Source organism: Camelina sativa, chromosome 11 (genome assembly GCF_000633955.1).
Source record: "Camelina sativa cultivar DH55 chromosome 11, Cs, whole genome shotgun sequence".
Taxonomy (NCBI): domain Eukaryota; kingdom Viridiplantae; phylum Streptophyta; class Magnoliopsida; order Brassicales; family Brassicaceae; genus Camelina; species Camelina sativa.
The window spans coordinates 29,194,958-29,252,548 of record NC_025695.1 but is presented as its reverse complement, the minus strand read 5'-3'; the positions used below and the strand labels follow the sequence as shown (position 1 = coordinate 29,252,548).

The following is a 57,591-nucleotide window of genomic DNA, read 5'->3' as shown; positions in this document are numbered from 1 at the left end:
GAAGTGATGGCCATACAAGAGGTCATCATTGCTTACCAAGAAGAAGAGAGAGGACCTGCCTTGGAACAGTATGCTCCATATCCTCTCTATCAAGATTTTTTGCTTGAGATGTCAAAGAAGAAGGCTCATGATCAAGACATGAGGGATTTGAAAAAGATTGGGAAAGCTGTTATCCCAACAAAGCTTAAGGATACAGGCTCATTCAAACTACCCTGCTCCATCAGCTACATGCATTTCAACAAGTGCCTTTGTGATTTAGGGGCTTCAGTGAGTTTGATGCCATACTCAATGGCTGAGAAGTTTGGTTATGAAGATTTCAAGGCAAGCAAATTCTATATCACTCTAGCAGATGGGTCCAAGAGGGATGTGGTTGGAGTGATCGAGAGCTTCCCAGTCAAGATAGGAGAAGCAAGGATCCCAACTGATTTTGCAATCATGAGCATGGAACATGAGCCTGAAGACCCTCTTATCTTGGGAAGGCCATTCTTAGCCACAGCTGGGGCTGTAATTGATGTGAAGATGGGAACTATCAAGCTCCACCTGACTGAAGACTTCACTATGAAATTTGACATTAACAACCCTACTAATCTGCATTCCATCAATGATCCACCTTACACTATCAAAAGAAATGACGATCATGAGGTCTCAAGTAAAGAAACACCTTCAAGTGCTAAGCTATCCTTTCAAGAAGAATCAGTGGAGAGGCTTAAGAATTCTCTTCAAGAACTGACTAATTTGGTGAAGGAACTCCCACTTAAGCTGAACAAGAGGTCTTTGAAGAAGGCAAGACTAAGACTCAAGCTTAAGAAGAAACAAAGTTCAAGTGTTAAGGAAGTAGTGATCAAGAAGGAACACCAAGGTTACCAAGTAGAACCAGGGGGGATTTCATCACCTCCTTGGTATCTAAACAAAGCCTAAAAAGGACACCAAAGTCAAGCTTAGTGACTTTAAACAAGCTCACTAGGGAGGAAGTCCCTAAGGTATCCATGTACATATTGTTTAAGATTTTTGGTATTTTGATTTGTGTTTTGGTATTTTCATGATCAGGGAAGCAAGGGAGGCCAGATAGAAGAGGAAAAGAAGACTCGGCAGCCAGCTCGACCCCCCCACTCGGACATGCACTCGACCGAGTCACGGTCGATCGCTGTCGTTGAGCTGCCCCAATCTCCACCTCCAAGCCATCAACAAGACCCCAACTACTCCTATGACAACATGCAGATGGATGTGGACAACTATTTCCACAATCCCTAAGGTACCACTATCACCTTCACTTGTAGATAGCATTGCATTTCACATTGTGTTTTGTGTTTTATGATTTGTTTTTAATCTTGAATCCTCAATCAAATTTCTTTCACACAGGGACTGTGTGATTTAAGTTTGGGGGAGGGTTTGAGATAGCATTTGATGTTGTGTTTTGTTTTCTTATTTCAAATTTTTAGCATCATCATGTTAATACTTGCATAGCATCTAAGGCATAGAAAAACCCTAAAAATTTGAAAATTTTTGCAAAAATCTTTATAAAAAAAAAGTGTTCATGTAGTTTGCACTGCACATTAGGATCTTGTTTAGCATGTTTCATGTAGGATTGTATAGTATTTGCATTAGGGATCTATGATGAGTATTCCCTTGTTAGCTTGTTTATTCACTAGACTAGGATCAATGCCCAAGTTAATAGTACTTTGATGCTAGTTGAGTGGTTAGAAGAATAAGATTGAACCAAGCCTTGAATTCCTACATTGCATTTGGTCTAAATTGAAGCATGTTGAGATTTGAAACCATTTCCTATTTATAAGAACCTAATATTGACTTTCAATTATCAATGTGTGCATTGCTTTAAACTCATGGATACCATATACATATTTGGATCATCTTCTTCCTTTTTACCACTCTTGTTGATCCAAGTAGCTGATTTCCTCATTAAGAATCAGTTCCCCTACCCCTAAACCAAACCTTCTTTCAAGCCATGTTTATTCTTGTGTGTGTGAGGCCTATTTTTGGGATTGAGCTTGGTAGAAAGTGTTAGGTTTGAACTGACAAGAGTAAAGCCTTGTGTAGTTCTAGTTTGCATTTTTCAAACTAGATAGGACTAGGTGGTTCACTTGTTGGGTTTGGGACTTGGCTGTTATGAAAAGAAAAGAGGAAAAAGAGAAAGAAAAGGTTAGAGTCTTTAGGAGGGGAATGTGTTTAAGAAAATTTAAAGTCTAGTGAAAGAATGGGAAGAATAAGGTTGTTTAAAGATGGTTCTAGTTAAAGAAAAGAAAGAAAGAAAAGAGAAGTCTAGCAAAATGCTTATATGTCTTAAGAATAAGAAGAAAAGAGAACCATAGCAAATAAGTAAGAATCCCCCATTCCACTAGAAAGATCAAATAAGAAACCTCTCCTAAGACTTTAAAACCAAAAGAGAAAAGGGTGAAAAAGAAGAAAAGAAGTTAAAGGGTAGCACTAGGATCAATTGGGTTTAGATTGATAGGATAAACACTTTGGGTGCCTTTGGGTAGACAAGGTTTTGTTCTTGTATGTGTCTAAGTGTTCTTACCTTTAGCATTCTTCTAAAGCTCAATCCATTTTTTATGAGAGAACCTTGATATTGATAAGCCCTACTCTAAAAAGAGACCATCATTGTCTCTAAACCTTTTACTGCCAAGCCAAATGAGTTTAAGCATTGCATAGAATTGATTCATGTTCTTGATTAATGAATGTTAAAGGAAATGGTTGATTTGAATGCATGTGGATGTCTAAGGCTCAAATCAGTGAAGGTTGTGATATGCTTGTCTAAAGTCTTTAAGTATAGCTCATTCAACTTGCATCATAGTACTAGTAACTTGGACATTGATTCTAGATAGTCTATTTGCAAGCTTTAGGAGCTGAGATCCCACTTTCAAACCTCACCTACCTTCTTTTGTCTTGATTATTTGCTTGAGGGCAAGCAAAGACTAAGTTTGGGGGTGTTGATGTTCATATATTTTACCTTGTTTTCCCTTAGTTTATTCACAACTTTTGCATCTTTTGCTATCCATTTAGGCCATTATTGTGTAGCTTTAGGACTAATCATGCATTAGAGTATAGTTGCATTGCATTTGCATCTTTTCATGCATAAACAGGTGATTTTGGAGCTTAAGGAGCATGGAAGCAATGCTGAGGAGAAGTGAAGCAATCCTGAGGAGAAAACAAGAGAGTTAAGGCTGTAGAATCAAGGTCCGGAGTCCAACTCGACCGCACCACTCGACCACCACTCGACCGTGTGCTGAGGAGGACTCGACCGAGTGGAGAATGCACGAGAGAAGCCAGCTCGACCAGCCACTCGACCGAGCACTGGTCGAGTTGACCGAGCCGTTGACTACTTTGACTTTTTGTATTTTTAGGGCTTCCACCTCACCTCCTATATAAGGCCCTTGTACCTGCAGCCACCAAAGAGTCCAGCTTTTTAGAGAGTCTAAAACCTAGTTTTTACCTTTTTTAGATTTTATTCCTTTTGCACTTTCTTTTATTTTAGATTTTGTACTTGTTTAAGAAAGAAAGACTAGATTCTTGTATTTTGTTTGTTTCATAACTTTCAAAATATTAAGATTTCGAGTTTTATTTCTTCATCAATATTGTAGATCTCTGTTTCATCTTTCTAATGATGCAAGTTTCAATATTTTCTGGGTTTTTGACATATTTCACCATGTGTTCTTGTGAGTAGTTTGTTTAGGACCTTGAGGATGGGTTAGGCTGGGTTGATCTTGTGGTTTGTTTGATTTGGTCAAGCTTGATTGTTGTAGATCTCTTCTAGGCTAGATGATCTTAATGCTGATCCTATATCTGAGAAGGTAGGGTTTGATTTCAAGCATCTTAACATCACACCAATGTCTAAGGAGCATAGATAAGGCTAGATCTAGAGCTTACCATTAGGCTTGCTAAGAGATTAGAAGTCTTGTTTGGTTTGAGATGTATTGCTTAATGCCTGCTTGTGTAGATTCTTTTCTTTGTGAGAACAAGTCTAGAAATGCATAGGTTTGATTGTTTCTTGCCATGAGAGTGGATTAAACATGTCTTAGAATAGTATGTCTAGAGATCAGCTCAAAGTTTGCTTGAGATTTGTTGACCAAGTTAGATAACCACAATGATTAGCTCAGCCCATGAATCCCTCCTCAAGGCCTTCTTTGTTTATTGAAATCTTAGTCTAAATATCATTGCTTGCTTGTTGTTTGATTAGTTTTAGCATTGCTCTGTTTTTCTTGTGTTGCTCTGTTTTCACGTTTAAGTCTAGCTCGACCACGTACTCGACCTACACTCGGTCGAGTGCTGCTCGAGTTCATCCCCAGAACTTGTGTTTTTGATTTGTGATTGTCTTGTTTCATTCCTGTTTCATTTCCATTGCATTCACGTAGTTTCCTGTTCATTACTTGTCTTGCATTAGTTCATTAGCATAGTGTCTATCTCTGTTCTAGTTTCATTATAGCTTTAATTTGTCTGTTCTGTTTGCATTTAGTATCTTGTTCTAGTTGTTTTTACTTTCTGCATTTCATATCTCATTTTAGGATTGTTAGTGACAAACAATCTTTACAATTGGCTTGACTTAGACTCATATGCACATCTTAATTGTTCACAATCACTCAGATAGGATTGACACCTCTTATACTGCAACTGCATAAGGGGAATTGAAACACCCTGAATTCTATTCATTCCATGCATCATCATTCCATACATCATTCATTCACCACACCACAAAAAGAGTCAATTTCAAAAAGTCTAATATCTCGTTTTGTTTCATTTCTGCTAGTTTGTTTGAAATTATTCTTATCACTGAATCTAACAAAACCAACTCCAGCGTTTTACCAGTGTTTTGATTATATTGACACTATGCATAGATGACTTTCACTTGGACCCTCTATGCGGTTTTGTAGGATTGAACATCTTTCAAGAAAGCAAAAGTAGCAGCCATTTGAAATTAAAAGAAATAGTGTTTAAGGTTTATTGTGAGTGTTGTATAGCTGTGATTACTTATGCATAATCAGGTTTTAGGTTTTAAATATTTATAGGCTGACAATTAGGTCGACCTAACACCTCCTAATAATATTCGATCAAGCGAGTTATTAAGGAGATAATAATTATGATTTGTTTTTTGCGAAATATTTATGGGATATGAAATATTTTGTGATTTAATTTTGTTTCCTTTAATTGATTTTGAAGATAAATTATTGGAGGGAAATATTTGGGAATCAAGAAGTTACATCACAAATCTCGGCTGTGATCATTGTCGAAAGTAAACTAATATCTCTCTATTTAATGTGAAAAACTCGTAGCCAAAAATTTAACCATGTAGTGGGCTTGGGCCTTCGTAAGAGAAAGTAATCTAATCAAATCATATTTATAAATTAAAATCAAAAATATTTAATAGTAATGGTATGCTTGTAAATAGGTTCCAACTCCAAGATTTATTTGCTAAATGTCTCCGAAAATATATATATAGATATATGAACATTTGACAAAAAAAAATAGTAATACATGAACAAAAGAAGAAACGCTTAACATTTATTTTAGATCAATTATATATATATATATATATATATATATATTCCTGTTTAGTTTTCAGAAAAAAAAAAAAAAAAAATTTCACATTTATTTTTAGATCATTGACAAATATATTATATTAGAGAATTCGTTAGAAATACTCCTTTTGGGATACCCCTTTTCAAACATATTATTTTTTGAACATTTTCATTTTAACCCTTTTTTACACAATTTCAATAAGTTAAATTAATTTCTAGAATTTTTTTTAGGTTTGGGTTCTCTATTTTATATTTAGGATATAGTTTTGAGGGGTTAAGATTAAGTAGTTGGAGTTTAGGGCTCAGAATTTAGTTGTTTTATACATAGAAAATGGGTATTTTTGAAAATGAACAACATGAAAGGATATCTTTAAAAAGGGGAAAAATGTCAAAAAAAATCTCCAACTTTCAAATTGTGGCCAAAATGTTTTTTTAAATAACTAACTTTCGTTAAATTTTCAGTTAAACAACGATGACGGAGTTAATTTCCGTCATAATCTCCGTACGTCATTTTCATTAGAAGAATAAGACAAAAAAGTTTGAGACAAGCTCTCTACCATTGAGCCACAATTACATTCTAATATTATACCAACCAGTATACATATATATATATATATGTAGACAATCAATTAAAATTAGCAAAACCAAAAGAAAAGTTATATGTATGTAATGTATTTATAAAATATAAGTTATTGTATCATTACTCTTCATATATATATATATATATATTAGATTAGGCCCGCGATTAACGCGGATATAAGTAAAATATGTGAAATTTTAAGTTGTATTCTAAATGTTAATTTTATTTTATTTTATTTTATTTTTTAAACCCACACTCCATCTTGTAATACAATTTCTTTGTATATTACATGATAATAAAATTAGATTTTAATTCTATGCACTCAATCCCAATGAGTAACATTTATAATTTTCATATCAAAAAAATGTGCATTATATCAAATTTATATATTACTTAACATTTTTTTTAAAGTAAAAATTAATAAAACATAATTCTCAAAGAAATAAATGAAAACTAATTTTATCTCATATTTGAAAAAGTAACAATACTTAAATATATTTGTTTCATATTTTGTAATCTCATACGTAATAATTTTACTACTTGTCCAACTAGTTTTAAATAAAATTATACTAACATTATCATAAATTAATCAAAAATTCAAAGACGTTATTATGAGAGAAATTATTTGTTTATGTAAAGGTGATTATCTACAATCCTTCTTATTTTAGGATTAATAATTGACAGTACAATTTATTTAATTATGGTATTATAGTAATTAATTGTATAATTTTCTTAGTTCATTTTCTTATAGAATTAGTAATTTAAAATTAGAATTAGTATTATTTATATATATATATATACATATATTAACTATCTCTTATATTTCTTAAATTGTTTAAATTTTTAATTTCTTATAATTTACAAATATGTAAAACAAAGTTTTTGTATAACACATGACAAAAACTTTAATTGTTAAAATTGACACGTGTCGCGATCATATGAGTTACTAACTTTGAAAACCAATGTTTATATGATAACATAATATTGAATATGTTATTAAATCATTCACCGATTGATAAACTTAAGGAAATTACATTAAAATAATTTTAACACTTTTTTTTCAGCATCTCTAGTTTAAACACATTAAACCTTTTTATACTTTACTTAATCACTTTTCTATAAATTTATTTTTACTGTATGATTATAATAAATAATAATTGCAATTAAATTGCAAATATTTTCCTTACTAATTGCACATATTTTCTTTATTAATTGCACATATTTTCCTATTGAAATTAGTAATTTAATATATAACTTTCGTATTACAATTAGTGACATTATAGATTAATTTTGGTTTTATATACTTTTTTAAAATATTAATTATAATCTTTTTATTTTGATGATTTTTTTAATATTCCTAGAAATTATTAAATAAATTTTCTTTTCACGCATGTCAAAATATAATCGATATACTTGACACATGTCGCGACTATATGAATAACTGAAACGACCTAACCCGTTTTTTTTTAAATAATAAATATAATAATAATAAATAATATTCTCCAGCTAGTGGTCTCATACCCACTAGTCACATAACCACAATCATAACCAACAGCGGAATAACAAAATACCAATATCCAATAATATCCAATAAATAAATAACCAATATTAACCATAACAACAATCCAATAATCAAACATCAGAAAACATGAAACCGACAACCTAACAATGTTTCTAAAGACCCAACTCTAGCAACCTAGCAACGCGAGGCAAGATACAATCGAGTCCCTAGAACATCCTCATCATCATCGCGTTGATTCCACGATCACACTTTGCCTTTACCTGCACCACAAACACATATTGAGATGCATAAGTATTTAATAAACACTCAGTGAGGCAATCCACCCATCTATTGGGCTATACACACAAGCAACAATGATATCAATGTTCCAAACAATCAACAAACAAGACATACAAACCAGGAAATCAAACATGTCTCGCTGGAAGGGAGATGTCGACCGACACCTGCCAAGTGTTGACCGACACTGGCCTTGGTGTCGACCGACACTACCCCACAGTGTCGATCGATGCCCAATTTTCTGGTATCGATCGACACTCCCTTTGCAATCGTGATCCGCTCGAAGCCGAGAGTCGAATCTCGCTCCCAAACTCCTCCAAATCTCCCGATACTCATAACCCAAGCCAAAGACGTCCATAGGAACCTGTAGCAACCAATCCTAGCAAGAAAAACACACAAAACAAAAACAAACAAGCAAGAACAATGAAATCAAAGGCTTAGATTAGCCATGGTCATGCACTCACCTCTTTGCAGGAAGTTTCTGAACCACAAAGAACGAATCCACACTCCCAGAAAGCTTCCCACACGTTCCTAGCCTTGAATCCTCACTCCCGCAGCAAGATCTCACCCACAAAGCCTTGAAATCTCACAAAACTCACCAAAAACTCAAGAACAAACTTTTCCCCCTTTTGTTTCTCTCAAAAACGGCGTGAGACAAAACAAAACACGACCTAGGTCGTTTTCCCCCTTTAAAATCCTGGTTCAATGGTTTTCCCTAAACCAAACCGATCCAAATCGATAATTAAATCGAACTGGTCGAACCAGAGAATATTGGTGTCGACCGATACCCCCTTGGTGTCGATCGACACCCTTACCCAAACGCACAGTTTTGGTTCACGGGTGTTACAATTCTCCCCCACCAATATAGATTCGTCCTCGAATCTCGAACAACCATCAGCCAAGGACTCTCATGCAACCGTCTCCACGGCCCGCACTCCTCCGACCGATCTACGAAAGGTCACCTCTAGGCGATAGACTCACGCTCCATGCATTATTTGCTCTCGACTTTTGGACTTTCTTTTACTCAGAGGCCTAAACCTTGAGTTTTTATTGGCTCCTCATCAGGCCGAAATCTGCATGCCATAATATTGGCTCCTCATCAGGTTGAAGCCTGCATGGCATAATATATAAGGAAGTCCAATACTCGTCTCTCGGGTTGCCACCCTACAATGCGCCCCCGGATCGTCATCCGAAGTCGATATACCAACCATACTCCCAAGCCACAAGGTCTCAGAATATGACAGTACTAGGAGAACCTAAGTCCCCCAAGAGTCGCGAGCAAACAATTCTTAACACGTCTAAGTCCTATCCCTATCCAGGTTTCCTTCCCATGGGTCCGTAAGACATCTCAATGCCCTACCAACCACATATCCCCTCACTAGAATACCTCATGACCTCACATGGATCATCTCACTTCCACAAGGGCCAAACAAATGTCCTAAACAGGACCGCCACCAAGGCCAAACAAATGTCCTAAAGAGGACTGTCACAAAGAACAAACAAATGTCCTAAACAGGACCGCCACAAAGACCAAACAAATGTCCTAAACAGGACCGTCACAAAGACCATCTGTCCCAAAGAACCGTCACAAAGACCATCTATCCCGAAGGACCGTCACAAAGACCTTCTGTCCCGAAGGACCGTCACAAAGACCATCAGTCCCGAAGGACCGTCACAAAGACCATCTGTTCCGAAGGACCGTCACAAAGACCTTCTGTTCCGAAGGACCATCACAAAGACCATCTGTCCCGAATAATCGTCACTAAGACCATCTGTCCCGAAGGACCGTCACAAAGACCATATGTCCCAAAGGACCGCCTAAACAGGCACTCTGGCTAAACAGCCCACCACAAAGGCCACACATTTGGCTAAACAGCCCGCCACAAAGGCCACACATTTGGCTAACCAGCCCGCCACAAAGGCCACACAATTAGCTAAACAGCCCGCCACAAAGGCCACACAATTGGCTAAATAGCCCGCCACAAGGGCCACACACAGCTAAACAGCCCGCCACAAAGGCCACACAATGTCTCAAAAAACCGCCACACACATGCATAATGACTCAAAAGTCCGCCAAGAAGGCCACACTAGCCCCTTGAAGGCTCACAACCACTAAAAAATGGAAAATTCTAAATCCCATAAAACATTCCATTTTTAGAACTTTCCATTTTTGGAATCTTTCCTCTTTTAGAAACTTCTATTTCAGGAAACTTTCCCTCAACACCATCATAGTCCCAAAGGACTCTCATCAAAGGAATCTTCTTCTTCCGAAGTTCCTTAATCCTCCTCTCGAGAACCATCACTGGTCTCGCCTCCAAAGTCATGTTAGGCTGAAGATCTTCAGGAATCTTAGCCAACAACTTTTCATCCTCACGGAGACACTTCCGCAACATAGACACATGGAAAACCTTATGGAATGCTCGCATAACCTTAGGTAACTCCAGTCTATATGCCACTGGTCCAACTCGCTCAATCACTTTGAATAGACCCATATACCTCGGACTCAACTTAGTCTCAGTCAATGACCTGTTCGGACCCCGCAACATCGCCATCTTGAGGTACACTCTATCTCCAACCTGAAACTCAAGATCACTCCTCCTCCTATCGGCATAACTCCTCTGTCGATCCTGAGCTTCCTTCATGTTCAGCTTGAGAACCCGAATCTTCTCTGAGGTCTCCTGAACAAACTCTGCCCCGAACATGCTCCTTTCCCCCAACTGAGTCCAACATAACGGTGTACGGCATGACCTCCTATACAAAGCCTCATAAGGAGTCATCTTAATACACGCCTGATAACTGTTGTTGTAAGAAAACTCTACCAAGTCCAAGTGATCTGCCCAATGGCTACCCCAATCTAACACACACATCCTCACCATATCCACCAGCGTCTAGATCGTCCGCTCTGACTGTCCATCTGTCTGGAGATGATAAGTTGTATTCATATGCACCTTAGTGCCCATCTTTGCCTGAAATGCCTTCCAGAACACCGATGTGAACTTAGAATCCCTATCAGACACAATGCTCGCTAGCACCCCATGCAATTTGACTATCTCCTTCACATACTTCCTAGCCAAGACCGCTGCTCCATCAGTCTTCTTAATGGCCAGAAAATATGGCGACTTAGTCAACCGGTCCATAATGACCCAAATAGCATCAAACGTCCTGGACACTGGCAACCCTACCACGAAGTCCATAGTAATCATATCCCACTTCCACTCCAGAATGGGAAGACTCTTCAGTAGTCCTCCTGGAACCTGATACTCAGCCTTCACTAGCTGGCTCTGAATCAACATCCTTTGAGGCATTCACCAGCCCCAAATCTCCCTCCTGAGCCAACCGCACTCTGATCTAAAGATTTGCTCGAACAACCGCCTCCAAACCCAACGGTTCCTGAGACACAGCACACAAATTCAACGCACCGATCTCTCCTACCAGAGACTCCATCTACATCTCCTGAGCTGAAGCTACCCTCTTCCGACTCAGAGCATCTGCAACCAAGTTAGCCTTACCAGGATGATAGGTTATCTCCAAATCATAGTCTGCCACAAGCTCCATCCACCGCCTCTGCCTCAAATTCAGCTCAGGCTGATTGAATATATACTTCAGACTCTTATGATCGGAAAACACCTGTACCTTTGCACCATAAAGATAAGATCTCCAAATCTTCAGGGCAAAAACTACAGCACCCATCTCCAAGTCATGAGTAGGATAGTTACCTTCATGCTTCCACAACTGCCGCGAAGCGTAGGCAATCATCTTCCCATGCTGCATCAGAACACACCCCAAACCAACTCTAGATGCATCTGTATAAACCACATAGGGTTCTCCCTGCTCAAGCAAAGCCAACACTGGCGCAGTAGTCAACATCTCCTTCAGGCTTGCAAAGCCTTCCTCACACTCCTCTGACCAAAAAAAAGGAACATCCCTCCTTGTCAACTTAGTCATAGGATGAGCTCTACTCGCAAACCCCTGCACGAATCTTCTGTAGTATCCTGCCAATCCAAGAAAACTCCTGATCTTTGTGGCATTCTGCGGTCTAGGCCAATCTCTGATAGCCTGAATCTTCTCCGGATCTACAGAAACCCCGTCTACAGACACAATATGACCAAGAAAGCTCCTTTCACGCTGCCAAAAACTGCACTTGCTCAACTTAGCAAACAACTTCTGCTCCCGCAGCTTCTCCAGAACTGCCCTCAAATGCATTGCATGCTCCTCAGGACTCTTAGAATAAACCAGGATGTCGTCGATGAAAATGATGACAGACACGTCCAGAAACTCTTGAAACACGCTGTTCATCAATCTCATAAACGCTGCTGGCACGTTAGTCAACCTGAAAGGTATCGCCACAAACTCATAAACCCATACCTCGTCCTTCAACATGACGGACAACACCGACGCTCCCCACGGTGAAGTGATAAGACGAATGAATCCTCTATTTACTTCCTCAGCTCTACTAGACTAATAATCAAGTATGCTGACATCAACTCACCACCACCCGAATATCAACATCTCTTGTCCATGCAAGAACCTCTAGTAACTTGTCTCTTAGGGAAAATTTTCACAAGGTAACTTAATCCAAAATTAGCTTTCCGCTTAGCAATTCTCCACATCAAATCATCAATACGAGCGTAATAAAACAAACAAGTACCATACGTTCGCATATTCCGATTCGCCGTATCAAATGCTTTGCAGGCCGCCAACTCAAACCACTTGACTTATTTTCCCCAGCAAGCTTACCAAAACCCTGAATCTAGCAACCCTGTCCATCTCCAATGAACTTCATCCGGCATCGTCGCAACGATTAGTTTATCCTGCCATGAAGGCTTCTCGTGAACTTATGTATCTCGCAAACATGTCATTCTCGGTTCAAACCTGATGTAACTCCCCTTCTTGGGACTCCAGCACCACCGGCCTCACAATACTGGCGCATCAGCCAAACATTCATAACCGCTCTGGTCATAAAACCCTGACCCATTGGTCACACATCCAAAACCCAAGATTAAACCACCGTCAATCCCTCGAGGTCTACATTCAATCGTTATGTTTATACTCACGTCCTAGGCATTGCTTGCTCCCAACTCCTCCACCCTTAGGTCGCAACCTTCGAGCCATACCGATCTCACTCTCAGACCAGTGTCTTTGAGTTATACCGTCTCAATCTTGGACCACAATCCTCAAGATATCGGTATCAGGGGAACTACTCATCCCCTCAGGGGAACATCATCCCCTCTGCTAGTCTCGGAGCCCCCAGCCCATCGAGCTATCGGTATTCAGGAGAATCACCATCCCCTCAGGAGCAACAATCCTTAACGACTATAAACATCTCCCGACCAAAAGTACCACCTGTGGTCCGAGTATAACATTGCAATGTTACACCTGCCCACTCAACTTCTCATGTCAACCTGGATTACCCACTAAACAGAGAAGTATCCAATCTAACTGCATATGACCACCTATCTGCCCCTCTAGGCTCGATACCTCTCGAGAAGAATCTTGTACCGGTCATCTACAGCTGCTCCATCCTCCTAACAAAAGATGGATAGTCCTCAACATCCGCAGCCCTCGGGTGCACCCGCCACATACGGTACACTGGAGCCTGCACTGGTACCCCTCTTCGTAACCGCTCCCGCAGCACGCCAACAGATCCGCCAAGCGATTATCTCGACCCTGGGCTCCACCTTCTGCAACCCCACACTTGGGTTCCCAGCACCCCCGGCACGCTCACCGGCTAACCCGCTCTGGTCACTCTTGATACGCTTGCGATCCTACGGTGTACCTCCTCTTGGAACTCTGGACCACACACTCGCTGACCTCGGAAACCCGTCCGACCACGACCACGACAACGCCCATGTCCACGACCAACAACTCAAACACCTTTAACCACTGCACTTCCAAGAACAGAGGCTAACAAGCAATCCTAACATAACACAAAACCAAAAAACATAAACTCACCGTGGAATCTCATTGAAGGCTCGAAAANCGGTCATCTACAGCTGCTCCATCCTCCTAACAAAAGATGGATAGTCCTCAACATCCGCAGCCCTCGGGTGCACCCGCCACATACGGTACACTGGAGCCTGCACTGGTACCCCTCTTCGTAACCGCTCCCGCAGCACGCCAACAGATCCGCCAAGCGATTATCTCGACCCTGGGCTCCACCTTCTGCAACCCCACACTTGGGTTCCCAGCACCCCCGGCACGCTCACCGGCTAACCCGCTCTGGTCACTCTTGATACGCTTGCGATCCTACGGTGTACCTCCTCTTGGAACTCTGGACCACACACTCGCTGACCTCGGAAACCCGTCCGACCACGACCACGACAACGCCCATGTCCACGACCAACAACTCAAACACCTTTAACCACTGCACTTCCAAGAACAGAGGCTAACAAGCAATCCTAACATAACACAAAACCAAAAAACATAAACTCACCGTGGAATCTCATTGAAGGCTCGAAAAAGATGTTCTAGGACTTCATGCCACACACAATTGACTAACTCACATAATCAATCAAGACATGCAATCCCAAACATCTACAGCACAAAGCCTAGTGAACCCAAACCTAGAACCGTAAGGGCTCTGATACCAAACTGAAACGACCTGACCCGTTTTTTTTTAAATAATAAATATAATAATAAATAATAATAATCTACAGCTAGTGGTCCCATATCCACTAGCCACCTATCCACAATCACAACCAACAGCGGAATAACAAAATACCAATATCCAATAATATCCAATAAATAAATAACCAATATTAACCATAACAACAATCCAATAATCAAACATCAGGAAACATGAAACCGGCAACCTAACAATGTTTCTAAAGACCCAACTCTAGCAACCTAGCAATGCCAGACAACATACAATCGAGTCCCTAGAACATCCTCCTCTTCATCGCCTTGATTTAACGATCACACTTTGCCTTTACCTGCACCACAAACACAAATTGAGATGCATGAGTATTTGATAAACACTCAGTGAGGCAATCCTCCCATCTACTGGGCTATACACACAAGCAACAATGATATCAATGTTCCAAACAATCAACAAACAAGACATACAAACCAGGAAATCAAACATGTCTCGCTGGAAGGGAGATGTCGACCGACACCTGCCAAGTGTTGACCGACACTGGCCTTGGTGTCGACCGACACTACCCCACAGTGTAGATCGATGCCCAATTTTCTGGTGTCGACCGACACCAAGTGGTGTTGATCGACACTCCCTCTGCAATCGCAATTCGCTCGAAGCCGAGAGTCGAATCTCGCTCTCAAACTCCTCCAAATCACCCAATACTCATAACACAAGCCAAATATGTCCATAGGAACCTGTAGCAACCAATCCAAGCAAGAAAAACACACCAAAAAACACTAAACAAGCAAGAACAATGAAATCAAAGGCTTAGATTAGCCATGGACATGCACTCACCTCTTTGCAGGAAGTTTCTGAACCACAAAGAACGAATCCACACTCCCAGAAAGCTTCCCACACGTTCCTAGTCTTGAATCCTCACTCCCACAGCAAGATCTCACCCACAAAGCCTTGAAATCTTACAAAACTCACCAAAAACTCAAGAACAAACTTTTCCCCCTTTTGTTTCTCTCAAAAACGGCGTGAGACAAAACAAAATACGACCTAGGTCATATTCCCCCTTTAAAATCTCGGTTCAATGGTTTTCCCTAAACCAAACCGGTCCAAATCGATAATTAAATCGAACTGGTCGAACCAGAGAATATTGGTATCAACCGACACCCCCTCGGTGTCGATCGACACCCCCTCGGTGTCGATCGACACCCTTACCCAAACGCACAGTTTTGGTTCACGGGTGTTACAATTACTAACTTTCAAAACTAAGGCTTATATAATAAGATAGACTTATTAACTTTAAAGTCTTAATTAGTTCAAAATTAAAAGTTTCTGATGAGCCTACTTCTCGATGTGCCACCCTAGACTCGAAATGGAGCTTCCCGCGTTCCTGGCTGTGCAACTTGTCCTGTTGATGAGGAAGCCAGCTCACTTGGTATTCTAGGTGCAATACTCACAGCTTGGGACTCATCGTCTTTCATATGAGAGATGTAAGGGCCTCTCATGTCTTGTTGTTGGACTTGTATCATCATGATTGAGAGAGCCATTGAATTTCGTATCCTGGCTGAAAAATTCTCAGCTTGAGACCCGTCGCTCCTGTTCTGAGAGTGAGAAGAGCCGCTTATCATGTTTGGTTGTCGGACTTGTCCCCTGGCAGAGAAATCCAGTGTGTGCGGGACAGTTTAAACAACCATCACAGCTTTGAACTTATCATTTCGGCCGCCTATCATATCTTGTTGTTGGACTTGTCTTAAGGAGGAAGCCAATGATTGTGGAATAACGGGTGCAACAGCCAGCGGATGGCTCTCAGCGATTCTCCTCTCAGGCGGATTTGTGACCAATGGCCAGAAACTGCCAACCACAACCTGTAATAATGAATCACAATAATTAAGATAGTTTCAACCATTGAGCCGCAAAAAAAGAAAATGATGTTTGTTTCTTACTTGGACTGGACTTGCTGCCGTGAGACTACCGACTAAAACACAACCAAAGAGGGCTCCATCTGCTCCACCAATCGTAATCCGCCACTCTCCCGTCTTAGTCCTCACTTCTCTGCTCTCCAATATTGTCATTGAACTTTTAAGAGATACTATCGCATACACATCCTACACCAAAATGTTATTATAACGTATCCAAATGCGTAGTATACATTTTGAAACACCAACATGCAAGTTAAGATAACTCATCATTAATATAATTAATCTATATCTAAGACCAATTTTTCCAAAGCATCCTTTCCAACATGAACCATTGAGTTATAAGATTCCAAGATTGGACTGCAAGACCGAGTTCATCATATTATACCTTAAAAGTCACGACTTCACGGGAGCTAAGGAGCGTTTGAATCTTGATGTTAGCTACCAAACCATTTGCCGCTAGCACACTTATTCCACGAGAACCATTTGCCGTGAAAGACATAATTCTTTCGATTATATCCTGTATAAAAACCATAAACCATAAATATTTACAAAACATCTCATTTCAACACATATACGATAGATACTAAGAGTCAAGGACCAAATAGCTCTTGAAGCAAATAAACAAAGCTGTTAGTACTTGACACATATATGATATCCTCATCACCCGCTACTTACGATTGAACAGTATGTGTAACTAAGTAGAGATAGATAACAATGTTACGTACACGTCAAAATAACCAAAAACTACAAATGAATGAAGAATATTACTGTTATCGTATGTTGTAAAACTATTTTAAAAGATCCGATATCTATGTAAACAAACTTTACTCACAAATATATTGATGATTCATTAAAGTTAGCTCATATAATTTACTAACTTAAATAAATTTGCTTACCTTCTAAGTAAAAAAGAATTTAAAACCATAGCTCCATCAAAAACTCGAGTTAAACTGGGCTAAATTTTTTTGTTAAAGAGTTTTTGTTATAATACATGTTTACGTGGATTAAAAACTATATCTATTGTGTGTTTTTAAAGAGCCTTCCTTACACATATTATTTTATTATATAAAGTTGGGTTTTGAAAATTAGCCATTAACAAAATTTTGATATGTGTCAAGTTTAAATCAATATGGGATTTTGACATGTATAAAAGTTATTATTTAATAGTAGGAATTTGAGATTATAACAAAAATAAAATATTTTGTTTTAAACAATAATAATGTAAATAGATAATTATCAAAAAAATTACAAAAATTTAAAGTTTTTTTGTAAATAATTATAAAGAGATTATATGTATCTTATTGAGATTATATATATCTTATTATATAAAATTGGGTTTTGAAAGTTAGTTATTAACAGTATTTTGACATATGTCAAGTTATTAATATGAGATTTTGACATGTGTAAAAGTTAATATTTAATAGGAGGGATTTGAGATTATGACAAAAAAAATTGTTTAAACAATATTCTTATTATATAAAGATGCGTTTGAAAGTTAGTTATAAACAGGATTTTGACACGTGTCAAGTTATTAATTTGAAATTTGTACATGTGTAAAAGTTAATATTTAATAGGAAGGATTTGAGATTATGACAAAAAACAAAAAAATTGTTTAAACAATATTCTTATGATATAAAGATTGGTTTTGAAAATTACCAATTAACAGGATTTTGAGACGTGTAAAAGTTAATATTTAATAGGAGGGATTTGAGATTATGACAAAAAAACAAAAAATTGTTTAAAAAATATTAATAATGTAAAATGATAATTATAATTTTTTTTAACAGTTTTTTGAAAAATAATTATAAGGAGATTATATATTTCAAAAAATTCAAAATTATAACATTATTTACTTATTTTTAATTTCAAGTTATTAATTCAACAAAAAAAATAGAAAAGAGATTAAGAAAAATGTACAATTAATTACTAAATCTAAAAAAATGTAAATACTCACTTCTATATAAACATAAATCTTCTCATATTTTTCATCTAACAAAATAATTTATTCAAAAACATTGATTTAAACTTTGTTCTATTGGTACAATTTCTTTAATGGGAAGGTAAATTTTGCTTATTTTTTTAAACCAAAAAATTCTCATACTTTATCCTTTTTTCAGTTTGGAATAGGTAAGATTAATATGTTGACCCAAAAAAAATGTAAGATTAATATACTGCATATACTCTTTCTAATACTGTATTTTAAATTTTATTTTAGTATTTTTAGATTATTTTATTTAATTTATATTTTTATCTTTGATTTGAGATTCATATATTACTGTGATTATAATTTTCTATTATTTCTCTAATTATGTCAAATTAATTTTCTTCTAATTTCTCAACCTTATTGGTTGGTCATAGACCTTTATGCAAACATAAATGTTGCAATTCATTCAATCCTAAAGGGAGATAAAGAGTAAGGATAAAATAAGTTAATTAAACACAAGCTTACAACAAACATAGACAGATAGATTAGAAAAACATAAACCGTTTTTGATATATCCATAGGAGCTCGGAGACAATGGCTAAATCATGATGTGTCAAAGACACTTCCACGAATATATTGGAAAATTTAACATAAATTACTATCAAAATATTTTGTGACGTTGAAAAAAGGCTTTTAGTTTCATTAGTTGTCGGAGCATGCCACTTTGAGATAGCTAAAAGACGTGAATATGTTCTCTCCACACATGAGGAAGGATGAGCGAAGGTTCTCTCAGTGGTGGAGGAGGTTGAACGAATGCAAGGTTATCTCCACAAGTGAGGAAGGTGGAGCCAAGATTCTCTTCATGGTGGAGGAGGTTGGACACAAGATTCTCTCCATAAGGGAGGAGGGCAGAGCCGAGGTTCTCTCCATGGTTGGTCATACACTATTGTGATGATACATCATTGATTAGTATACTATGTAATATATTTTTAATTCGAGAAGTTTCTTGAACCAACAATTTTAGTGATTAAATAAACTATGCAAAAGTGAAAATAAATAGACATAATAGTTAGCTTAATTTGTTTATATAGATATTTTTCTAGGTGGTGGTAAAAAATATATTTTTAACATACAGTATACTTAGGTATTAAAAAAATCTACTTCTAATGGTAACATATATCAAAAAATTGTAAATTGATATATATCAGTGTATTATAGGGGAAAAAATTTATAAATAACATACAACAAATTTTAATATTTTAAAAGCCGCACATCGGGTGGGTCCTTATCTAGTATATGTATACTAACTATCTTGTGGAGGATTAAAGAGAAATGTTTTTAACTTTGATCGAAGGATATATAGTATAAAAAATTAATCTAAATCTAAATCGACAGTTAAGAAACATAAAACAATATATTTTCAACAACAAGAAATGAAATAAATAAACAGGTATGCATAAGCTATATACTTACATCTCCTGTGTTAACTGTGAAGATATGCGGCCAGAAGTCCCCTCCTCCCAAAGTCATAGACATGTCATCACCTACAATCCCAAAAAAAAACATCCAAATTAAAACCCGAAGATCTAACACAAGAAAGAGTACAAGGGATTTTTTCCAAGAAATTTCCATTTGACTGAACAACGTAACCCTAGATTCATTAATTTCTCTAATCGTTATGTTTATATTTCCTTGCACACAAGATCGACATATAGCAGATTAATTTTGTTGTCCCCTCGTCAATAACGAAACTCATATACCTGCACTACTGTTCGTCAACGACGACGACCTCTTCTTTCTTCTTCTTCTTCTTTGATCAGAAGGCGACCTCTTGTTTTGTATCCCATCTTTACTGAGGAACTTCCCTTGTGCATCGCGCCCGTAAATTATACCTCTCCTCCCCCTCGTGCTGGTGGAGCCATCCTCTACGGTGACTGGTGCCGCTACGGCAGTCTATGTGACCGGAGAGGGATATATATGCCTTGATGAGTTCAAGACTGACAAGGGAGTGGGGGTTCTGTTTAGATCCGTGATTTTGTTTTGTGCAAAGTTTAGATCCATGATAAGAGACTGGAATGAGAAGGGAATTCGAGTGAAGTTTTTTTTTGGGGTAAGACACAATTCGAGTGAAGATAGAGATATAGCTAGATTTTGTGATTTATAAAACTCTTCCAGGTCATTGTATATATAGGGAAATTAATGATAGTTTGGAAAAAAAAAAATTTAGCCGTTTCATAATTATTATGTTGCATGCATGTGCCAGTTGGCAAAAACTGTATATCTTTATGTTGTGTGTATGTATAGGTATTAATAAAAATAGCATTTTAAAAAGTCTAGTAATAATTATATAAAAAAGATAAATAAATTATAATATTGTCTGTCTAAATAAACTTTCGCTTTTTTAATTTATTTATATGGATAAGAAAGTTTAATTAATGACTTTTTTAAAACTAGATTGGTAAATTTAAGAAAAATTAATTAATAATAGATTGGATAAACATTTTTTTTGTCAACATAAATTTGATAAATCTATTTATACTCTTGTAACATCCGCGAACCAAAATGTGCATTTTGGGGATGGGTGTCGACCGACACCAAAGAGGTGTCGCTTGACACCATGTTGTTTTAAGATTTTCGGTTTGATTCGTTCTCCTGTTTTGTGTGGTTTAGTAGTTTTGGAGAAACCCTTAAGTTCCCTATAAAAGGGAAGACGCCTTGTTCGGTTGAGGGGTTCCTTTTCCCAGCCGTTTTCTTGCCCTAGAGAAGAGAAGAGAGATTTGAGGATCTATATATGTTAGGGACGTGAGGAGTTGGATTTGGGGATGGGAAGGAAGGGGAGTGGTGATGATGCGGCGTGGAGGAGGAGGGGAAGCTCTGCTGGTGGTGAGGTGCTGCTCCTTCCTCAGATTTCATCCTTAATCTAAGGTAAGTGGTTGATGTTAGGCTTATCAATGGTTTTGGGATCATTGGGGTGGATTTTTCATAGGTGAGATGGATTGAGAAGAATCCATGGGTTGTTTTTATTGTTGTTATCATTGTGAATACATTGGGTATGTGCTTAAGCATTGGGGAAAGAGTATTGGTCATGGAGTTAGGTTTTGGTGGCGGAGAGCCTCTCACTGTCAAATTTGTTTTTAGATATTTTTGTTTTTTTCTCATTTTACAAAATATGTTATATGGACACTCATGTACAGCCCATAAAAATATGGTCATTAGTGGGCATGGTCGTTAATGGACACGGTCATTTATTTTCCAAAATCAAATTAGACAATGTTGGACGGGTCAAAATGGACACGGACAGCCCATTTTGACAGCTCTACCGAGAGGTACTTGAAATCGAGTACAGGTCGTGTTTCAAGTGTTGTGTCGATCGACAACAACACTTACAGAAAGACATCAAGAACTAGTTTGGGATGGCTACTTCGGAGCAACGTTTGGAGGATGAAACGGAGTCCGATTTGGCTGAAATATGGTGGGAAGCTTCGTGGTTCTATAAGCTTCATATCCAACGGTGATTTTCTGAAATGGACGGTTGGTTTGTGATTTAATCAAGTGTTTTTATTGTGGTCTGGCATAGACGGTTTTATGGTAAGGTTGGGGTGTCGAGCGACACCAAGGTGCTGTCGGTCGACACCAGCATGTTGTTGTGTGTTTGGATCATAGGAGGACAGCTAGAGTTAGGTTTGGATGAGGGGTGATCGACGGGAATGATGATGTGGGCATTGGTGTCAACCGACACGAGGAGAGTGACGTTCGACACCAGGTGGAGATGCCGTTCGACACTAGAGTAGTTGTTAGTGAATTGGAGTATTCGTGGGGAAGTGTTGTCTGTGGCTGGACGGAATCAAATATTCCAACCCACCTCTCTTGTTACTAGGTTGCTAGGGGTGGTTGGTTGTGCGACTCAGTAACTAGATGAGATGGGGTTTGGTGTATTTGTGGGAGTTTTTGTAAGTAGCGATTTCTACGCCGGTTGTCTCGTAGGAATTATGGAGTTCCGATGAGATTGGTTCCCGTGAAACCTGTGTGAGGATTGAGAATCTGGATGCCGTCGTTTGAGAAGTAGGGCGAAAAGAGGTTCATTAATAGATCAAATATGTAACATATGTTTGTCAAAATCATTTTGACCGAAAAAACCTACCAAACAACATAAACATACACGTTTGAAAAGAAAAATCGACATACATAAACAAATTTTGATAACATATGATAAAAAAGTAATAATCATATAAATATCATTAGCAGATGATATGATGTAACAAAATTTTTAGATGTCAAAAAAAATTGTCTTCCAAATATGATAAATTAGCTACATAAATAACATTATTTTTTTCTCCAAAAAATAAAAAAAATTTGAAACAAATAAAATAACATATATATTATATTTATTTAAAATTACGAAAAAAAATATATATATCTCAACTCGTATTCTAGCATGAGTCTTATTCTAATATCAGAATTAAATGATGGTCCTCTTAGCCACATGACAACTATATGTGCTCATACAATATATCTATTTCATATTTTCATGCAGTTAGTTATACAATTTTTTTTCTTTTTTTTTTTGTAACACAGTTGAAAATGAAAACAAAAAGAACATAAAAAAAATAAAAACTTTTTTTTTTTATTTAATGGTGGAAAAAATAAGAAGGAAGGGCAATTTTGGTTTAATTGGAATTTTGATATAAGGAAAGCCTCAAACAACGGGTAACGCAGCTCCAGAGTCGGTGGTGGTCGAGATCCGGCGTCGTCGGATCCGAAGAAGATGAAGGTTTCAAGCGGTGTGGTGGCTTCTGTAATTGCCGTCTCCACCGCTGCTCTCTCTTCTTCCTCCACTCCTCCAATCTCCCCAAAGGTTTCATCTCTTACTTTTAAGATCTGCGATTTCGATTCAATTGCTCTGGTTTGAATTGAAATGTCGATATGAAATTGATCAGGTCTGGGAATCGAGGAAGACGAATGGGTCGGAGAAATTTGAGCCGAGGTTTGATGGCTTAAGGTTCATAGAGACGCTGGTCACAGCACACAGATAGATTTTGAATACCATTCTTCACTTGGGTGGTGCAAAAGCTTTTGTTTTTTATACAAAGCGTGAGTGCGTCACTTGGGTCTCTTTAATCTTATCATTCATCTTTTGTTTAGTGTTTACTCTTGTTTTGAGGATTTTATTAACATTCAATTGCTTTTGTTGTGGTAAACTTTATTTCATATTTATTACCGATTTCGTATTTTGGTGTGCGTTTAGTTTATATGAGACAAACATGTGTGGCATTGGCACTGATTGGTGTTGTTTGTAATCATGGGTTATTGTTGGTAGAAAAAGTGATTCAAGGTCGTAAACCTAGGAGCATTCAGTCAATCTGGTTTAGTTTAATTGCATTGGAAAGACTAGTTGAAGCAAACACTGTTGAAAGACATGAGTGGTGCCAGTAGTCGAGAGAGAGAGAGAAATTGTTAGTTGGTGTTCTGTCTACTACATGTAGCTGTCCCAAATACCTAGCAAGTGTTGTAGTGAGAGCACCAAGAGAGAAGAAGACAAGAATGATCTGTCATGAGAAGTGAGAATCCTAGAGGAAACAAATGGCAATTAAAACAAGAAAGATGCTCTCTCTGCTGCTCCAGAGACACTGACTTCCAGCTCATCTCTAAACCAACATTACTCCTCTCTCTCTCTTTCTTCTTTCTTCTTTTTCATTATTTTTTATTACTATTTTACTTTGAAATTTAGTGAATCCTAACGCTCTGGTCCCATCACTGCCTCCGCTATCATCTTGCTTACAACCACTCACTACTCTCTCTCTCTCTCTCTCTCTCTCTCTCATCCATGGCTTCTTCTTCTTCTGAGTTTCTCTTCTCTCTGTTGTGCCTTGCTCTCTTATCTCTTCCTCTCATCGTTTCCTCCATCGGCATCAACTATGGCCAGGTCGCTAACAACCTTCCTCCCCCAAAAAACGTCATCCCTCTCCTCAAGTCTGTTGGAGCGACGAAAGTAAAGCTCTATGACGCCGATCCACAAGCCCTCCGTGCCTTCTCCGGCTCCGGCTTCGAGCTCACAGTGGCCCTCGGTAACGAGTACCTGGCCCAGATGAACGACCCTAAAAAAGCTCAAGCCTGGGTGAAGGAGAACGTCCAAGCTTACCTCCCAAACACCAAGATCGTGGCCATCGTAGTGGGAAACGAAGTCCTCACCTCCAACCAGTCAGCCCTCACGGCGGCCCTCTTCCCGGCTATGCAAAGCATCCACGGCGCTCTGGTGGATTGTGGCCTGAACAAGCAGATCTTTGTGACGACGGCTCACTCACTGGCCATCTTGGACGTGTCCTACCCTCCCTCAGCTACTTCCTTCCGCCGAGATCTTCTCAGCTCTCTCACTCCCATCTTGGACTTCCACGTCAAGACAGGCTCACCAATCCTTATCAACGCCTACCCTTTCTTTGCCTACGAAGAAAATCCCAAACACGTCTCTCTCGACTTCGTTCTCTTCCAACCAAATCAAGGCTTCACCGACCCTGGCTCTAATTTCCACTACGACAACATGCTCTTCGCTCAGGTCGACGCAGTCTATCACGCCCTTGACGCAGTCGGCATCAGCTACAAGAAAGTCCCCATAGTCGTCTCCGAGACAGGATGGCCTTCCAACGGTGACCCGCAGGAGGTCGGAGCCACCTGCGACAATGCTCGCAAGTACAATGGGAATCTGATCAAGATGATGATGAGCAAGAAGATGAGGACGCCTATTCGACCTGAGTGTGATCTCACCATCTTCGTCTTTGCTCTCTTCAACGAGAACATGAAGCCTGGACCCACCTCCGAGAGGAACTACGGTCTCTTCAACCCTGATGGAACTCCTGTTTACTCCCTTGGGATCAAGACTTCCTCCACTCATAGTAGTGGTAGCAGCAACTCCACTGGTGGTAGTGGCAGTGGCAGTGGCAGCGGCGGAAACACTGGTGGCTCTTCCAGCGGTGGTGGTATCTACCCGCCGGTCACGGATAACCCATCACCGGATTACATGTCCATTTCCTCCGCTGGGGTAAAGTTTTCGACTTTACACTTCATTTGTTGTTTTACTTTGACAATTTTGCTTGTGTCATTTTCTTAGACATTTAGATCTAGAAGGTTGTGAGTTGCGTTTTTAGTCGGATGAAACCATCTCTGTCTATTTATCTGTGTTTGTTTCTTTAATTAAACAAAATTAAGTGGTGAAAGAAATTCCAAAGCTCGAATAAGGGAGGAATAACATTACATTGTGGTAAAGTTTGTGACTTTCAGTTAAAGTTGGAATCTATTTTTTATAAAACTCGACAAACTGTGACAATGTGTTTTGGATTGGTTATCACGTGGAGATGACTCTTGCTTGGTCACTTTTGTCTGAAATATAATTGATACTGAGTGTCTCACTTTTTGACTTGTTGACGTTTTTGCAGGGAAAGGGCAGATTCGTTGAGTGTGTCTTGTTCTTCCTCTTATTTTGCATCATCAAGCTTCGGTTGTAAAAGGCTTTTACTAAAAGCTTCCCCACTAGATCTCGTCGGCTTTGTACTTTTTACTCGGTTGATGACGTGATATAGCACCTAAATTTAATTTAATTAGCTTGTGTTGGTGTTTTGTCGGAGGAGGATGATGGAATTCAGGAAACTCACCATCTTTGTTGTGCCGACCTCCCTCTCCCAACTCTTTTTTTTTTTTTATTCTTTTTCCATCCTTCTCTTTTTCTTGTTTAAGCAATAAGCATAGATATTTAAATAATGAAGCTTAGTCGATTATAATTTTTTCTAAAGATAACATGGCTTTCAATAATCATGACTTGAAGACATTTGAGGCCAGAGTAGCGGCGGACAGAATCTTGGCGTAAGCAAGAAGTGCTAATTTTCCAAGGTAAAACTAAAACATGTCCGTGTCTTTCAATAAATCACCTCAGTATTCGTACACCTAATTTCCGCCAAACTATTGTATTTATGTGACCAATCAATCCAAGGTCCACCTCCACACACTATGAAAATTCTTCCTGCTGTCACTTCAGAGGGCAATGATATAAATACAGATCCAACAAGGCAATAGTAGTGCACAAACTTTGGTTATTTTCAAGTTTGCTTCCTTAAGCAACTTTTCTAATGAGCCATTTGTTTAATCAAATGAAAGGCAGATTAAGTAAAACAAGCATTTTATGTTACCAGTAATACACACATACTATGCAATGGGAGAAAGACATTCATAGAGTCTATATAAGTATCCTAACAACTCAAGTAAACAAAACGGGTATTGCATTCTAAGAAAGATAACAAAAGAAGAAGAAAAAGAAAAAACAGATAAGAGACGCCGGTTTACCAAGCAGCTGATGATCCAGTTTACTCTCTCAATCATCCTGTCAAACAAAGTATATTTCTTGACTGAATCACATCCCACACGATTATTCCAGTGATGACTTACAGTTCAAACTCGTCTTCAAGCTTCAGCGCCTCAGCTGCAGCCTCTTCTTCATCATCATCAACAACAAAGTATGGGTTATGCACCTCCGGCCTGAACTTGTAGCCAGTAAACAGATAGAATGCAAGTGTGGCCAACTCGCTGGCAACAACACTAGTCCACATGTACTTGTAAGAGGTAATGGTCTCGAGTGCATACACAACAACGCGAGTAAAGTAGATATAGCAGATAACCACAATGTAGTATTGCCTAAACAGAGTTAACTTAACGAGGTTGACAGCAGCCTTCCCATCAGTCTTAGCCGCCTCACGCAAGTTTTTGATGGACCAGACAATGGGAAAGAGAACAGCACAGCAACAGACCACATCAACAAGCAAAAAGATTTGTTTCCATGTAACCCAATCTTGGCCATATGGTCCAGTCTCATCGATAACCACCTGAGCAAAGTTAGCGACAACCTGGAGGGGAATCACAATCATCAACACCTTCTTTTCCTTGTCCTGCAAGTAGGGCTTCAAGAAAGACCAACCCGTGCCGATCAAGACGATCAAGGTGAAAAGAGTGATACCCTTAAGGAAATTGAAAATGTAAAACAAGACATCCCAACCATGAGCTGTTCCGGTTTTCTTAATATACGACTTATCCTCAGCCTCACAGAGAAGGTTCAAAGCTTTCAAGACAACAACTCCCAACATGAAGAAATGGATTGCAAAAACAGTGAGACGTTTCTTGTAGAGAAGGTAGATCCAAGTCGCAGCGAGAGAGAAATAGATGACAGAGAAGAAGAAATAGACCTTAGGAAGAACAGTTCTTCCAGCAGAGAGATAATCACGACCACCCTTCTTGCCTTCGAGGTTATACATGGCGGATCTAACGTCCATACTGATTTTGACCTGTTGGAGACAATTGGCGAAGACGAGAGAGTACTGATCTGCATCGTTCTCCGTGAAAACGGTGGAGAAGCTGCTCTTATCGCCCCCCTTGAGATTGTTAAAGGTGAAGACATGCTTAACGAGATCTGATTGCAAAGCGCATGTGATCTCTTCTTCTTGGAGCTGTTGGATCACATGAACCCAAGCGTCTCTAGTGCAGAGGAAGAAGCCCACTTTGGAGAGATCTAGATCGGGATTGTTATTGGAAAGCGAGATCTTGGACCCGTCGAGCTCGAGACGACCGGTGTGAGTGAAACCGAATTCGTCTAAAGGGATGATGGGTCGGTCATCGGATCGGATCTCTGATTTCCGAATTTCAGCGGAAGCTACGGTGATGGACACGAAGACAAGGACAAGTATCGACGATAAGCGCTGAGAGAAATCCATGGAGGAGAATGGATCTAGGGTTTCGCTCGAGAGATTAATCTAATAATCTCAGATGTAAGACCCAGAGCTTAAAAACAAACTTCTTCTTCTTCTTCTTCCTGCGATGAAAACGATTGGATGACCAAATTTTTCTTTTTTTTCTTAAGCAACAAAATAAATACCATCGTTTTTATTTCTTCGACATTAGGGGGAATAAACCGGTAAATTTCTTGAAAATTTCCACCAAATGAGAATTTTCGGTTTACTCATGAATTTAGTTTTGAAAATTGGTCAGATTTTAGTTTATAATTTAGTAGATAAGGGCCGCACGATGTACGGATTTAAAAAGTATTGAAAAAAATAAATCCTAAATTTTAAACAAATTTTTTAAAATATAAAAAGAAATTTTATTTTCTGAATTAAATATATAAATAATTTTAGTTAGAAAAAAAATCATATTTGTATTTACTTTCATACACTTATTTCTATTTATATATTTTTAATATATTATAAAAATTATTACAATAATTTAAAGCTAAATTATATCCCACCAAAAATTTTGGCAAATACTCATCATTACGAATATTATTATTGTCAAATTTTTAAAATGTTATACAACTTATTCACAAAATATTTTACATGCAAAAAGTTCATCAAAGCAACATCTCATTAGTAAGCATGTACAATTTTTACTCTATGTTTTACCATTAAAGATTGGTCTTACACCCAAAATTATTTTATTGTTAAAGTATGCTCTTTATCACTACCTATAAAATATCTTCAGAACAAATTAAACAAATTTTATGTTATTTTACTTTCATTTTGGCATAATTATAGTTCTTGTAATTACTATAATTGTTTTGTGACATAATTTCTTTAACCATGAATTTTTTTTACTCCAAAGATATTGTGGATGAACACCTGGTGAAAATTATCTACTCTATTACAATAATTTTATGACCAACCTAATAAAAGTTGAGAAACGGATAAAAAGTTAATATAACATAATAAAAATAAAAAAATTGAAAATTATAATCACGATGGTATATATATAAGTCTTAGATAATTCAAACATACAAAATAGAAACTTTATAAACAATCCAAAACATGATATATGTCATAATCATGTTAAGGATCAACGACCTATTTACTCCTCATAAGTATCGCATTATACCAAAACTACTTAAAACTATAACCTCATCTCAAATATTCTCGAATCATAAATTCTCAACCTATTTCTATTTGAATAAAAAGTTTTCATATATTTCTCCATATATCTAGGTTTAAATGATTTACGAACCAAATCCGATAGAAAACCGCATAAATCCGGCTTGAAACCAATTTTAAAACGGTTTACCATTCCAACTTCCCAAATTTGAAAATCACTTCTCAATTACTCGGTCAAACAGCTTTTGTTTCAGTACCAGAATCATCAACATTATTAAGAAGAGAAAACTCTAAATTTTGATAAGAAACATCAATCACCGACTAATCTTCCAAACCTATAATGCTACTAACTGTAGAATCACTTTTGAAACCTCCATCAGTGTCTCCATCCTCGATTAAGTTAGCGGGATTTATATACTTCGATTCCATTTCATTGCATCTGATAGCTTCCATTGAACAACCCGCACGAATCAAAGACCCACGCAATAAATCAACAAAATTATATTGGAAAAAAATCAAATATCAAAGCTTTTGATATAAACATATAATTTTATTTGTCAACATTTAGGTCACAATAGGTCGGCCCATTAGCCAAATCCCTACATTTGTAAAGAGGAGGACTTGATCCCTGGTGTGATGGTGCCTTCTACAATTTGACTTACCAATGGTCATTGCACTAAGGTCACTTCACAAACATAATTTTTATATAGATATAATGTTATTTTCTTAATTAGATGTCCTATTATGTTTCAAAAATAGTAATTCTTTAACATAACTTATGTTATTCTTTTTAAATTTGTTATTCACTATTTATTGATTAATAATAATATGCATGATTAATGAATTATATATTTGTTTATACATGTCAAAATCTAATTAAGAAAAATGTATAATATAATTAGCTTACAATGGAAAATAAATTAATTTTGTTAATTTTCTTTTTTGATTGAGGATTTATTTTAAGATATAAACATGTAAATTTTATGTTATTTTCTTAATTAGCTGTTTTGAAAAATAATAATTTTTTGATACGTGTCAATATCTCATCAATATATTTAACACGTGTCATGATCATGTTAATGGCTAATTTTGAAAACCCAACTTTATATAATAAGATAGTACAAGTTAAAATTGGAAATTTAGTTGATTCTGCCACATATTTGTTTTAAACTTTTTTATTCTACCACATGACAACATTTTTCCATTCTACCATAACAGATATTTAAAAAGATAAAAATAGTCTCAAGTTTATGAACCAGAATTTTGTTCTTTTATGACACAAGTCAAACTTGATGTGTGGAATGGTGGAAAAAAATGTCAAATGATGTGACATTGAAGGATTTTGATAGAGGTGTGTGCATTAATGATGGATCATCGTAAAATAGATTTTGTAAAGAAATTAAATTAAATTTATCGAAAATATTAAGAACTCTGTAAATTAAATATGTTTCTTGGTTTACACAATTCGTAGAGTACATGAGAGAGTGGACAAAATTAGACTCGTGGACAAAATGTATATTAACTTGTCCATTAGCTAGAACTGGTCCATTTGTTAAGTATGTTGACTAATGGAGAAGTTATAAATGAAATGTTTTCATTAAGTGTGTTATTTTTATAAAGATTATGAAGATATGAACTTGTCCATAAGATAAATAATTAAATAATTTTTTTATAAAATAAGTTAGGAGAATTTCGAATTTGTCTATTTGGCATAATTGTCTACGAGTGAGCCTAAAATAGTACGCAACATTTGGTGAATAATTAAAAAAATAATTTATTGTGTGGAGAAATGTTTCCATTTGTTTCATGGACAAAAATTGATCGTGTATGAAAGCCATGTTTCTAGTAAAGATATTATTGAAGTTTTTTTCAGTTGACAAGCATTGTCTTCGTTTGTATACATATGTATGTAGTGGACAAGCATTCTTATTTGCTCCGTGGACAAGTCTTGTAGACGAGATATGAAGAAGCTGATTGTGAAGAATCTCTCGATAAATAATAACATATTAATTGTTTTGTTTTCATTTTTGAGGGGCTACTTTGATTTGATACTGGTCTGACACAAGAAAAAGTAGAGGACGTGACAATTATTTTCAAATGGTCTTTGGTTTTAATTGTCAATTGTAATAAATGAGGAGGGGAGATGTTGAACGAATAAGATAGAACAACTTTAGAAGGGTATATGCATCTTTCTACCTATGAGTTGTGGCATTGCCCGAAAAGAGTAAATAAATATGGTAGAAGGCAAAAGTTTGGATTTGGAATGCGGTAGATTCCTTAGATTTCTCTTTAAAATTTAACTATTTATTTACCGTTCCAGTGTGTTTTTTTCGAGGCCTGATTTCTCAAAATTTGTAGTCCTTAAAAGTTTTAATTTTTTGTCTAAGCTTTGTTATAATTACTAGATTTGTATCGGCGCTATATGGCAGATAGTTTTCTGTTTTTAATTAAGCATAATATTTAGTTTGTTCATTGATTTCTAAATGTTTTTAATCAAGGAAGAATCGAAATACAATCATTCGAGCAAGAAAATGAGAAAACTTAATAAGGTGAAGTAGATCAAGTAAATCTTTTTGGACTCCCGTATTTTCTCTCTCAAGCATAGTTATCGAGACAGCTTTTTCTCCCAGCTTTTTCGTTAACTTTCTTGTTTGTCCTCTAGATTTGTTTCGTTTTGCTGGCTTTCCCGACCAGTTCACGAGTCCTAAAAAGACAGATGTACCTTCCTCTCCCAGTCCAGTTATTGGTGACGTCTCTCTGCTCGCGACTGGATCGAAAATCTTCTCAGTGAGATGCCGATATACCTTCCTCTCCCATACCACCTTCCTCCTCTGGTTGGCGATGTCCTCTTCCGCCTTTCTCCGCCTCTCTCTTCCCGATGATCTATCAGATCTCTCTCATCTTCTTCCAGACCGCTTTCTCCTCTTTTGCTAACCCGAACATTCAGGCGAATCTGATGGTGTTTTATGATGTTGTCTTTGCTTTTTCCTCCAACAACCGCCGTCTTGCTGCATAAGGGTCTCAACTACATCGAATGTTTGTACAAGGGCTGCAAAGTTTGAAAATTTGGTGGGCTTTGTCCAATACTTCTTGGGCATTTGCTAGTTATTGCAACTTCATGGACTCCTTGTTTTTCTGGCCCATTAGAAGATCTCTTTTGGGTGGTTCTAGGTCCTCCTTTGTGTTTCCCAAGCTTCGCAGGGTCTCTTCCGATAGCTCAAGATGCCATTTCAACATCCACTTTTCTCCACTACCGTTGCTGGTCCTTTATCCTCGAAGGATTGTCCCTACCTATTTGTGTAGGCTAATTGGATTTCAGTTGGCTTATCGAAGCTTGTATCGTATTTGGTTGTCCAATCCGTTCTCTTCCTGGCTCTAACTCCGACGTGGAGAGTGTTCACCGGATACTTCTCCAGCTTAACCAGATATTTCGTGGGTTCCTCCCTCACCCTGTTGTCTCAGATATATTGAGCTTCCTCCCAATATAGAATCACTTTTGTTGGTTTGATGTCCGATCAATTCCAGCAGAGTTTGCTCACCGGATACTTCTCATGTGTTCCCATGCTTGCGTTTGAGGCTGAGTTAGTCATCGGCGTCTCCTTTCTCCCTTCATGGAAGAATCGTATGAGATGGTTCTCGTTTTAACGTCACAATGTATGGTGACTATCTCTTCCCTAGTCGATGGTTTTGTGTTGACGTCATTTCCTTTCATGGGCGTGGTTGTGAGAGTTAGGTTCGATACTCCTCGAGGACCTTATCAAGCTTCTTTAAGCTTGTGTATCTATCTTTGTCTTGTACTAGTTCAAATTACTTTAATATTCAAGCTTGTGTCTTTATCTTTGTCTTGTATTACTATTTTGCGACCGAAAAATTCTTTGTCTTACATTACTATTTTGTGATCTAAAAATTAGCCACTATTTTGTGACGTTCCAAAGTTATTTCGAAAAAAACAAAAAGTGTTTATTTTGTTTTTCCATGTTTTTTTCTTATAAATTTTTTATTTTTAATTAATAAAACACAACACATAAATGAAATTTTCTTTATTAAATAATTAATTTGAAAATATACATGTATGTATATTTATTGTATCGACGTTATGGTTGGCCAGTAAAAAGTTTGGTCGAAGACGAGTTTTTTCCGTCAGAGGAAAAGGTGGGAGAGATAGAGCACGTGTCGATAGAAAGGAGTTCACTCAAGGCAGAGCATCAAAGATATGATGGCAGAGGATTCGAGATTTGTTGGCAAGAAGTTCGAGATCTGGTGGTGGAGGATGGCAGAAGCTTCGAGATGTGTCGGTGTGAACGACAACAGAAGCTTCGAGATATGATGTGGTGAGCGACAGCAGAAGCTTCGAGGTGTGGTGGGTGGTGGTGAGCGACAGAAGCTCCGAGATCTTGTGGTGGTGAAGGAAGCTTCGTGATGTAATGTAGATTTGAGATACGGGGAACAAAGGGAGAGAAGGAGAATCAATTGGTATAGATGAAGTGTTAATGGTGAATGGGTTAGATGATTTGTGTTTCTTGTGTCTAAATTGTTGAAAAATGCATAACATTGATTCTTGAAGAAATGAGATAAGGAGAATCAATTGCTGGAATGACACTTATTTTAAAAATTTGATCTTGCGTGCCACATTAGAGTCTGCATGCCACCGAAAACATGATATTCTCATACTACCCTTAATGAAATTGTTGAATTTATTTAATTTTAACAAAAATAATTTTTTTTTTTAAACTATCGCTGAACAAAAACGATATACTCATTTAGGAGCAGCTTCTCCTCATTCCATCAATCTTGCTCGGCGGCTGCTGTTCGACGTTCAATTTGACGGTTGCCTTTGACGCAACAACCGCCGCGTCCTTCTTACACTTCTTATCTATTGCGTTTAATTCATATAAGTGATTGAGTTATTGATTTGGGTTTGGGTTTGTACATTTTTAACATTTAGGGATTTGATCTGCGCAATTTGTTGTTTGGGTATGTACATTGGATTGATAATCATATTTAAAGTGACGATTAGGTATTTGCATTGGTAGTTAATAGTATGGTGTGTCTGAATCGTGTTGAATCAAGAGAATCCTGGATCTGAGTAGACCAATTTGAGTAAAGCTGCATACAAATAGAAACTAGAGGTTATAGGATAACTGGAAATACTGGTACAAATGTGAGATTGTAGGACAAGTGGTAGAACCAGTACAATTTCGACTTTGTAATTGTCTTTTATATAGTTATATTTCCAGGAGGCGATAAAGAGGAATAGCCACACAAGCGTACATCATGACATCGGCGGGTACTATTCAGAGCATGAGTGGATTTCCAGAAATCCATTATATGTTGTATTGTTTAAAAACGTAATCGCTTTTAGTAGATAAGATACGGAAGAAAAGCAAAATAAATGAAGCCGAAAGAAAGCTGAAATTGAGTTACCGTCAATCTAAAACTTGGAGAGTCAAATATTGAAGATGACGATGACATATATTTATTTTTTAGCGTCATTGGATAAAGATGGACTTAAACCAGTTTTGCATGTGGAGTTGTTAAATGGTGTTGAGCAACTGTCAAGAGCGGATCGAGGAAGTTCTTTTGGTGTAAATTATGAGGATTGTTCATGATGTGGGTAATGAAAGAATCATTACTATTTTTAGAGAGGGAGAAACATCAAAACAAGAACCGATTATTGAAGAGCCTATCACTAAAGAACCGGTTATTGAATAATCGATTATTGATGAGACAATGGAGATTGTTGAAAATGTTGTTAATGGAAATTGTGAGAATGTAGCAGGTGTGGATAACCCGATAGGTAACGTGGATAACGTTGAGGATGGTAGGCATGAATATGTTGAGCCTCCAGGTCATGTAGAAGTAAGTCATTCTTTTAAAGAATGGGAAGATGGTACATGTATTGAAATATTTCTTCTAAAGAGGCAGTATGGGATTTGCTTAATAAAGTTGCAGATAAGCATTGTTATGATGTGAAGACAGTTAAGTCTGACACGAAGCGACTTATGGAAGAATGTAGTCAAGCTTTGAAAGGTTGTGAATGGTATTAGCGAGTTGGAAAAATTAAGGATTCTAATTTTTGGAGTGTTAGAGTACATAGAAACATGCATACATGCTCTCGGTCTCAAGATAGTACAAGCTATATAAAAAAAAAAGGCACACCACGACAGGTATATTTGATACCCAGACTCCTAAAAACATCATGAGTATAGTTCGAGGTAGACTTAATTTGCATTGTTCCTACTCCACCGCCTTGAGAGTGAAAAAAACGACATGTTAAAGATGTGCAGGGGAGTCCTGAAATAAGCTACAAGAATTTGGAATCTTATATACACATGTTACGAATGGTCAATCCTAGGACAATAACAAGTATCGAGTTGGACGAAGAAAAAAGGTCCAAGTTTCTATTCATTGCTTTAGGGTCTAGCATTGAAGGGTTTAGGGAAATGAGGAAGGTAATCGTTGTTGATGCAACATTTCTGAAGACTGTGTATGGTGGTATGTTGGTTTTTGTAACAGCTCATGATCCTAATTATTACCATTACCCCATTGCGTTTGGTGTGATTGATAGTGAGAATCATATTAGTTAGCCATGGTTTTTCCATAAGCTTAAAACCGTCTTACCGGATGATCCTGAATTGGTTTTTATAAGTGGGACGCATAAAAGCATCATATATGTCGTCTCGGAGGTGTACCCAAGTGCAAGGCATCAAAACCTCAGAGAGCATGTAAAGATTGACAAGAATCTAGCTTCGGCTAAATTCAAGGAATGCGCTCATATTTATACTGAATGATTTTGGCAGAGAGTATATGGATTTAGAAGTAGGTTTCCTAATGCCGCTAAGTATCTAGATGAAATGATTGGGTTGGAAAAATGGGCAAGATGCCATTTTGAAGGAGATAAGTACAACATCGACACTAGCTACGCAGCAGAATCAATGAACAATGTGTTTATTGAAGCAAGGAAGTTCCATTTGTTACCTATGATTGATGCTATTGATGAGAAATTTTCTGAATGGTTCAACAAACATAGGAAAGATGTTGTTGGTGAATCAGACAAAAGAAAACTGGTGCCTTTTGTGGAGAATGAATTGCATGAGCGTTGAGTAATTGTAGTTCGTTTAACATTGATTGAGTTAAACATCTACCACCTTGAGTACATCGTTATAGGTCTGGATGGGAAGACATATTTGGTGGACTTGAAAATGAAAAGTTGTTCTTGCAGATGTTTTAATATTGAAAAGTACCCATGTGTCCATGCCATGACCGCAGTCAGAAACCTCATGAGGAGAGGAGGAAGAACAACGCATATCGAAATGCATGATATCTGCTCAATATGTTACTTGATTGAGACGTGGACATTGGTATATTATAGAACAATTTATGTTGTGCCGCATGAGTCTGATTGGAATGTTCCTCCTGCAATTCAACAATTATTCGCTAAACCATCAGAATACACTAAAATTGGTGGTGGAAGAACTCAAGAAAAGAGGTTCCCATCTACTGGAGAACGTCGTCGAAAGAGGAGGAGGCAAATGAAGTTTAAGCTGCAAACATCCTGCAAATAGTCCTGCTTCGTTAACTTCTTTGAGGTTAGAGTGACACCCAGATACCTCACTGGTAGAGAGCCTTGTGTAATGCCTACATAATCTGCCATATCCTTTGTCCTTTGAAAGCTGCCCCCATCCAAGAACAATGTCGCCTTATCTCTATTTATTCCCATACCAAACTTACTTTTGAACTCCTCAAGGATCTCCAAAATACTCTTTAAGGATGGGCATCAAAGAAAATGAGTACATCATCTGCAAAACTCATGTGAGTCACCATAGGAGCTAAATATTGAGGATTCGGACAATTCTCTGATTGATTAAACCTCTATTCAATTGTTTTGATAGGACATTCTTTTCCAAGACAAAGAGTAGGGACGATACTGGATCTCCTTGCTTTAGCCCTTTTCCCCAGTAAAATAACCCACCAATTCTCCATTAACTGCTATGCTGAAGCTGGTGGTGGTGAAGCAAGTTTAAATCCACACAATGAACTGATCCGGAATTTCCAGAGCATGCAAGACATTTAGTAAGAACTGCCAATCAAAAGATTATCATACGCCTTTGCCAGATTCACTTGTAAACATCCTCTATCTATATAGTCTATAACGTGGAAGTCAGTCACCAATTTTGAGGCTAAGAGGACATTCTCACACAGCTGGTCTCCCCTCAACAAACCCCACCTGATTTTCTTGGACTGCGTCAGAGATGAACAGCTTAAACTTTTGCTTCAACAGTCTAGCGATGATCTTGTACACTGTATTACAACATAAAACTGGCCTAAATTGGGAAAAAATTATGCACCCTGCACCTTTGGAATCAATGTAATTATAGTAGCATTGAACACCCTTGGTAAGAAGCCTGGTTGAAAAAGTTCTTGAACCGCCTCCACTATTATATTTCCCACTTTATCCCAAGTTTCTCATATGAACTCCACAGGGAAACCATCCGGTCCTGGGGCTTTACTTTTAGGCATTGTGATCACTGCCCTCATTATCTCTGAGATCGTAGGAACATTTATGAGCTGCGAAGCCAAGTCAAAACCGCATCTGAAAGTAGTGATATTTTTGATTTTCTCCATAGGCAATGGTTGAACTTCAGGATTCACTTTTCCTAATAGATTCTGATAATATGCTTGAAGCATATCCTTCACCTGATCCAAATTTTGAATCAAATTTTCTGCTGCTACAAAAGACCAAAGCATATTATATGAGTGTACTGTATACATACATTCAAATTTTCAAAAACTACAGCTATTTTTGTTGTTTATTGCCTTTCTTTTGAATAAACTATCGTAATCCCTTAACGTCTCTTATTTATTTTGAATCCCCCAATCTTATGGACCGTTGGCTAGGAGGAGTAATGAGGATGTCCGTGGTCCACATGAAATCACCTTTAACTCTACAAAGTGATACTAATTTTTTTTTTTTTGCTTTCTCTATTCACATCTTTATAATAAATCAACTTGGTTATTCGTATGTTTAGTATGTTTGGTTTCGCAACAATATTGATTACTTTATTCTTTATACTATGGGGTGATCGGCTGATTCGCAACTGAATTGCTGAATCTGGCGGAATATAATAATAATTTTTGTGAAATATGACTGAATAATTTAGATGTCAAATGGTTACTGATTTGCTGAATTTTTTAAAATTAATTAATTAAGTAAATTTTGAACATCCTTTTAAGCATATATTAATTCAAAAATATAGATTTTCTTTAACAAGATTAGTTAAAGTAATAAAATATTAAATTATAGAGTTGATATTTTTGAAAAACTTGTAAAAAATAAGGTAATAATGGAATTTGAAAAATCATTGATATTATTTGATAATTTTCTAAACATAATTATCATATAAACCATAATCTTCTCAAATTAATTTTATTTTATTTTTTTGATAAAAGTAAATATTTACATTTTTCTAGATTACAAACATGTTACTCACAATCTACTATTGAAATTATATATTTACTAAATTATGACTCGCACGATGTACATGTTTTAAAATTATCCAATAAAACTGAAATATAAAAGAATATATTAATATTTTGTTGTAAGCAAGATATTTTTTAGTTAAAGAAAAAATCATATTCGTTTTTACTTTAATACACTAATTTATATGTTTATATTTTAAATTTATTATTATAATCATCTAAAGCTAATTTATCAGTCACCAAAACTTTTGTCAAACATTCATCATTACAAATATTATTACTGTCAAATTTCTAAAGCATTTTACAACTTATTCACAAAATGTTTTACATAGAAACATGAAACAACCCATCAAATCATCCACTTACACTTTTACTTTATATTTTACCACTAATAATATATTTTTACACCCAAAAATATTTTATTGTTGAAGTATGTTTTTTATCACCATCTATAAAATGTCTCAATGAACTAATTAAACAATTATTCTCCTTTTACTTTCACTTTTACATAGTTTCTTTAACCACTATTTTTTTTGTGGCAGATTCTTTAGCCACTAAAATTGTTTACTCAAAAAAAATATTTTGGATGAAACACTGAAAAAAATATATCTTCTGTTTATGACCAACCCAATAAAATCTGAAAAATTGGAAGACAATTAATTTGGCATAATTAAAAAAATGAAAATAATAAGCATGATGATATATGAGTCTTACATAATTTAGCGATTCAAAATAGAAACTAAAATAAATAATCTAAAATACTACAACATAGTAAAATTTAAAATATTTCTGTTAAAAAGAACCAAAAATATCAATCTGCCATATTATTAAATAAAAAAACTAACACATAAACTTTTTAATGACAAATGTTGTGATCACGTTAATAACATATTTTGACATGTGTCACCACCTTAAATCGATAATTTGACACATGTCTTCATCACACATTAACGACTAACACTGGAAACCAATTTTTACAATTTACATAATAATATTGTTAGATTTGAGACGTGTCACAACCATGTAAGTAACTAACTTTAAGAAAATATAAAAATAAATATTTATTGTAGATTTCATTTTTATGATAGGATCAAAACTTTTATTTTTATAATTATTTAATAAATTTAGAATTAACAAATGTTGATATTTTATCGATATAACTGATACGTGTTATGATCTTGTTAACAAAAAACTTTAAAACCGAGTTTTATATAATAAGATAGGTTTAATAAAATTTAGATTTCAATTTGAAGAAAGAAGAAAAAATCGTTAAGAATTCCTCAGCTCTAAATGATGTAACATCACTTTTTCCACCAAAATTCCTCAAAACTAATGTTACCATTTACATGAGTTTTTTACCAAAAAAACAGAAAAAGAAAAAACTGACTTAGGGAGGGAGAAATCCATCTAATAAACATCTCGTCGTTTTCAAATATCGTAATAAACACCACGCCGTTTCACTTGTTATCAGGAAAAAAAGGAAGACAGATGAAAGAACCCTGCACTTGCTTATTTTATATAAACCGCTTTCATCCCTTTTACTTTTCCGAAGGCAAAAAAAAAAAAAAACAAAACAACAAACACACTTTTGCAAATTCATTCATCGATTCAAATTCAAAACCTCTCACCTCTCTCTCTCTCTCTGGTTCGAATAGCTCACCGTCGCATCGGCATCGCAGATCTGTACTTGTCGTCGTCGATTTTCCCGTCGGAGGTATCAGATCTCGTCGATCTTCCCTAGTTGCTACTGTATTTTGGGTTTCTCATCTCTTTTTGATATTGGGAAACGAGGAGTAGAGAACGATGGAGAATCTGATCTCTCTGGTTAACAAGATACAGAGAGCTTGCACGGCTCTCGGAGACCATGGAGACTCCAGCGCTCTACCTACTCTTTGGGAGTCCTTGCCTGCGATTGCCGTCGTTGGTGGTCAGGTTTGCATCTCGATCTCCCTCCCTTCCTTCCGTTATATGCTTGAAGATCTATATGTTGAGTTGGGGAATTCGAGTTAAAACTTCGTTATTTTTGCCTGTCAACACTCGGATCGTGAGGAATTAGAGTTGAATAGCTTTGCGAGCAATTGGTATTGAGGAATGTGGACTTGGCTTTGACTTCGATATTCTCAGTCACTAGTTGGTCTTAAATCATTTAAGCTACGATTGTTGTGGAGAGGGGTTTCTTCTATACGATTGCGTTGATTTGTTTTGTTTTATGATAATTCTAGCAAGTGTACTTTGATAAACCTATGCGGCCTTAAGTCTGTGTTGTTGTTTTGACAGAGCTCAGGGAAGTCTTCAGTCCTGGAGAGCATCGTGGGAAAGGACTTTTTACCCCGTGGATCTGGTAATCACACCTCTTCCATAGTGATAAATTGAAATTGCTTATTCCGTTAGTCATGAAAATGTGCATTCGCGGGAACTTTTTGTAGGTATTGTTACTCGAAGGCCCCTTGTCTTACAGTTGCAAAAGATTGATGATGGAACCCGGGAGTATGCAGAGTTTCTTCACCTCCCGAGGAAAAGATTTACTGATTTTGGTGGGTTCCGGTTGTCTCATTTGCGTTTCAAGTCTCACCTTCTCCTCTATTGCATATTTCATTGATTATTTCTTACTCTAATCACCTCTCTAGCTGCTGTGAGGAAGGAGATCCAAGATGAGACTGACAGAGAGACTGGACGCAGCAAGTCTATTTCTAGTGTTCCCATTCAGCTTAGCATATACTCTCCCAATGGTTAGGACCACTCAAAATCTCTTCCTAATTGTATTTGCTTTTAATTTTGCATGACATTTCATTCTCTAACTTTTTATCCTCTTTGCTATGTTTGCAGTTGTCAACTTGACACTGATAGATCTTCCAGGGCTTACAAAAGTTGCTGTTGGTAAGTTACATTAAATGTTATCCGTGCTTTAACAGAAGTTTAGGTCTATTCTCTATCGCTGGAGCAATGGGGCAGTAGACTTTATTCTTAACCACACACATATTTCTTTTGGTTGATGTAGACGGACAATCTGAAAGTATAGTGAAGGACATTGAAAACATGGTTAGGGACTACATTGAAAAGGTAACTGGAAATCCTTACTTCTAGACCCTTTAATGTTTTACCGACAGCTATCACCAGTTTAAATTAGGTTTGGTAATATATAAGTACTCGCTATATTGTTTTTGTTTCCGTATAGCAAATGAGTTGACAATATTCTCTTTTTTGTTTAATCAAAATTCCTTACAGCCCAACTGCATCATTTTGGCTATTTCACCTGCAAACCAAGATCTTGCTACCTCAGATGCAATTAAAATTTCCCGTGAGGTTGATCCGTCGGGTGAGCATTTTACAAACCACTTAGTTTTCCACCAAAGAGACCTAACACATTATGCTGCCACCCGATGTCTCTTATACTTTTTGTGATCTTTACAGGGGAGAGAACATTTGGTGTCTTGACAAAGATTGATCTTATGGACAAGGGGACTGATGCAGTGGAAGTAAGTTGAATTCCCGGTTTATTAAATAGTTGTACTGTAGCTGAAATTACTGTGAATACAATGCGTTGGAAATGCACAATGATATATTTTTGTAATTAGTCTATGATATGATGTTGGAGTTACCACATACTACTTAGTATCATAATACATATGTTTCCTCATTAATGTTTATTGTGTGCCCTGTTACTTACTCAATGATATTTTTTGCTCAGATTCTGGAAGGGAGATCTTTTAAACTTAAATATCCATGGGTTGGTGTGGTCAACCGTTCCCAAGCAGATATTAACAAGAATGTCGACATGATTGCGGCTCGAAAAAGAGAGAGGGAATACTTTTCCAATACTACCGAGTATAGGCACCTTGCTCATAAAATGGGTTCCGAGCATTTGGCAAAGATGCTCTCCAAGGTAAATGCTTTCACGAGGATAGGGTTTAGATCTCTTCACCATGGTCTCTATAATAAGTAAGTTTGCCTTCTGAATTAGGACTGGTAAATAGCAGTGTCAGGGCAAGTGTTTTTACAACAGTCCTGTAGCCGAGATAGCTAGAAAATATATATAAGTGTCACAAGAACCTACTAGGAAACTAGGAAGTTTGGCTCTCCATATATAACCATTAGCTCTGAGACTAACTGCAACTTTTGTTGTTATTGCACAGCATCTAGAACATGTGATCAAATCGAGAATTCCAAGCATTCAGTCTAATATTAACAAGACAGTATTACAGCTGGAAACTGAGCTAAGTCGCCTTGGAAAGCCTATTGCAGCTGATGCAGGGGTAAGATTGTGTATTCTTTTGTCTTCGATTGTATTGTTAGTTACTATGATTTACCTACTGTTTTGGTTCAGGGGAAATTGTACTCAATAATGGAGATATGTCGGCTTTTTGATCAAATATTCAAGGAACATCTTGATGGAGTGTACGTTTTTACTCTTGTATCAAATTGATTAATGCCGCAAATGTTTAAGATTAAACCATGAGTTGTAATAGCATCTGAGTTTTTATTCGAATCTTGACCAAACTGAAACAACAAAAGAATATTGTAATTATGAGCCTATGGTTGATTACGCAGGCGTGCTGGTGGTGAAAAGGTGTATAACGTGTTTGATAACCAGCTTCCTGCGGCTCTGAAGAGACTCCAGTTTGACAAACAGCTAGCGATGGACAACATCCGGAAGCTGGTCACTGAGGCTGATGGTTACCAGCCTCACTTGATTGCTCCAGAGCAAGGTTACCGTCGCCTCATTGAGTCTTCTATTGTCTCCATCAGAGGCCCTGCTGAAGCATCTGTTGACACCGTATGAACTGTTTACTTTCATTTCTATACGAAATGCATCAAAAACCGAATAAAATTAAAACAATAAGCGTCTTTCCTGTTTGGTTTATTTTCCTATGGTTTAAATATTAGGTTCATGCCATCCTGAAGGATCTGGTTCACAAGTCTGTGAATGAGACTGTGGTACGTTCTTTTCTATATATATCTCCAACAACTTAGTACTTTTCTACACTGTTATAGACGGTTTGAACATGTGCAGGAGCTAAAGCAATACCCAGCTCTGAGAGTGGAGGTGACAAACGCGGCCATAGAGTCGCTGGATAAAATGCGGGAAGGAAGCAAGAAAGCAACCCTACAGCTGGTTGACATGGAGTGCAGTTACCTCACTGTTGATTTCTTCAGGAAACTTCCCCAGGATGTTGAGAAGGGTGGTAACCCCACACACTCCATTTTTGACCGCTACAATGATTCCTATCTCAGACGAATCGGTAAGTTTAAACCATATAAATATGTAATTATCTGGTGCGGTATATATTACGATATCTCACACACCTTTCACATNTGTCTCCATCAGAGGCCCTGCTGAAGCATCTGTTGACACCGTATGAACTGTTTACTTTCATTTCTATACGAAATGCATCAAAAACCGAATAAAATTAAAACAATAAGCGTCTTTCCTGTTTGGTTTATTTTCCTATGGTTTAAATATTAGGTTCATGCCATCCTGAAGGATCTGGTTCACAAGTCTGTGAATGAGACTGTGGTACGTTCTTTTCTATATATATCTCCAACAACTTAGTACTTTTCTACACTGTTATAGACGGTTTGAACATGTGCAGGAGCTAAAGCAATACCCAGCTCTGAGAGTGGAGGTGACAAACGCGGCCATAGAGTCGCTGGATAAAATGCGGGAAGGAAGCAAGAAAGCAACCCTACAGCTGGTTGACATGGAGTGCAGTTACCTCACTGTTGATTTCTTCAGGAAACTTCCCCAGGATGTTGAGAAGGGTGGTAACCCCACACACTCCATTTTTGACCGCTACAATGATTCCTATCTCAGACGAATCGGTAAGTTTAAACCATATAAATATGTAATTATCTGGTGCGGTATATATTACGATATCTCACACACCTTTCACATTTGGCGACAGGATCCAATGTTTTGTCTTACGTGAACATGGTCTGTGCTGGCCTGCGGAATTCAATCCCTAAGTCCATCGTCTACTGCCAAGTAAGAGAAGCCAAGCGCAGCCTCCTCGACCATTTCTTTGCCGAGCTCGGTACCATGGATGTAAGTTCTTTCTTACCTTTTTGTCTTAACATAAAGAAATGTATTTCGGGTAAACACTGAGTGTACAAAGCTGGTGAATTCCAACAGATGAAGAGGCTCTCATCGCTATTGAACGAAGATCCAGCAATCATGGAGAGACGCAGTGCCATCTCTAAGCGGCTGGAGTTGTACCGAGCTGCCCAGTCCGAGATCGACGCTGTCGCTTGGTCCAAGTGAATCCAGCATCACATACTGTCTGTTTTACTCGGTTCTGGTCGGTGTGGCTCAGACCCGGAACAGGAATTTAGGTTCTGTAATTTTTATAAGATGAACTTCCCGATACCTACTGCAGTATCGCTTTATAACATCAAAATGTTTGCCCTGCCTCTTTGTTTTTTATCCATGACCCGATATGTTATGTAGATCGTTTTATAAAATCCACTCTGTTTTTTGTCCATTCCCCGATATGCTTGAGCTTGACATATCGATCTTGTTTGTTATGTATTATTTGGTGTGATAACTTTTCCTTCGCCGGGAATCTTGGTTCGAAGCACATAATTGAGTTTACTACAGTAATATCTGGTTAGAAAGGAATGGAGAAAATGCTATCAAACTGTTGATGTAATAAAGGATAAAGAAAGAAATTACAAAAATATGCGTAAAATAAAATATTGCTTTCACTTATGGATAATAAACTCTTTGCACAAGGAGCCGAGGATCTCTAATTTTTTCGTAGCTTGTACCTTAATGTCTTCACCATTAGTCATTTTCTTCAACAAGAAGCTAATGGTGGTGAAGTTATTGGGCAAGTGTAATTGCAAATGGTGATGGTAGAAACAATAGTATTGGTGGAGGTAAAGATATAATAAGCTCATAATGCAGTGGAGAAGCGGCCATGCGTGGAGGCATTTGCGAGTTCGGTTATGAAGAAATGCGTTTGTTCTAGTGTTCAAAAACTGGCTTTCGTCAAATATGTGGCTTGAATATCATGACTTGTTGTGTGTAGGAATGGGGATGTTTTGAAGACTTTGATGAAAGATTGTAACGAGGAGATGTAAATGGACGTCGCCTCTCTTTTGGAGACAGGAGGAATAAGTACCACAATGTGGTATAACCACTTAGGAGGTTTTTAGGATCAATACTAAGTATTTAGGAAGTATTTGGGAATGATTATGTAAGGCTATAAAAAGATCTTTATACAAAAGAATAAGCTTTATTATTGAAACACTAAAAAGATTACAAGGACTCTTAAGACTCTTACTTAAACTCACTCACTCAAGCTTGAATGAAACTCTTCACCAAGCCTTAGTATTTATAGTACAAGTCTTAGAGAATCTTACATAGAATATTCCTTAAGATATTTCTATATTTTATTTTACAACCTCTACAATGGATATGAAACACATTGGTGTAAGACTGTAAAGTGGGTTTAACATTTTTGGCCTCTACAATGGATGTTTTTACAGACTTTAATTTGTGTGTAAGACTGTAAAGTGGTGCACCCTCCTTGTTGGATAAGCTTTGAAGCTTGAAGCCCAAGATATCATTAACAAGTCAGTTAGTGACAAGATATGCTAAAAGGAAAAGTTCTAATTACATTAGGACTAGGAAAAAGAAGTTTTCTGTTCATGTTAGGATTAGTAAAGGAATTCTAGTTCTATAAATATGATTGTTGAGTTGTGACAATCATACAAGAGAGATTATAGAGCTTTGTGTGTTTAGTTTTGAGAGAGATATTTTCTAAACATTAATAAAGAGCGTTATTCTTTATGCATAAAGCTAATTTTCTTGTCTAATATTTGGTATCAGAGCATCAGGTTTAAGCAGTCAGAGTTGTAGATTCGATCTTAAAAGATGGGAGAAATCACAGCGTCATCACGTTCAAAGGAGTTGGACAAGGTTGTCTCCATTCAATGTCCATTACTTACCTCCACAAGTTACACATTATGGTCTATGAGGATGAAGATCATGCTGCAGATTCATAAAGTATGAGAAACAATCGAACCAGGTTCAGCCAACCTTGACAAGAACGATGTTGCCGTAGCATTGTTATTCCAATCTATTCAGAAACTCTTATATTGCAAGTTGGTGATTTGGCTTCTCCGAAAGATATTTGGAATTCAATAAAGTCAAGGAATCTAGGATTGGATCATGTCAAGGAAAACAATTACAGACTCTCATGTCTGTATTTGAGAAGCTAAGGATTGCGGATTCAGACAAGGTCGATAACTTTGCAGGAAAATTATCCGAGAGAGGAACAAAGGCAGCATCACTTGGATAATCAGTTGAAGAACCTAAGATGGTGAAAAAGTTCGTAAACAGTCTACCTTGAAGTAAATTTATTCATCTTGTTGCTTCTCTCGAACAAGTATTCGATCTCAACAGTATAAGCTTTGAAGACATAGTAGGAAGACTCAAGGCCTACAAAGAAATAATACTTGGCGAAGACAAGCAGGAGGATATGGAAGGTAGACTAATGTTCTCTAGCTCCAAACAATAGACGAGTGATAATATTAGTTATAATAACTTTCGAGGAAGAGGATGCAGAAAAGGAGGAAGATGTTACAGAGGAAGAGGCAGAGACAAAGGCAGGCGTAGATACAATTCACAAGAACGATCAAACTATCACACTGATCAGAATCAAACGCAAGAAAAGAAAGATAAATTAAATGTTTGTTTCCGATGTGACAAACCCGATCATTATGCTTCAAAATGCCCAGAGAGTGTACAAAAACTGTAGGAATCAAACAAGATTAAGATAGAGGAGACAAAGACAGCTGCTCAAAGTCTCTATATGCATGAACTTGTATTCTTAAACGAAGACATAATCATACCAAAGAACTACAACAAAGAAGATGGTATGTGGTATCTTGAAAATGGGTCGAGTAATCATATGACTGGACGGCAGGAGTGTTTCTCAAAGCTTAACGAGAACATAAGAGGAAAAGTGAAGTTTGGAGGTGGATCATGTGTGGAGATAGAAGGAAAAAGATCAATTCTGTTTGAAAGCAAGAATGGTGAACAAATTCTTGTTTCAGACATTCACTATATCCCTGCACTTAAGAGCAATATCCTAAGTCTAGGAAAGGCTATTGAAGTAGGATGTGATGTACGAATGAGATGTGACTACTTGACAGTTCATGATTTAAGCGAGGGACTTTTGGTGAAGGTAATGCGATCATCAAACCGACTATACAAAATTAATCTCAAGATTAGAAAACCAATCTGTCTACAATCACAGTTAGAGGAGAACACATGGAAGTGGCATGCAAGGTTGGGACATATAAGTTTAAAAAAAATCAAATCAATGTCTCAATCGAGGAAGGTTCAGGGTTTGCCAGAAGTAAAAGAAGAGAAAACTTTGTGTGAATCTTGCTTAGTAGGCAAACAAGTGCGTCAAGCCTTCCCAAAAGCAACAGCATACCGTGCGTCTAAGCCATTAGAACTTCTCCACGCTGACCTATGCGAACCAATATCGCCAGCTACTCTTTCTCATAACAAATATATTTTTTTTTATTGTAGATGATTTCTCAAGATACATGTGGGCTATCTTACAAAAGGAGAAGAGTGAAGCATTTAAAAGGTTCAAGTGTGTTATGGAGATAGATCTTGGGAAATAAATCATCACTCTCAGAACTGGTAGAGGTGGAGAGTTCACTTAGTTTTGTGAAGCTAATGGCATCAAGAGGAATCTGATGGCTCCATACACGCCACAACTGAATGGAGTTGTTGAAAGAAGGAACATAACGTTGATGGAGATGACGCAATGCATGCTTAAAGCTATGAGAATACCAAGTTACCTTTGGGGGGGAAGGAGTACGTCATGCCACATATGTGATTAATCGAGTGCCTACAAAATTACTTGATAACATGACACCATACGAGTTTCTACGAGGAAGAAAACCAAACATAGATCATCTGAGAGTGTTTGGATGTGTAGCTTACTCTAAGATTGACGCTGCGAATCTTAAGAAGCTTGATGATAGGTCACATACCTTAGTACACCTTGGCATTGAGCCTGGTTCCAAAGCTTATCGGTTGTACAAACTATACGAGAGTTGTAGTAAGTCGTGATGTGGTGTTTAATGAACCAACAAAGTGTAGCTGGAATGAAGTTTCAGATGGATCAAGGAGAGATCCAGAGATGTTTCACATGAGATGGGGAGAGATTGGAGATGTTGGATAAGGACCTGTAGCAAGTGTAATGCCCGCAAACTGGAATTCCAGTTTAGGGGGTGCATCGATCGATGCAGGCTGTGCATCGATCAATTCATAGTTCGTCTTATGTGGAACGACTAAAGTGAAACGCGTGTTTGGCTGCATTTTTGGGTACGGAAACCTAAGGGCTCGAGTATTTAAGCCAAAATCAATGCCACCTTCTCTTTTTTTTATTCACTGTGTTGTTCTTGAGTGTGAGAAAAGAATAAGAAGGTTTCCTTTGAGGTTTTGTGAGTTTTTGTTGTCGTTCTTGAGAGTTTTCTTCTGTGGGAGTGAAGATTCATGATTCTAGAGTGGAAAAGAATGCATGAAAGCCATGATTCAAATCAGTTTGCTAAGGTGGATGCTAAGTTGGATACAGTGGACAATCTTGTGGAAAAGAAGTATGTCCAATTTGTTGCCGAGGTTGAGACATCAGAGCCAGAAACTACAGAAGAGGATGTCAACTATGTGTATGGAGGCAGAGGATGCAGTAGAGGAGGAAGAGGTTACAGATGAAGAGGAAGAGGCAGAGACAGAGGCAGGCGTAGATACAATTCACAAGAACGATCAAACTATCACACTGATCAGAATCAAACGCAAGAGAAGAAAGATAAATTAAATGTTTGTTTCCGATGTGACAAACCCGATCACTATGCTTCAAAATGCCCAGAGAGAGTACAAAAACTGCAGGAATCAAACAAGATTAAGATAAAGGAGACAAAGACAGCTGCTCAAAGTCTCTATATGCATGAACTTGTATTCTTAAACAAAGACAAAATCATACCAAAGAACTACAACAAAGAAGATGGTATGTGGTATCTTGACACTGGGTCGAGTAATCATATGACTGGACTGAAGGAGTGTTTCTCAAAGCTTAACGAGAACATAAGAGGAAAAGTGAAGTTTGGAGATGGATCATGTGTGGAGATAGAAGGAAAAGGATCAATTTTGTTTGAAAGCAAGAATGGTGAACTAATTCTTGTTTCAGACATTCATTATATCCCTGCACTTAAGAGAGATATCCTAAGTCTAGGAAAGGCTACTGAAGTAGGATGTGATGTACGAATGAGATGTGACTACTTGACAGTTCATGATTTAAGCGAGGGACTTTTGGTGAAGGTAATGCGATCATCAAACCGACTATACAAAATTAATCTCAAGATTAGAAAACCAATCTGTCTACAATCACAGTTAGAGGAGAACACATGGAAGTGGCATGCAAGGTTGGGACATATAAGTTTAAAAAAAATCAAATCAATGTCTCAATCGAGGAAAGTTCAGGGTTTGCCAGAAGTAAGAGAAGAGAAAAATTTGTGTGAATCTTGCTTAGTAGGCAAACAAGTGCGTCAAGCCTTCCCAAAAGCAACAGCATACCGTGCGTCTAAGCCATTAGAACTTCTCCACGCTGACCTATGCGAACCAATATCGCCAGCTACTCTTTCTCATAACAAATATATATTTTTTATTGTAGATGATTTCTCAAGATACATGTGGGCTATCTTACAAAAGGAGAAGAGTGAAGCATTTGAAAGGTTCAAGGGGTTCAAGTGTGTGATGGAGATAGATCTTGGGAAAGAAATCATCACTCTCAGAACTGGTAGAGGTGGAGAGTTCACTTAGTTTTGTGAAGCTAATGGCATCAAGAGGAATTTGATGGCTCCATACACGCCACAACTGAATGGAGTTGTTGAAAGAAGGAACATAACGTTGATGGAGATGACGCAATGCATGCTTAAAGCTATGAGAGTACCAAGTTACCTTTGGGGGGGAAGGAGTACGTCATGCCACATATGTGATTAATCGAGTGCCTACAAAATTACTTGATAACATGACACCATACGAGTTTCTACGAGGAAGAAAACCAAACATAGATCATCTGAGAGTGTTTGGATGTGTAGCTTACTCTAAGATTGACGCTGCGAATCTTAAGAAGCTTGATGATAGGTCACAGACCTTAGTACACCTTGGAATTGAGCCTGGTTCCAAATCTTATCCGTTGTACAATCCTACTATACGGGGAGTTGCAGTAAGTCGTGATGTGGTGTTTGATGAACCAACAAAGTGGAGCTGGAATGAAGTTTCAGATGGATCAAGGAGAGATCCAGAGATGTTTCACATGAGATGAGGAGAGATTGAAGATGTTGGGGAAGGACCTGTAGCAAGTGTAACTGATGTGCTTAAATTGTAATACCCTAATGGTACTAACAGCCTTGCAGTTGTAATACTCTAGGGGTCAAATCCACAGAGACTCTAGATCACACAATAGACTTATTAATCTTTTCATTATGCTAAATCAAAATATTAATTTGAAAACTATGTTGAAACAGAATTAAAAAATGTTGTAAATTCAGGGAATTAAAAAGCTAGGCCTAGAGAATTTCTCAGGAAATTACAGAATATTAAATCAATAATTTAATAGGGTTCAAGTAATTTAAAATCAGATCTAGAACTCTAAACTCTTATGTAAAATAAATAAGTTCTCACTGCAAATATTATCTAAATTTAAAACCAGAAAATCCAAATCTCTTTGTAAACTTCTAGGTAAATAAATCAGCTTTTAAAAACAAGTTTAGATTGTTCACAAAATCACTAAATCAAATCTCTTTGCAAGAAGTAATTTTGCTCATAAAAAGGTTTTATCAAGAAAATCAATTATATTCTCATATCAATTTATTTTCCTAAGGTATTAATTATAGGTGATCAATCAATAATTAATATGAAAAACAACCTAAGATGAAAATCAAAGAAGATAATGAACCCTAAAAATAACAGGTCTACTAAACCATAAAACCTATGAAAAACCATGAACCTAACAAGCAAACTACTCAGACATATTTAATGAAGAACAAAACATCTTTTCTGAATAATAAGCAATAGATATCAAAATAAGAAGGGAGTTTAAGAATCCCGATTTAGGGGGTGCATCGATCGATGCAGGCTGTGCATCGATCAATGCATGGTTCGTCTTATGCAGAATGACTAAAGTGAAACGCGTGTTTGGCTGCATTTTTGGGTTTGGAAACCTAAGGGGTCGAGTATTTAAGCCAAAATGAATGCCACCTTCTCTTTTTTAGTCACTTGGTCGTTTTTGAGTGTGAGAAAAGAAGAAGAAGGTTTTCTTTGAGGTTTTGTGAGTTTTTGTTGCCGTTCTTGAGAGTTTTCTTCTGTGGGAGTGAATATCCATGATTCTAGAGCGAAAAAGGGTGCATGAAAGCCATGATTCAAATCAGTTTGTTAAGGTGAATGCTAAGTTGGATACAGTGGACAATCTTCTTGTGGAAAAGAAGTCTGTCCAATTTGCTGCCGAGGTTGAGACTTCAGAGCCAGAAACTACAGAAGAGGATGTCAACTATATGTATGGAGTTGGGTATCAGGGATAGAAGTTCGGTAATCAGCAAGGCAACAAGCCTTACACTGGGAATTCTTCAGGCTATACTCCTAAGCTGAATTACCAAAAGCAACAGCAGAACAGTAGTTTTACCAGGACTTACGGTAATTCTTCTTATCAATCTCCTCCTCCACAGATTTTTGAGAGTCGAATGGAGGCCATGCTTGAAGAGATTCTTCAAGGTCAAGAGAAGTTGACAGTGGACTTCAATGGAAAGATTGACTATGTCTACATGGAGCTGACCGGGAAGATCGATGCATTAAACAATCATGTCAAGAAGCTGGAGAATCAAGTTATTCAGACTGTTGGCTCTGTTAAACGACAAGAGGGTTTTCTTCCTGAAAGAACTGACTCAAACCCCAAGCATGCTTGCAATGCAATTTTGGTGAAGGAAGGAGACAATAATGACACTACGGTTGCAGAGCCTGCATCGATCAATGCCACCCAAGAGCATCGATCGAAACAACCACCATCCGACATTGATCGACACAAACATTGCATAGCTCGACACCCCCNCCCCCCCCCCACGAACAGCACCGATTTCTCTTCAAGATTCATCAGTTGTTGCAAAAAAAGCCTACAAGCCTAAGGTTCCTTTTACTAAGCCTAGGAGGTCTAAACAGGAGATGGAAGAAGCTAGATGCAAGACTATGATGGATAAGGTGATGATATAGATGCATTTGATTTATGCAGTCAAGTTTTCTCCTGGGATTAAGCGGTATGTGAAGAGAATTGTTACTAATGGTTTGAGTTCTGAGGAAGGAGCTTTGCTAACCAAGGACATTGGAGCAATTCTATTGAACCAGCCTCCACAGAGGAAGAAGGAAAAGAAGCAGGAAGTGGGTGTCACTAAGAAAGTGAGTGCGATGATTCAGAGTAGGATTGCAGAGAAATTACGAGATCCTGGAAGCTTCGTACTTGATTGGTCTATCTCAACAGGAAGGTTTCCTCACTCTCTTTGCAATCTTGGTTCTAGTATCAACTTGATGCCACATTCTGTTGTTGTGAGACTTGGAGTGGCGGACTTTAAGCCAACTAAGATCTCTCTTATCTTAGCTGATCGATCCCAAAAAATTCATGATGGTGTCTTAGAGGATATTCCAATTAAGATTGGAGATTTCAAGATTCCCACTGAGTTTGTGGTGCTAAAGTATGACAAAGAGCCTAATGATCCTCACATCTTAGGACGCTCATTCTCGGTTACATCTGGTGCTATCATTGATGTTAAGAAGGGACACATAGCATTGAATGTGGATTATTTGGTTATGAACTTTGAGATGGACATGCTGAGGAGGGCTCCCACTATAAATGGTCAGAAATTTTCTATGGAGATTGCTTCTGATGATGATCCGATCATAGAGCTTCATGGAGACAATATTGTTGGGTATGTCAAAGAGTTGGAGCTGTTGAGGAAGTGAGCAAGCAAGCTGTTAAGCTTGAGGATTGGAGTGGAGATAATCTAATCAGTACTAGAGACCATGATGAGGTTCTGATCCATGACAAGTCGCTGGAAGAGACGTTCTTGTAATGGAAACACGTATTGATGAGATAAGCTGCAAAGAAGATGCTGAAGCACGAGCTGAAGAGTCTGCATCGATTAATGCAGTTGTTGCATCGATCGACAAACCTTCACGAGTCAGCCTGGATTTGGTTAAAACTGAAAATTCTCGAATGATTCCTTAGCTGAAAGTTCTAGACTGATTGTGAAGCTGAAATCTCACCACTCCACACTCCAAAATCTCAGATAAGGCCAAGGTACGCATCTCCTTCTCCTAAACCTTCTCTTTTCATCAATAAGACTTTCAAAGGTACAAAAACTGTTTTGCAGTTATCCAAGCCGCGCGATTATCGTCGAGCACTTTTTTCTTCTATTGATAATTTTGCAGGAAATAAAAGAAGACTGCCCGTACTTAAGCACCACCCTGGTCCATCCNCCCCCCCCCCCCCCCCACACATCCTTGGCAGGTCTCTCTAATTCTTATACACCACCTTGGATGATGAGACATTCCTCTTGGAGGCGTTCACTACCATGTTCTGATCCACCAGACGCCTGAGCTCCAACACAGTCAAGCTAATGAATAAAAACAAGCGCTTAGTGGGAGGTAACCCACTCATAGATTTTTCTTTTCCACTTTGAGTAATTTTTTTTTTTTTTTGCTTTGAGTCAATTTGAATTTGTGTTGAATTATGAACTTCTATTTATTATGTTGCGTTTAATCTTTTGTTTGAGTGATTCTTAGCAGTGCTAATATCCAAGGATTGATAGGAACACAATTTATTCTACATCCGTAGAGTGCATCGGTCGACATAGAACAACAAGATTGGTAATATGATTTTGGTTCACAATTTCAATACTTATTCGTTTTTGTTTATTTTTCTTCGCCAATCATAGGTTTGATAACATTGGGGGCAATGTTGTTTAAGTCTGGGAAGGCAGTTACTAACTACGTTTTTGTTTTTGAGAGTCAGTCCAAAAATTGTTTTATTGAGTCAAAATTTTTGTTGGGAACTATTATTTTTCTTTTTAGTGTACTGTCTTGATTGATTAATGCTGCAAATTTAGTCCATAATCTGACTAATAAAAAATCCAAAGGCCAGCTAGTGAACCAGAGACATCCGAATTTCCAACAGAATCCACAAAAGCCTGAGCTAATTTATACACTCTTTATTTTACCTCATCAAAGAGACTAATCTTCATAGGGCTTGACTCCTCGTTCATACCTGACAAGTAAGATTTCAGAAAAAAAAAATTTGGTATTCATCTCCCTTATTCAAGTTTGAAAGATTTTTTTTGAGAGCTTTGTTTAAAATTAAAAAAAGAATGAGATGATTTTGATCAGTTTAGAGGGATATGTAAATTATTTGCGACCTCATTATTCTGCTATTGAGTCAAATGATCACACAAAGCTTGGAAGCGAGGGGTAGGTAAATTACCGATGACCCCACTATTTGCCTACACTGTTGATAAAAAAAAGATAAGAAAAATAAAAGAGAAATACCCTAAAATAGCACTAAAACAAGTTTTATGGACAACTATAGAACACATTTCATAAATTTCCAAAAATAGCACTATTTAACACATTAAAATATTTAAAATTAATTTTTAGAATTTTTTTTGTAGGTTTGGGTTCTCAATTTCACATTTAGGGTATAGTTTTGAGGTATAGGGTTTAGTATCTTGAATTTAGAATTTAATTTTGAAAGATTAATTGGTGCTTTTTTTGGAATTTTAGAGATGTTGTGCTAAGTTTGGAAAAAAACTTATTTTGGTGCTATTTTTGAGAATCTCCCAAAATAAAATAAAGAAAGCTCAAAGGAAGATAAGAATAGAATAAGTCTAGGGGAGAGAAAGAGTACAACATGTTGTAAAGATATTGTCTAATATGGTATTGTACGGGAATGAGTCTAGAAAGTTCTGATCAAATTGATGAGTCCCAGCGATGAAAGCTTAATAGAGGAAGTTGTGAAATCTGGTTTGAATTTGGAATGCTACGAATGTCTATGGAGAAGTACATGGTGGTTCGATTTGAATTTGTCTGCTAAGCATATGGATTATAGTTTCCATAATTTGGATGATCATGGCATTATTTTAAAAAGAAAAGGAGTTTCCGCGTTTTCAAACCTTTTCCACAAATTAAAATTTTGATTTGTTTGAGAGCAAGCAAAAGCTAAGTCTGGGAGAATTGATATATCATGGTTTTTATATGTGTTTTAGTCATGATATAAGTTTTATTTATAGAGTCTTTTGGATGTTCATAGATTCTTTTTGAACCTTTGCAGGTTTAGGTACGTATTGGACTTAATTGTAGATTTTGGAGCATTTTGGAGCATCGGGAGGAACAATGTCGAGGAAACGAACTCAAAAGCAAATTGGTGTAGTGCATCGATCGATGCAGACCCTGTGTCGAGCGACACGTCATTCTGACGGCAATTAAAAATACCATCTTTTTGAAGTTCAGAAGATTTCCAAATTCGGCCCAGAAGTTTTCTTTATTTGCAATTAAGGTCTAATACGTGTTTTACCGTATATATAGAACTTTTAGGTCGTTGTTTAGACCTAAGTTTTATTTTCTGCAACATTAGAGATAGAGATATTGAGAGCTTTTGGGAGAGAAGGATCTGAATTCATATGTAGAGAGAAGATTTATAAACTCCTTATTTTCTCTTTTAATTTCTATTGCAATTTATTCATAAAGATGTTTTGTTCTTCTATGATTATGTCTGAGTAGTTTGCTTGGTATGTTAAGGGTTTGCATAGGGTTTTTATGGTTTATTAGATATGTTGATTCTTCAGGATTCATTATCTTATGTGATCTTCATCTTTGGTTGTTCTTCATAGTAATTCTTGACTAATGACCTAGAATTAATAACCTAGGAAATAAATTGATATAAGAATATAATTGATTTACCTATAAAAAATTTTGATGAGCAAAATTACTTTTCTGCAAATCTGCAAAGAGATTTGATTTAGTAATTTTGTGAACAATCTAAACTTGTTTTCAAAGCTGGTTTTTAACTTGAATTTTACAAATTAAAGAGATTTGAATTTTCGGGTTTTAAACTTAGATAATACTTGCAATGAGAACTGATTTATTTTACAATTGAGTTTAGATTTCTAGATCTAATTTTAATTGACTGAATCTTATTTAATTGATTGATTTAATATCCAATAATTTCCTGAGAATTTCTCTAAACATAGCGTTTTTAATCATAACACTTTTTAATTATGTTCTTGCATTGCTTTTAAATTACAATTTTTATTTAGCATAATTAAAAGATTAATAAGTCTATTGTGTGAGCCTAGAGTCCTTGTAGATTTGATCCCTAAGTACTACAGTGATCTCTTAATTTGAGATAGTAGCTCTAGGGTAAATTTGAGCATATTAGAAGTTCACCAATCACTTGGTGTATGCAGAAACAGGACACGGTTGCACTATCTTCATGCGAAGCAGAGTTTATGGCTGCAATGGAAGCTGCGTAGCAAGCCATATGGCTGCAGGATCTTTTAAGTGAAGTCACCGGATGGAAGACAGAGAAAATTTTCATTAACGTCGATAGCAAGTCAGCAATTGCTATCACCAAGAACCCTGTGTTTTATGGCAGAAGCAAACACATTCACAAGAGGTATCATTTTATACGAGAATGTATTGAATGGGAGCTGGACAGAAGGCTGGCAATTTTGACCAAGGCATTGGCTCGGATCAGATTCATTGAAATGAGAAGCTTGCTCAGTGTTCATGACATGACAAAGAGTAATTCAAAGCTTAA

At 37.2% G+C, this 57,591-nt stretch overlaps 5 protein-coding genes across 6 annotated transcripts; 3 read left to right on the top strand and 2 right to left on the bottom strand.

Moving 5' to 3' along the window:
- On the bottom strand, positions 15,726 to 20,515 carry LOC104724582 (AT-hook motif nuclear-localized protein 10-like). The gene is made up of 5 exons (XM_010443095.2): positions 20,102 to 20,515; positions 19,815 to 19,885; positions 16,803 to 16,934; positions 16,442 to 16,603; positions 15,726 to 16,363 (listed from the first exon to the last, which is right to left on the bottom strand). The coding sequence occupies exons 2-5, from the start codon at positions 19,875 to 19,877 to the stop codon at positions 16,181 to 16,183; spliced, it is 540 nt and encodes a 179-aa protein (XP_010441397.1). The 5' UTR covers positions 19,878 to 19,885; positions 20,102 to 20,515; the 3' UTR covers positions 15,726 to 16,180.
- On the top strand, positions 22,952 to 23,622 carry LOC104724581. Its single transcript, XM_010443094.2, has 2 exons — positions 22,952 to 23,196; positions 23,279 to 23,622. Exons 1-2 carry the CDS (start codon positions 23,107 to 23,109, stop codon positions 23,372 to 23,374), a joined length of 186 nt encoding a protein of 61 aa, XP_010441396.1. The 5' UTR covers positions 22,952 to 23,106; the 3' UTR covers positions 23,375 to 23,622.
- On the top strand, positions 23,981 to 25,999 carry LOC104724580 (glucan endo-1,3-beta-glucosidase 10-like). The gene is made up of 2 exons (XM_010443093.2): positions 23,981 to 25,374; positions 25,769 to 25,999. The coding sequence occupies exons 1-2, from the start codon at positions 24,166 to 24,168 to the stop codon at positions 25,835 to 25,837; spliced, it is 1,278 nt and encodes a 425-aa protein (XP_010441395.1). The 5' UTR covers positions 23,981 to 24,165; the 3' UTR covers positions 25,838 to 25,999.
- LOC104724579 (protein GPR107-like) lies at positions 26,489 to 28,237 on the bottom strand. The gene has a single exon (XM_010443092.2). It carries the CDS (start codon positions 28,085 to 28,087, stop codon positions 26,768 to 26,770), a length of 1,320 nt encoding a protein of 439 aa, XP_010441394.1. The 5' UTR covers positions 28,088 to 28,237; the 3' UTR covers positions 26,489 to 26,767.
- On the top strand, positions 40,257 to 45,215 carry LOC104724578 (dynamin-related protein 1A). Of its 2 annotated transcripts, XM_010443091.2 has the most exons (17): positions 40,257 to 40,427; positions 40,511 to 40,645; positions 40,991 to 41,054; positions 41,140 to 41,247; positions 41,341 to 41,442; positions 41,540 to 41,590; positions 41,712 to 41,773; positions 41,939 to 42,029; positions 42,125 to 42,189; positions 42,402 to 42,596; positions 42,847 to 42,966; positions 43,038 to 43,108; positions 43,262 to 43,487; positions 43,598 to 43,648; positions 43,725 to 43,953; positions 44,617 to 44,756; positions 44,844 to 45,215. In XM_010443091.2, the coding sequence occupies exons 2-17, from the start codon at positions 40,517 to 40,519 to the stop codon at positions 44,970 to 44,972; spliced, it is 1,833 nt and encodes a 610-aa protein (XP_010441393.1). In that variant the 5' UTR covers positions 40,257 to 40,427; positions 40,511 to 40,516; the 3' UTR covers positions 44,973 to 45,215. The 2 variants fall into 2 exon arrangements, with proteins under 2 accessions (XP_010441393.1, XP_010441392.1); XM_010443090.2 differs by having other exon boundaries at positions 40,257 to 40,645.

What these genes read in the sequence shown, in the direction of transcription:
- LOC104724582 (XM_010443095.2), bottom strand. Translation starts at nt 19,877, where the DNA reads ATGTCTATGACTTTGGGAGGAGGGGACTTCTGGCCGCATATCTTCACA. An exon ending in GTGAAGTCGTGACTTTTAAG is followed by an intron (nt 16,604 to 16,802) that starts GTATAATATGAT and finishes ATTTTGGTGTAG; the next exon opens with GATGTGTATGCGATAGTATC. An exon ending in CGGCAGCAAGTCCAGTCCAA is followed by an intron (nt 16,364 to 16,441) that starts GTAAGAAACAAA and finishes TCATTATTACAG; the next exon opens with GTTGTGGTTGGCAGTTTCTG.
- LOC104724581 (XM_010443094.2), top strand. Translation starts at nt 23,107, where the DNA reads ATGAAGGTTTCAAGCGGTGTGGTGGCTTCTGTAATTGCCGTCTCCACC. An exon ending in CTCCTCCAATCTCCCCAAAG is followed by an intron (nt 23,197 to 23,278) that starts GTTTCATCTCTT and finishes GAAATTGATCAG; the next exon opens with GTCTGGGAATCGAGGAAGAC.
- LOC104724580 (XM_010443093.2), top strand. Translation starts at nt 24,166, where the DNA reads ATGGCTTCTTCTTCTTCTGAGTTTCTCTTCTCTCTGTTGTGCCTTGCT. An exon ending in TGTCCATTTCCTCCGCTGGG is followed by an intron (nt 25,375 to 25,768) that starts GTAAAGTTTTCG and finishes ACGTTTTTGCAG; the next exon opens with GGAAAGGGCAGATTCGTTGA.
- LOC104724579 (XM_010443092.2), bottom strand. Translation starts at nt 28,087, where the DNA reads ATGGATTTCTCTCAGCGCTTATCGTCGATACTTGTCCTTGTCTTCGTG.
- LOC104724578 (XM_010443091.2), top strand. Translation starts at nt 40,517, where the DNA reads ATGGAGAATCTGATCTCTCTGGTTAACAAGATACAGAGAGCTTGCACG. An exon ending in TTAGGGACTACATTGAAAAG is followed by an intron (nt 41,774 to 41,938) that starts GTAACTGGAAAT and finishes AATTCCTTACAG; the next exon opens with CCCAACTGCATCATTTTGGC. An exon ending in CCGAGCTCGGTACCATGGAT is followed by an intron (nt 44,757 to 44,843) that starts GTAAGTTCTTTC and finishes GAATTCCAACAG; the next exon opens with ATGAAGAGGCTCTCATCGCT.